At 44.0% G+C, this 72,089-nt stretch overlaps 1 protein-coding gene across 4 annotated transcripts; it reads right to left on the reverse strand.

The window, feature by feature from the left end:
• Window positions 1–19,296: 19,296 nt before the first annotated feature.
• Window positions 19,297–25,472, reverse strand: LOC130267665 (translation initiation factor IF-2-like). Of its 4 annotated transcripts, none has more exons than XM_056517737.1 (4): window positions 24,210–25,472; window positions 21,756–21,893; window positions 20,774–20,905; window positions 19,297–19,511 (listed from the first exon to the last, which is right to left on the reverse strand). In XM_056517737.1, exons 1-4 carry the CDS (start codon window positions 25,351–25,353, stop codon window positions 19,417–19,419), a joined length of 1,509 nt encoding a protein of 502 aa, XP_056373712.1. In that variant the 5' UTR covers window positions 25,354–25,472; the 3' UTR covers window positions 19,297–19,416. The 4 variants fall into 4 exon arrangements, 2 of the variants coding, with proteins under 2 accessions (XP_056373712.1, XP_056373711.1); XM_056517736.1 differs by having other exon boundaries at window positions 19,297–19,517; XR_008843237.1 differs by lacking the exon at window positions 24,210–25,472 and having other exon boundaries at window positions 21,756–24,134.
• Between the last annotated feature and the right edge of the window lie 46,617 nt (window positions 25,473–72,089).

Genomic DNA, 72,089 nt, shown 5'->3' on the forward strand with positions numbered 1-72,089 from the left:
AGGATAAGTAACCCAAAGGATGGGGAAGGATACCCCAGACGCAAGCCAGTGAGACAAGTCGGTCAGGCCTGTCTAAAGGCAGAGGAACAGTTCACGTCTTGATTTTTTTCTTGCGGTGGGAGACAACCTTCCATTCCTCAGCTATCTTTGCAGCATGTGGTATGTCCAGGGACCTCTGAGCAGTTAGATCAACAGGCAAGTTCCATTCCGCACACAGTTGCAAAAGGGTCTCCGGGGAAGAGACCACATGTTTGGACCCCTTATTGGTGATAATCAATTTCACAGGGAATCCCCATTTATAAGGAATCCCTTTTTCTCTGAGAGCTTTAGTCCCTGCACTGAACTCACGTCTCCTGGCTAGAGTGGCAGCAGAAAGATCCGTGAAAAGTTGGAGTCCCGAATACCCATCTGGTAGGGAGGGTGAGGAGCGCGCCACCAACATCAATTGCTCCTTAATATGATAGAAGTGAAGGCGCAGAATCACATCCCTTGGTGTAGCAGCAGGTAGGGTTTTGGGCTTAGGGAGCCTGTGGACTCTGTCCATTAGCAGATCTAGAGTGGAAGCCTGAGGCAGCAACAATGCAAAATAATCCGTTAGGAAGGTGTTGAGGTCCTCCGTTTTCACAGACTCCGGCACCCCTCTCACCCTTAAATTGTTTCGGCGAGACCTGTCCTCCATATCAGCTATCTTAAGTTGAAGAGCGGCAACCTCATCCTCCAGGCCATTAGCTAAGTCCACTACTTCATTATGAGAAGAGGTGAGTTCCGCCATCTTGTTCTCAATGTGCGATGTGCGGTGTCCAAGAGAGGAGATCTCATGCTGTATATTGGACACGGCTGCCTTAATGTCACCCTGAATGGAGGTATGTAACTCAGCGAGAAGCCCCCTCATAATAGGTTCAGTTAGGGGCGCCGACGGAGAGCTCCCATCAGGGCCTCCTGGGCCTCTAGTATGCAGGGTCCCCGCTCCCAGTGGTTTGGAGGAGATCGGGGAAAACGGTACCTGCGGGTCCTGCTGCACCGAAGGCGACCAGCCTGTCAGGAGAATCGGAGGAGTTGAAGGAGAAGCCTCCAGGGCGCAGCCCGTCTGAGAGGATGAAGACGCTGGTGAGGCACTTCCAGTAGCCGGAGACGCTGACCCGCACTGAGCCGCGCCATCTTGTGAGGCCTCTGCAGCAGGAAAGAACGCCGTGAGCTTCAGTGGGCTCTTTTTCCCTCGCCTCCGGGTCATCATCAGGTGCCCCGATAGTTCAGGTACCGGTGGGCACAATTGCCGTAGCGATATGCTCAGGATCAATGCTGTGTAGCCGCTGTTAGGCCTGGGCTGCAGCGGAGCACAAGGTTTATGCGACCGCCGCCATGCACTGCAGGACACGCCCCCCTTTCTTTTTTGTTCTTAATAGAATTGCCCCTTCTGCACAGTCTAATGGATCCGCTTCAACTATAATGGCTATTTCAGGGCTGGTTGGTCGTAGGGGTGTGCAATTTGTGCAGCTCCACAGGGCACATCAGTCCTCCCATGTATAGAGGGCACTGTTGCTTCTAATAGAATGATTCTGAGGTTTGAAAGCAGGTAGGGTGCTGAGGAAAATTTCAACAGTTGCAGAATCTGACTATATAGGGCTTTTTTGTAGTTTTTTTTTACTATTTGGATTCATAGGACTCTATAGGAGCTGAACATAAAAAAAAGATAATAGACTTATGGGGGAGGGGCATTTATCATTGTCTTTAGAGGTAATTTAGTGTGTATATGTGTCACACATTTGGCGCTGTGCTGCACCTCAGGCTATTTTTTGCAACTTTTTGGTTTACACCAAAAAAAAAAAAAGAGTGTACAGACCAGCTGTTAAAGGACCACTCAGCCCCTAGACATCTTATGCTTAGGGGATAAGATGTCTGATTGCAGGGGACCTGCTGTCGTGGACCCCCGTGATCTCTCTGCTGTACCCGGCATTCGTTTAGAGCGTCGAGTGCAGTGCTGGGGGCTCATGGCATCACAACCGTGCCTCGCTCCCACACCCCCTCCCATAGACTTGCATTCGGGGGCATGGCCGTGACGTCACGAGGGGGGCGTGACCATGACGTCATATCGCGGGACCCCCGCGATCAGACATCTTATCCCCTATCCTTTTGAATAGGGGATAAGATGTCTAGGGACGGAGTACCCTTTTAAGGTTAGTCTTAGTGGTAATTCATTTTTCAACTGAGATATTTTGTGAAAAGGTGCAAAAAAAGTAGCAAAACCACCAAAAAGTCCTATACCAGCTCAGACTTAGCTTAGCTTTTTGGTGCATGTAAAGAGTGAAATTTTGGAAAATGTGACCTCCACAAAATTTATCAAATGTCCCGTGACCAGTTAATAAATTTGGTGCCCCTACATATTACCAGCACACAAATAAAAGGTGTAGAAAAAAGCTTCACTTACACCTACAATAATTAATTCTCCCCATAGACTTTTGGAAATAGGAAAAAGGCTTTTTGTTAAGGTTAAAAATGACTTACAAAGGTGGACATGTCCTTTCAATTTCCACTAGGGTGGTTTTGCTGGGGGTAAGAATGCAAAAATAATCCAAAGATCGTTCAGATTTAGGATGCCCCAATATATGGGTTGTTGATAATCTTGACTTCTGATGTTCTTCCAGGACTGGAGAAGAGTTATATATATCATCCAGATGTAGGACCACAAACAAGAACATTCCGGAAAGTTGCAGAAGCATTGCTAAGTATAAAACATGAGTAGACATTCGTAATCTCCGTAACATGATCTACACAGTGTTTTCCGTTCTAAGACGAACAAAATTATTTCCAACTCGAAGATCTAATTTAGTGAAAATCTTTACTTGACAAATTCTATCCAGAATCTCAGAGATCAATGGCTGAGGGTAATGCTTTGTGATTGTGATTTTGTATAATCCTATATAATCCATGCAAGGTCTCGAGAAGACATCTTTATCCCTTACAAGAAATACAAGCGTACCTGCTGAGGAGGAAGATGGGTATATAAACATTTCTGTAAGTATAGGGTCTCTTTTTAAAATTTCATCTCATATTTAGTAGCTAAAGAAATTGCCATGAAGTTCTCATTTGGTCCACAGTCCACAATAGTAGGGGACGACATTAAATGAGAATCAATTTGAAAATTATTGGGAATGATGGGATCTTGCGGGGCCTCCCATGGGGCATCTCATTTCCCATACTGATGTCTGAGATGTTTTTCCACCTTGGTCAGAGTCACATGTGGTAAATTCGGCTGATTGGACAAGACGCAGCCATGACTATATAAGATCTCACAGCTGACAATGTATATGAGAGCTTGTAGAGTTCAGACAGGATAGTATGAAGCCACAGATCTGGAGAAGGGGATAAAAAACATTCTGCTGGCCTGAAAGTTCCCAAGAGCAGAGTAGCCTCCATAAATCTTACATTGGAAATATTTGAAAAGCCAGGACTCTTCCTAAAGCTACCGCCCCACCAAACTAAGTGACCGGGGGAGAAGGGTCTCGGTAAGAGCTCCAAATAGCTCCAAAAAATTCTGTGTGCTGATGGGAGAAACTTCCAGAAAGTCAACTGCATCACTGCAGCCTCTACAATCTGGGCTTAATGAGAGTAAGAAAACTCTCCTCGGTAATAACACATAAAAGCTGCCTGGAGTTTACAAAAAAAAAAACACCTAAAGGACTCTCAGACTGTGAGGAACAAGGTATTCTGGTCTGATGAAACAAGATCAAACTTTTTGACCACAATTCTAGAGTAAACAGGTACTGCCCATCACCTGCCCAATACAATCCTTACAGCGAAGTATGGTGGGGGCAGCATTATGTCTGGAGGTAACCAGGCACTGCCCATCACCTGCCCAATACCATCCCTACAATGATCATGGTGGGGGCAGCATTATGTCTGGAGGTAACCAGGCACTGCCCATCACCTGCCCAATACCATCCCTACAGTGATCACGGTGGGGGCAGCATCATGTCTGGGGGAAACCAGGTACTGCCCATCACCTGCCCAATACCATCCCTACAGTGATCATGGTGGGGGCAGCATCATGTCTGGGGGAAACCAGGCACTGCCCATCACCTGCCCAATACCATCCCTACAGTGATCATGGTGGGGGCAGCATCATGTCTGGGGGAAACCAGGCACTGCCCAATACCATCCCTACAGTGATCATGGTGGGGGCAGCATCATGTCTGGAGGAAACCAGGTACTGCCCATCACCTGCCCAATACCATCCCTACAGTGATCAGGGTGGGACAGCATCATGTCTGTGGAAACCAGGCACTGCCCATCACCTGCCCAATACCATCCCTACAGTGATCATGGTGGGGGCAGCATCATGTCTGGGGGAAACCAGGCACTGCCCATCACCTGACCAATACCATCCCTACAGTGATCATGGTGGGGGCAGCATCATGTCTGGAGGAAACCAGGCACTGCCCATCACCTGGCAATACCATCCCTACAGTGATCATGGTGGGGGCAGCATCATGTATGGGGGAAACCAGGCACTGCCCATCATCTGCCCAATACCATCCCTACATTGATCATGGTGGGGGCAGCATCATGTCTGGGGGAGACCAGGCACTGCCCATCAACTGGCCCAATACCATCCCTACAGTGATCATAGTGGGGGCAGCATCATGTATGGGGGAAACCAGGCACTGCCCATCATCTGCCCAATACCATCCCTACAGTGATCATGGTGGGGGCAGCATCATGTCTGGAGGAAACCAGACACTGCCCATCACCTGCCCAATACCATCCCTACAGTGATCATGGTGGAAGCAGCATCATGATTTGGGGACAGGGAGACCATTAAGGATTCAGGAAAAGCTGAATGAGCAGAGAGATATTCTTAATGAAAATCTGGTCAGTATACAATAGTGGGCAATAAGATCAAAATCTGCAAAAGCATCGGCCCATGCCATCTCGACCGTCCCTTCTTATAGAATGTTCATTTCACAACACTATTCCACTCAATATCGCTCACATCTGAATATTGAGCACAAAAGCTCTTGCCCTGACAAAGAGCCATTGTGTTTCTTCTGCCGTTGCACATCTGTCAGTAGAGTTAAGAGCAGGGTGAGCACCAAAGTATAACACACACTGATCGATAAATCCACCATATTTGTCACAGTTCCCATCAAACCTGAAAGGTGGAAGCAGGAGGGAGGATTAAAAGGCCAAAGCCATACATCGATTCTGAAATGCTGTGATCTGCGATGGTTGCTGAACCACTTTATCGGTTAGATCTTGGACAATGTTTTGTAAATATCTTCAAACTCGCTTCCATTGAGTGTCCCGTGAAACACTGCTGGAATCTAGTGACCTAGAGGAAAGGGGCAGAACACACTGAGGAATTGGGCAAAATGTCCAATCTTGCATTCGGCACCCACCTCTTTGAGCTGCACGCCGCGCTGTCAGCTCACAAACTGCCGGGTGCCGACCACGGGGCAGGAGTATTGTGACGTCACGACTCCGTCCCCGTGTGATGTCATGTCCAGCCCCCGCTATGCAAGTCTATGGGAGGGGGCGTGACGGCCATCACGCCCCCCCATAGACTTGCATAGAGGGGGCGTGACGTCACACGGGGGTGGAGTCATGATGTCACGATACTCCAGCCCCGTAGTCGGCACCCTTTAAGTAGGCTCAAAGAGGAAGCAAGATGGCTCCTATTAACAACAACTTTGGCCATCTTGGATTAAGTTTTCAGGGATTATTTATCTTTCAAAAATGTATCCCCTTCCATCATGATAGGGGAGAAATGTCTGATTGCGGGCGTCAGACCTCTGGGACCCACAGTGATCTTCAGGGGCCCGACTCCCCTTGCGGAGCACTTCAACTCCCGTCTTCGGAGACATCCCCATCTTGGCAGTGACAGGCCACTCAGGCAATCACCAGCCGCAGCAGCATCCCACCTCAGTCGGTGATTGGGTGAATGGCTGTGACTATTACGTCGCGGAAGGTGGGGGCCAGAGCAATTGGCGAAGACAGTCTGACCTCATTCTGTAAATTTCTCTGGGATCATACAGATGACCTCTTTAAGGGGAAACTAGTAGCTTCTAGTGACTCTCTGCTCCATCACAGTTTTCAACTGGACCTGAATCCTGAGGGCACGGATCCAGATGAAAGTGGCATCTTTATGGGCAATTGAGTGGCCCCGTTTGGCCTCAGAACCCCCCTTCCCCCCTCCGGCCCACAGGCCTCATAAAGGAACATGAGACAGATTCAGCAGGACAGTGCTTGAAATCTAAAACTTGCTAAATCTGGGACAATTGTGAGTCTTAGGTTGAGGCCAATGTAAATACACATAAACTATTGACATATCCCATAGATTGGACATAAATGTCTCTAATACTCTCCTAAATGACAACAAACATTAGCTCTGCTACATCTGTCTATGGCTGTACACTCTGCTCCTCTCCGGTATGACTGTGGTTTGGTGTCTTGAAGCCGATCACATTCAATTAATTCTTGGTGGATAATAATTTGGGATTGTATTACCTGCCGGTGCTGGTGCGCTGTAGATTGACAGGCCTTGGGTCCTCCGCCACCTCCGCTCCGCCACTCGCTAACATGCTAATTAAAAGACTAATTACGGCCATAAAATCCCTTCACATTTTATTTGTGGTTTATTTATTTATGAGCTGGAGTTTTCTCCTCCACCCGACATCCCATCAGCGTCTTCCACAACCTTGCGGAGGAATGTCATCCACAGCCATTCACTGCCTGGATATTTGCTAATTATTTATTTTTCACCTATGTCTCAACTACTGGAAACTAATGGAACTTTTTAACCCTTCAATCTCCACCAGTAAAAGACTAGAGACTTGATTATGTTGCTACCACCTCGATATGATGTAGGGTCAGACAATATACAAATAGCAGCACCATATATTGGCCAGACAATACTTTTGTACAGTTGCCTAGGTGCACAAATGATATCCTGTAAAATGCCTCTGTAGCAGTGCCACACAAAAGCAAATACTGCCATATGAAGCTTGAGGGTTACTAGGAACAGAAGAGTCCTACAAGTAGAGGAACTTAGAGTGGAGTAGTTCTTGTAGCCCTAGGAAAGGATCTAATTTGGGTCTGTTGCACATACTTGGTATCGGAGAGTGCAGCAGCCATCCCCAGTTAGGCGAAGCCTAGAACCATCATATTGAGTTCTAAGGTCACTGGGGACAAAGGAGCTCTTGTAGTCCTAGAAGTAGAGGAACACAAAGTGGAGGAGTTCTTGGAGCCTCAGGAAAGGAGACTTGGGCTGTTCACAACTTAAGACCATTTTTGGGACTGTAGCACTTTTTTGGCATCATAGAGTGCAGCAGTCATCCCCAGTTAGGCGAGGCCTAAAACCACGATATTAATCTCAAGGGTCACTGGGTACAGAGGAGCTCTTGTAGTCCTAGAAGTAGAGGAACCCAGAGTGGAGGAGTTGTTATAGCCCCAGGAAAGGAGACGTATTGTTCCCAACTATACATTTTTGGGACTGCAGCCCCTACTCGACTTCGAAGAGTGCTGCAGTTGTCCTCAGTTAGGAGAGGACTTGAGAGAAAAAGTCAAACGAGAATCCTGTTTTCGAGGTCAAGAGTTGGCATGCAACATGTAATTAGTCATAGACTTGGAGAGTCCCCTTCCAACCTGAACTTCATAGCAATAGTCTAGACACAGAGCCTATAGTGGGATCACGTAAGTCCTCCTTGGTACAATCACTCAGGAGAGTCTGCTCCAGACAGTCCATTCGAGTTCTAGAAAGCTGACGACTGGAAAACCTTTCAGTCAGGAACCTTTCAGTCACCGACCATAATGTTTGCCTGAATCGAACCTTAAAGGGGTATTCCAGGCAAAAACTTTTTTTTATATATCAATTGGCTCCGGAAAGTTAAACAGATTTGTAAATTACTTCTATTAAAAAATCTTAATCCTTCCAATAGTTATTAGCTTCTGAAGTTTTCTAACTGCTCAATGATGATGTCACATCACGGGAGCTGTGCATGATGGGAGAATATCCCTTGCATGATGGGAGAATATCCCCATAGGAGCTGGACAGCTCCTGGGACGTGAGTCATCAGAAAGCAGTTAGACAGAAAACAGCAACTCAACTTCAGAAGCTAATAACTATTGGAAGAATTAAGATTTTTTAATAGAAGTAATTTACAAATCTGTTTAACTTTCCGGAGTCAGTTGATATATAAAAAAAAAGTATTTGCCTGGAATACCCCTCTAACTCTAAGTAGAGACTGTTGCTGAAAATTAGAGACTGTTGCTCTATGAATATATTAGTTGAACTACCCTTTGGTGTAACTAAAATAATGGGGCCAAGTTGTCTGTTATTTGACACTCTACATTCTTAAGGGGGTATTCCGGTCAAATACATCTTATCCCCTATCCAAAGGATAGGGGATAAGATGTGTGATTGTGGGGGGCCCGCCGCTGGGACCCCCTGCAATCTCCATGCAGCACCCGCATTCTATGTGGGGCTGCGTCTCCAGTCTAGGAAACCTTCTCGGATGGTCGTCACTCCCCCTCCCATAGACATGAATGGAGGGGGCGTGATGTCACATCTCCAGTCCAAGAAACAAAGAGGTTTCCGAGACTGGATACGCAGCCCCGCATAGAATGTGGGTGCTGCATTGAGACTGCGGGGGTCCCAGCGGCCGGCTCCCCGCAATCAGACATCTTATCCCCTATCCTTTGGATAGTGAATAAGATGTATTTGGCCAGAAAACCCTTTTAACTTGCTCTCCATTAAATCTTATTCTTCTTCTTGTCACCAAAACTGCTTAGTAAAGAGTTTACTACAATCGTTCTTTGCAATCGTCCTTTAAACTGTGATACACTTGGACTCTCTTACAAGTCATGGAAGTAAGTAGGCCACACAAAGATATCATGTCCGTAATTGGTGTAGAAAAATACATGAAAATAATTGCAATGATTGGGATATTATAAAACACGTCTGAATCTAATACAAAATAACCATCTAATACATTAATGAGCGCCACAAAGGCCTCTCATCCGCTGCCACACACAAGAGCCATCGCCGAGTCCCGGTAATGAGAAGTTCTGGAGATCTGGACTGGATGAACGGAGGAGAGTCTCTGATCACGGCTATAATGAGGAACATCAAAGACGGCTTAAAACGCGCCATTTTCCTCTTTTTCTTTCTCTATTTTTTGGCAGGAGGGAAATAAACCATTTGACCATAACGTTTTTAATCAACTTTGGAAGCCGCCATCTTGTTAAACGGTCCTATTGATTTTAATGACAATGCATGATGATCAGATTTCTGGTCTCTGTCGCCGCTATACATCAGGATACTGTCAAAAAATATTCTGACCTATACTCGTGTGTACGCCCATCATACTCAAAGGTTTCAACAGAACATATGTAGGCTACTAGTGATTACTTATGGTCTTCCATACACCAGTTTTATTTGAAGGACACAAGAGCATAGTCTACCGCACCATCATATAGCAGGCCAAATGTAGTTAATAACAGTCAACATATGGTTTAATAAAACCAGGTGTGCACTGTGGTATACCTTGTAATACCTTTATGACAGTATCCTCACAAATTTTAGCAGCCAAGAACCAAACGTGACTTGAATGGGGCCACATTAAACAGAGGGGTCTTTGGTGAAAACAGCCAAAAGTCCTGATTTTGGTCTTACAGTTCCACTAACCAAGCCCTACCCAGATATGGGGCATCCTGAGGTGTTCCCTTGGGGTAGAGCATAAATATACCAATTATAGGGATTTAAATATTGGTGAGTAAGTGCCTTCAGGCCACAGGTATGACTGCTACCGTAGCACCCCCTATAACGACGGCCTTGATGTTTTTTGGGTATTAAAGGGGTATTCCAGGAATTTTTCTTTATTTGACTGTACTACAAGGTCTATAAAGTTAGTGTAGTTCATAATATAGTGTCTGTACCTGTGTTTGATGGCTGATCTCACAATTCTTATGTGATCTTTGCTTCAATGTTTATTTTTAGCAGCATAAAAAATGTGTTTCTTCTCTTGTCTTCCCAGGTTGCAGTGCGGTTTGAGACATTACATCCCTAGTCCTTTGTTTAAAGGGAGCCTGTTTGCTTTAATGGGTGGAGTGTCCACTGGGTGGGGGGGGGGGAGATACTTCACCACAGGGCTGCAACTTTACTGCAGTGGGTGGGGTGACTGACGTGTGGGAGGGAGAAAAGTGACCTCACGCTTACAAACAAGTGATCCTGGGACTTGTAGTTGGAGGGAGGGAACTCCATCAGGAAATAGCCATTTCACAAAAAGAAAGCAGCATTATGGTAATCTCACAACATAGTGATTTAGCTCCAAGACAAGCATGGATCCTTCCTAAGCAGGTATATTACTGTCTGGCAGGTAAATACTAAACCACCTTATGGCGGATAAAAACCACCTTGTGGCGGATAACCCCTTTAAAGTCAATTCTTAATGTTCATGCTTATGGAAGATCATATGATTGACCACAATATGCCCTCCATGGTTGCCACGCCCTGACATACAGTAGAACATAGCTTCTGCATTGATATAACTTCTCGGTAACACTAACATCTAAGAAGTAGCCATCACGCTCAACATCTACCTTTGATGACCAAATTGGTGCAGGGCAGGACCCATGGCATTTCATTGAACATTATTACAGCTGATGTAATGGAGTCAATCGAGAAATGGTTGCCTCAAAAAAAATATGGAGCACCACTTTAACAAGGGTGGGTGTCGTGCTCTACGTCTGGTCTATAGAGGAGACCATCCATGGATTCCACAAAGCCAGTTCATAAAGTATTTGTGAGATGCTACAAGAGAGTCTGGGATTGCTCAGCTGCTCCTTGAAATTATTCATGTGCAGTGCACACAGATGTCCTCCTCCGGGGCGATCTGCCGGACTCAGCTGGTGAGACTGGCTGCCACATATTTCATATACAGACACGAAACTTACAGTCCAAATGCTAAAACAAAGCAAAATCTGTTCCAGAAAGGTTCCTCATCACCATTGTTATGTATCGCAGAGCAAGATCAGGTCCCGTAAAATCACTTACGGAAATCAATGTCCTGAATTCACCGGCCATGTCACATTGGAGGCTATCCAGTAATCCTATGCCCGTCCCTTTAGAATTTAACCTTGTTCTTTATAAGTTTGGACCTGGCCATATGTGATCCACAACATCTCAGCCATCACCGTCAAGAAGACCAATGGGACCTCACTACTGTTAGGTATTTGGACTGTTGGACCTCTGCACAAGAGTGTGTCGATAACTGGCAGTCACCATAGAATACCTAATGAAGGCCAAGACTTAAGACATTTCTCGTAGGCTTTGGGTTTGCCAATCTGTTGGGACTTGAGAGTCATGTAAAGAGATAACAATGAAGGTCACTTCGAAGTTAAAGGGATATTCCCATGATGGACACCGTATCTGCAGGATAGGCCATGAGTGTATCATTGGACGAGGTCTGAACGTTGGTTGGACCTCTTCCAAGGACTCACTAAGGGGCTGTCAAAGCATTTGTCAGACCCTAAGAATAGAATGGAGTGAAAGTATGCACGTTCAACTTTTGCTTTATTCAACCAATGGGAGCACCAGACCCCTGTTCTTGTGATCATGGGGTTCTTACAGTGAGACTCCAACTAATAAGACACTTATTTCCTGTTCTGTTGGAATAGGTTCCTCAGCAGGTAGCGGTCCCAAATTGTGGCCCTCAAGATGTTGCAAAACTTCAACTCCCAGCATGCCCGGACAGCCAACGGCTGTCCGGGTATGCTGGGAGTTTAAGTTTTGCAACATCTAAAGGGCCACAGTTTGAGACCACTGATCTAGTGTAAGACTTTAAAGGGGTACTCCGCCCCTAGACATCTCATCCCCTATCCAAAGGATAGGGAATAAGATGTCTCATCACGGGGGTCCCACTGCTGGGGACCCCCACGATCTCCCTGCTGCACCCGGTGTTCATTTAGAGCATCGGGTGCAGTGCCGGAGGCTCGTGATGTCATGGTCACGCCTGCTCGTGATGTCACAGCCACGCCCCCTCAATGCAAATCTATGGGAGGGGGCGTGACAGCACGAGCCTTGGCCCTGCATTGCAAGTCACCAGATGTCTGGAGTGCACAGCCGAGATCGCAGGGGTCCCGCTGCTTGTAGGGGATAAGATGTTTAGGGCCGGAGTACCCCTTTGAATAGGAGACATGGAAGAGGGGGATGCAGCTGCATATTTACACTCACTAAATAGGACTAGGGGATATAGATTTATGCCAGGAAGAGTGCCCCAAAAGTGCATAAAAAGACCCCTAAACTGCATTTCTTCCGGCTGTGTTAGTCCCCAGTACACCTGTGGGCACCGAGGAGGGAACTCACTCCATATAAATCCACGCATCCACAACCACTTTCATTATCTTAAATTCTCACTGTAATTCTCACTGTAAGATGTATAAACCTTATGGGAATGAAATGGTCAGAAATAAAAGAAAACCAATATGGATGAATAAAAATGTTAAGGGGGCAATAAACAACAAAAATAAAGCATTTAAACTACTAAAACAGAACGGCAGTAAAGAAGCATTAAAGAGCTACAGAAAATTGTAGAATATATAAAAAACAGATAAAAGCTGCAAAAATAGAGACAGAAAGACTCATTGCCAAAGAGAGTAAAACTAACCCGAAATGTTCTTTAACTATATAAATAGCAAAAAGGTTATAAATATATATATATATAAATAGCAAAATGAAAGTGTTGGCCCTTTAAAAAACGATAAAGAAGAAATTACAAACGTGGATCAGGAAAAAGCAAATATATTAAACAAATTCTTCTCCACTGTATTCACCGAGGAAAATGAAATGCTAGGTGAAATACAGCCAGATAAGGTAAACTCCCCAGTACAGGTCACCTGTCTAACCCAGGAAGAAGTACAGGTCACATGTCTAACCCAGGAACAAGTACAGGTCACCTGTCTAACCCAGGAACAAGTACAGGTCACCTGTCTAACCCAGGAACAAGTACAGTGCCGCCTACAAAAAATCAAAATAGACAAATCACCAGATCCAGATGGCATTCACCCCAGTGTTCCAAAGGAATTAGGTTATGTAATAAATAGACCCCTATTTTTTAATATTCAGGGACTCTATAGTAGCAGGGACTGTTCCCCAGGACTGGCGCACAGCAAATGTGGTGCCAATATTTAAAAAGGGGTCAAAAGGTGACCCTGGGAATTATAGACCTGTTAGTTTAACCTACATTGTATTTAAATTGTATGAGGGTTTTCTAAGAGATGCTATTTTGGAATATCTTGATAAAAATAAATGTATGACTCCATATCAGCATGGCTTTATGAGGGATCGATCCTGTCAAACTAACCTGATCAGCTTTTATGAGGAGGTGAGCTCCAGACTGGACCAGGGGGAATCGCTGGATGTCGAATATCTGGATTTTGCTGCTGCCAAGGCAAATAAAATCATGAGGTGCATCAATAGGGGCATAGATGCCCACGACAAGGAAATTATTCTACCGCTGTACAAATCACTAGTCAGACCACACATAGAATACTGTGTACAGTACTGGTCAGACCACACATAGAATACTGTGTACAGTACTGGTCAGACCACACATAGAATACTGTGTACAGTACTGGTCAGACTACACATAGAATACTGTGTACAGTACTGGTCAGACCACACATAGAATACTGTGTACAGTACTGGTCAGACCACACATAGAATACTGTGTACAGTACTGGTCAGACCACACATGGAATACTGTGTACAGTACTGGTCAGACCACACATAGAATACTGTGTACAGTACTGGTCAGACTACACATAGAATACTGTGTACAGTACTGGTCAGACCACACATAGAATACTGTGTACAGTACTGGTCAGACCACACATAGAATACTGTGTACAGTACTGGTCAGACTACACATAGAATACTGTGTACAGTACTGGTCAGACCACACATAGAATACTGTGTACAGTACTGGTCAGACCACACATAGAATACTGTGTACAGTACTGGTCAGACCACACATAGAATACTGTGTACAGTACTGGTCAGACCACACATAGAATACTGTGTACAGTACTGGTCAGACCACACATGGAATACTGTGTACAGTACTGGTCAGACCACACATAGAATACTGTGTACAGTACTGGTCAGACTACACATAGAATACTGTGTACAGTACTGGTCAGACCACACATAGAATACTGTGTACAGTACTGGTCAGACCACACATAGAATACTGTGTACAGTACTGGTCAGACCACACATGGAATACTGTGTACAGTACTGGTCAGACCACACATAGAATACTGTGTACAGTACTGGTCAGACTACACATAGAATACTGTGTACAGTACTGGTCAGACCACACAAAGAATACTGTGTACAGTACTAGTCAGACCACACATAGAATACTGTGTACAGTACTGGTCAGACCACACATAGAATACTGTGTACAGTACTGGTCAGACCACACATAGAATACTGTGTACAGTACTGGTCAGACCACACATAGAATACTGTGTACAGTACTGGTCAGACCACACATAGAATACTGTGTACAGTACTGGTCAGACCACACATAGAATACTGTGTACAGTACTGGTCAGACCACACATAGAATACTGTGTACAGTACTGGTCAGACCACACATAGAATACTGTGTACAGTACTGGTCAGACCACACATAGAATACTGTGTACAGTACTGGGCACCAGTGTACAAGAAAGATATAGTGGAGCTGGAGAGGGTTCAAAGACGGGCAACCAGAGTAATACGGGGAATGGGAGGACTACAGTACCCAGAAAGATTATCAGAATTAGGGTTATTTAGATTAGGAAAAAGAAGGCTTAGGGGCGACCTAATAACTGTGTATACATATATCAGGGGACCGTACAGAGATCTCTCCATGATCTATTTATACCCCGGACTGTATCTATAACAAGGGGGCATCCTCTACATCTAGAGGAAAGAAGGTTCATACACCAGCACAGACGGGGTTCTTTACTGTAAGAGCAGTGAGACTGTGGAATTCTCTCCCGGAGGAGGTGTCATGGTGAACTCGGAAAAAGAATATAAAAGGGTCTGGATGCATTTTTGGAGAATAATAACATTACAGGTTATGGATTCCAGATTTATAGGGACAGAACGTTGATCCAGGGATTTATTCTGATGCCATATTTGGAGTCGGGAAGGAGTTTTTACCTCTAGTATGAGGTTTTTTTTGCCTTCCTCTGGATCAACTCAGTAGGGACTCATTAGGGTTATAGGTTGAACTTGATGGACTCTGGTCTTTTTTCAACCTTATGAACTCTGTTACCTGGATCTTTAGCCGGTGTGACGGAGTACGCAACATTGATGAATACGCGGCTTATGCCGATCTGTCATCTCCCCATTGTTGATCCATAAATCCTCCCCGATCTACATGACAAGCCGCCCGTTCCCAATCAATAATTAATCATACATTTGCAATTTAAAAATCGCCCTGACAACCGAACTTGGCTGCAAGATTATAATTATGATTTATAGATTAACCAGACGGATTTTTCTTATTTATTTATTTTAGCCTGGAGAAACATTGTAACAAAGTATTTAAAGGGACATTGCAAGAAAATGTATTGATCAATGCAATAACTGGTTCAGTAAGATCTCATTATATCTGCTGGAGTCTGGTGAACCTTGTTGAGAATGTATTTGAGGAAAGGGTCAATTAATCATTAAAGGGGTACTCCGGTGGAAAGCAAATGTTTTCAAATCACCGTTGCCAGAAAGTTAAACAGATTTGTAAAATACTTCTATATAAAAATCTTAATCCTTCCAGTACTTATCAGCTGCTGAATGCTCCAGAGGAAGTTGTGTAGTTCTTTTCAGTCTGACCACAGTGCTCTCTGCTGACACCTCTGTCTGTATAAGGAACTGTCCACATATCAAACCTCTCCTGTTCTGGACAGTTCCTGACATGGACAGAGGTGGCAGGACTGTGAGAGCACTGTGGTCAGACTGGAAAGAGCTACACAACTTCCTCTGGAGCATACAGCAGCTGATAAGTACTGGAAGGATTAAGATTTTTTTTAAATAGAAGTAATTTACAAATCTGTTTAACTTTCTGGCACCAGTTGATTTAAAAAAAAATAAAAAAATTCCACCGGAGTACCCTTTAATGCCACCAATAGTCCAAGATTTGAATTTTTCTCGTTCTCTTCCAATGGAGAAACTGGAAAGTCCCGAAATGGGGTACTCTGGTGGAAAACATTTTTTTTTTAAAGCAACTGGTGCTAGAAAGTTAAACAGATTTGTAAATTACATCTAATTTAAAATTCTAATCCTTCCAGTACTTATCAGCTACTGTATGTTCTACAGGAAGTTCTTTTCTTTTTGAATGTATTTTCTGTCTGACCACAGTGCTCTCTGCTGACACCTCTGTCCATGTCAGGAACTGTCCAGAGCAGGAGAAAATCCCCATAGCAAACCTTCCTCTGGAGCATACAGCAGCTGATAAGTACTGGAAGGATTAAAATTTTTATATAGAAGTAATTTACAAATCTGTTTAACTTTCTGGCACCAGTTGATTAAAATTTTTCTCATTCTGTTCCAATAGATAGTGATGAGCGGCAGGGGCCATATTCGAATTTGCGACATTTCGTGAATATATGGGCGAATATTTGTCTTATGTTTGCGAAATTCGCATATTCGCTTTGTTCATTCTCTCTTTTTTTCCATGCGAAAATTCGTAATGAAATTTGCATAGTGCGCATGCGCGATTATATCTCACCTAAAAGAAGGGAGGGATCAGTGTCCTCTGGCTGGAAGTGCCGATATTTGCAAATATTTGTGAATATTTGCATATTCCCCCAAAAAAAATATTCGTCATTACGAAGATATATCACTATTTTCTAAATACTCGCGAAATTGCGAAGTGCTGATATTCGCGGTAAAAATTTGCAGTTTTAATATTCGCGCACAACACTACCAATGGAGTAACTGGAAATTCCCAAAATGTTGTTGGCATTAAAGACTGGGTTGGGGACCACTGTACTAAAGCACCTATGAGGAGAATAGGTCCCTTCTATTTCTAGATACTGTAGATTTAACCTCTTAAGGACCCAGGACGTCCCCGTACGTCCTGGCGTTTTCTGGTCTCTGCCGCTCGCCGGGCAGAGATCGGAACTGGATGCGTGCTGAAATCCTTCAGCAGGCATCCAGGGCAAACGCCAAGGTGGGCCATGTATGCCCCCCATGTCGGCGATCGCCGCAAATCGCAAGGGAAATCGCCGGTAATTTTGCATGATCCCGGCTGTCGCAGACAGCCAGGACCATGCTGGAGCCTAGGAGCGAGGTGGCAAGCCTGCCACCTCCTCCTATACCCTGCAATCTGTCGGTTAGTTAACCGACCAATCGCAGGAGGGGGGGCGGTTACTTCCTCCCGTCCTGCCTGGCCCCTGAAAGTCTGGAGAGGATGGGAGGAAGACCGGAGAACGCGGCGGGGGACGGGGGAGTGCTGGGGACCGGCCCCGGTACTTACCTCGTCCTTGAAGACCCGGATCCAGACGATGAAGATGGCGGCGACAGATGAGTAGATCTTCAGCCGCGGTCGGGCCCTTTACAGCAATGCACATCGCCGTAAAGCAACATGCATTGCTGTAATAGGACCCTGTAAACTACAACTCCCAGCATGCCCAGACAGCCCTTGCCATCTGGGCATGCTGGGAGTTGCAGTTTTGCAACATCTGGAGGTCCACAGTTTTTGGACCACTGTGCCCTTCCAGATGTTGCAAAACTACACATCCTCAGCATGCCCTTACTGTCCAGGCATGCTGGGAGTTGTAGTGCTGTAACATCTGGCCCTTCAGATGTTGCAGAACTACAACTCCCAGCATGCCTGGACAGTTTTGGCAACATCTGGAAGGGCACAGATTGGGAACCACTGTATTAGTGGTCTGCAAACTGTAGTCCTCCAGATGTTGCAAAACTACAACTTCAAGCATGCTGGGAGATGTAGTTCGGCAACATCTGGCTCTAAAGATGTTACTCCCAGCATGCCTGAGAATGTTTGGGAGTTGTGGTTTTGCAACAGCTGGAGGCACACTGGTTGGGAAACATTGTTTCCTAACTCAGTGTTTCCCAACCCGTGTGCCTCCAGCTGTTGCAAAACCACAACTCCCAAACATTCTCAGGCATGCTGGGAGTAGTAGTTTTGCAACAGCTGGAGGTCCCCCCCCTGTGAATGTACAGGGTACATTCACATGGGCAGGGGGCTTACAGTGAGTATCGGGCTGCAAGTTTGCAATGCAGCAAATTTTGCGCGGCAGCTCAAACTCGCTGTAATCCCCCCGCCCGTGTGACTGTACCCTAAAAACACTACACTACACTAACACAAAATAAAATAAAAAGTAAAAAAAACACTACATATACACATACCCCTACACAGCCCCCCTCCCCTCCCCAATAAAAATGAAAAACGTCTGGTACGCCACTCTTTCCAAAATGGAGCCTCCAGCTGTTGCAAAACAACAACTCCCAGTATTGCCGGACAGCCGTTGACCGTCCAGGCATGCTAGGAGTTTTGCAACAGCTGGAGGCACCCTGTTTGGGAATCACTGGCGTGGAATACACCTATGTCCACCCCTATGCAAATCCCTAATTTAGGCCTCAAATGCACATGGCGCTCTCTCACTTTGGAGCCCTGTCGTATTTCAAGGCAACAGTTTAGGGCCACATATGGGGTATCGCCGTACTCGGGAGAAATTGACTAACAAATCTTGGGGGTCTTTTTCTCCTTTCACCCCTTATGAAAAGGTGAAGTTGGGGGTCTACACCAGCATGTTAGTGTAAAAAAATAAACTTTTTACACTAACATGCTGGTGTTGCCCTATACTTTTCATTTTGACAAGAGGTAAAGGGGAAAAAAGCCCCCCAAAATTTGTAACGCAATTTCTCCCGACTACGGAGATACCCCATATGTGGGCGCAAAGTGCTCTGGGGGCGCACAACAAGGCTCAGAAGGGAGAGTGCACCATGTACATTTGAGGTGATTTGCACAGGGGTGGCTGATTGTTACAGCGGTTCTGACAAACGCAAAAAAAACAAAACCCCACATGTGACCCCATTTCGGAAACTTCACCCCTCACGGAATGTAATGAGGGGTGCAGTGAGAATTTACCCCCCACAGGTGTCTGACGGATCTTTGGAAGAGTGGGCTGTGCAAATTAAAAATGTTGTACAGCCCACTGTTCCAAAGATCTGACAGACTGCCCGGCACACTTACGCCTACCACATCATATGCCCTCCCCCCACCTCTCCCAATAATGACAGACAACATTATTCTTTTTACTGGGCTGGGTGGTGGTCACAGCTCAATTTATTAAATAACAGAATATTAACTCTATAACTGCTGCACTGCAGCAACCTACCTACTTCAGCCGAAGCGGTATTGCCAGCCGCCGGACTCCCGGCGGGCAAAAGTGCCTAGGGCCATCACTTCTCAATTCTCCTCTCCTCAGGCCAGCTGTGACTTGCATATAAAGAAAACTACAATCAGGACAATAGACAGAAAAACAACTGTCCAAAATAACAAAGTGCAAAAGTAAAAAGTGCCCATGAAGTAATGTATATATAAATATAAATATAAAATATTTCTTTATATATTTTTTTTTTTTTTTTTTTTTTTTTATAAACAACCATCATTCTTTGTAAAATTTTTTTTTTTTTTTTTTTTTTTTTTAAAAGGGGTAACAAAGACCATGCATCTCACAACAAAATGCACAGCCGAGAAGAATACAAAGTGACAACAACAAACGTAAAAACAGGGAGGGAGGGAGGGAAGCTGACTTCTCAGGAGCGCTGGTGAGTACGAAAAGGACTAACCAGGGGGTGGGGTGGACCTAAATATATCCTGGGCGTGCCTTAATTCCCCTCCTACTAACCCGGGAAAGCAGGGGGGAGGGGAAACTATCCTGGGCTCTGAGTTAACCCCTACCGTCCCGTGCAGTCAGGGCCACCTATCCCTAAACGGGCAGGTAACCTACAGACTGCCCGGCACACTTACGCCTACCACATCATATGCCCTCCCCCCACCTCTCCCAATAATGACAGACAACATTATTCTTTTTACTGGGCTGGGTGGTGGTCACAGCTCAATTTATTAAATAACAGAATATTAACTCTATAACTGCTGCACTGCAGCAACCTACCTACTTCAGCCGAAGCGGTATTGCCAGCCGCCGGACTCCCGGCGGGCAAAAGTGCCTAGGGCCATCACTTCTCAATTCTCCTCTCCTCAGGCCACCGAGGAGCCCGTGTACTCCTACACGGTGCTCCGACCCCCACCAAGCAAAAACAAGGCCTGCTCCAAACCATCTTGTAAGCCCGACAAAAAGATGTCCAAACCTATATCATTCAAGTGAACCCCATCAGAGATCATAAACCGTCTGTTATCACCTTCAAGCTCACGATGACGGACCACCACTCCACCCTTCTGTCGCACAAACCGGGCCATACGAGAATTCACCAAACGTCGTGAACGCTCGATGGCCTCAGCATTGCGAGCACCCTGCCAGGATACTCTAGGCACTATCTCGGACCATACTAAAACTAAATCGGGGAAAAAACCAGAAAACCGTTCAACATCGGCTTTCATTAAAGTAATCAAATCGGGAACCCGGGAATAACAGAGATCATTCCCACCCGCGTGTACCACCAAAATTACACCAGAACGGACGGTTCTAGCAATGTCCACCACTTCAGTAAGGACCCGTGTCCAACGCATACCTGGGATCCCCCTCCAGTGAGGCTCAACATTGCCGCATCCCAACGATCTCCCACCCGGCCGGCAATCAGCTCTCTGCGCGGCCCGGTGGAAATAAGAGTGGCCCAGGAAATAAACCATCGTCCTTTGCACATCTAAAAAAGGAGAAAACAAGTTATAACAACAGCTCAGGACGTACATAACGCGCATAACAACCAGAGCGCCAACGGCCAATACGCTGTATCGCATCCACTGATAAACCTGCCCTGGACGCCTCCGTAGCAGCGCCTATCCGAAAAGAGTGCGTACCAAAATCAGCAGCCGGAACACCCAAAAACCGCAAACAACCCTTGAACACAGCCTGAAATTGAAAACGCGTCAAAGGAAAACCATCAGCATGTGTAAAAAATTGGCGGCCAGGAACCCGAACAGCCAAAAACGACGACACCGCCCGCACTGGACAAACCGGACCGTCCACTGCAAGAACCCGCACCCAAGCTCCCTGACCCACCTGATCAGTTTTCGAGCGTCGAATCCGCAGTTGCAAAACCCCATTGGAACACAACACGTCATCCTGCAATAAACCACCGTCCCCGGCTTTTGAAGCCGGAACCAACTCGCCGATGCGCAGCGCAGCAAAAAACATTACACAAAAAGCGGCCGAATACAACTCGGACTCATAGGTCGAAGAACAACAACTGCGGGTAGCCGACAAAAGAGAAGCCAATAACAAAAACGAAACAGGCCTGCGAGCTTCACGCCGCACATGAGTGCGCTGCCAACCCTTCAAGGCCTGCTGAAATAAAAACCGTTTCGAAACATCTTCCCATCCCAACAACTTAAAATAAAAACTTACCCCAGCTAGCCGTCGCCGCGCTACAATTGCGGACACCTGTAAATCCCGCAACCACAACACATAATCCACCGTAACCGCTACGCGGTTGTCAACGGAGGTAGCCACCTCCCGCCCCGCCAGCAACGCACACCACTCAGCCCACGCCTTACCATGTCCCGCCCATGTAGATGCCGCCATCGACGATTCCACCAGTGGGATCAGACGTTGCTCGGCAGGGCCCAGACCAATGGGGGGCAAGGGAGCCCTTCCAATGCAGCATCCGGACACATCCTCCGAAAATCCTGAAACTGAAAACGAGAAAGGGAATCAGCAATCACGTTATCAACCCCAGCTACGTGGCGAGCTTTAAACCAAACGTTCAACTCCAAACACCGAAGAACTAAATGACGGATCAAAGACAAAACCGGAAGGGAGGAAGAGGACAAACCATTTATACAATGAACCACACTCAGATTATCTGTCCAAAAACAAACCCGCTTATTGCTAAATCGTACACCCCACAACTCCACAGCAACTATAATAGGAAACAATTCAAGCAGGGTGAGGTTCCTACACCAACCGTTAGTCTGCCAATCAGGCGGCCACAACTCCGCACACCATTCCCCTTGAAAGAAGGCACCAAAACCCACGGAGCCAGCCGCATCCGTAAACAATTGAAGCTCAACATTGGACAACTCATCCCCCAACCAACACGTGTGACCATTGTACCTTCTCAAAAATTCTCTCCACATCAAAACATCCGCGCGCATTTGCTTTGAAATGCGAATATGATGAGAAGGGCAGGAAACGCCCTTGGTGGCCAATGACAAACGCCTAGAAAAAACACGCCCCATGGGCATAACACGGCAAGCAAAAACCAAGTGTCCCAGCAAAACCTGCAATTGGCGCAGCGTCACCTTCCGTACACCACAAAAACTTTCAACCAACAAGAGCAAACTCTCCAATTTCTCTGTTGGTAGTCTAAAAACCATGGCCACAGAATCAATTTCTATGCCCAAAAACGAAATAACCGTTGAAGGGCCCTCTGTCTTCTCAGCGGACAAGGGCACCCCAAACTTCAGCATGAAAAAACGAAAAGAATCCAACAAAAAACCACACCTGGGAGACCCAGCCGGGCCAACAAACAAGAAATCATCCAAATAGTGAATAACCGAACGGCTGCCCGTCTCAAAGCGAACAACCCACTCCAAAAATGATCCAAACATTTCAAAATACCGACAAGAAATAGCACAACCCATCGGCAGGCAAACATCATAATAAAAAGCCCCATCCACCCGGCAACCCAGTAAGTGATAGCATTCCGGATGCACCGGCAACAGGCGAAAAGCCGATTCAATGTCAGACTTCGCCATCAACGCCCCCGCCCCAAAACCCCTTACCAGAGCCACAGCCCGGTCAAACGAAACATAAGAAACCGTTGCATCCTCTCTAGAAATGCCATCATTCACTGAAGAACCTTTCGGATACGAAAGGTGGTGAATCAGGCGAAACTTCCCGACCTCTTTCTTCGGGACAACCCCAAGGGGGGAAACCCGCAAATTATGAAAAGGGGGGGAACTAAAAGGTCCTTCAAAACGACCCAAAGAAACCTCCTTACCAATTTTTTCCCGCAGCACCTCAGGGTACTCCCTGGCCGATTTCAAGTTGTCAGGGTAGGAGGAAGAAACCTGACCCAAAATAAAAGGTATAAAGAAACCATAACGAAAACCCTCCAATAAAACCAAAGCGTCCTCCTTATTGGGGTACTGGTCTAACCACGGGCACATCATGTCCACGTTCACCGGGGTCCTTCCCTGCAGCAGCAGAGGGCGCCCGGCCGGTCTGCTTAGCAGCCCGCTGACACCTGACTGCGGCGTGGGACCCCCCACAGGCAGAACACTCATGCTTGTATTTACACAAGCTGAGGAAACGACAATGTCCCTCGTTAAATAACCAGCAAGCCCCGGGTCGACGCACGGCCGCCGGCCCGGTGGCCCCGGATTGACCAGCGGCTCCCTGCTGAAAGGGCTGTGCCTTCTGCGCCATCATCAAACGCAACCACACGTCGGTCGCCTTAACACCCCAACCAACATCCGGCTGCAGAGACAAGCGGCGTCGAAATTCCTCGTCATACCGCCACCACGCAGAGCCCCCATGAGCCTTATAAGCACTATACACCGAGTCCATATAAATAAAAAGCTCGGAGCATCGCTCCGGATGCTTTTCACCCATAATACACCCCAAAACTGCAAACGCTTGCAACCAATTGCCCATGGTCTTCGCCACCTTCGGCCTAGTAGGAAAAGTTTTTTCCGACTGGGGCCTACGTTCCTTGTCAATCGTATGTTGGTCCGCAGACACTAGCGACCACAAATCAACATACTGGTTGGACCAAATCTTTTCCTTCACAGCATCATCAACATAAACACCTAAAGGACTAACACCACAAAAAACAGAATCTTTATATACCCCAACCCTAACCGGGGAGGCCTTACGGGCCGCCGCCGGAACCACACGTTCCGCCGGCTTGCTATGAACAAGGCTAGACAAAACAGATTTAAGCGTAGACAACAAAGCAGCCTGACCCTCCCCCTGTCCCCATGCACCCGCAAAATCAAACTCACCGGTCGGCGCAGGAACAACAGGAGGTGGGACCGGATCCGTAGCAGGAACAGGAGCTGGATCAGCAACCGGCACAGTAGCCGGATCAGACACCGCACGGGGCCGACTGCCACCGCGGGAAGCCCGCCTCGGGGACCTTGAATGATGTCTCCGCCCCTCGCGCCTGCGAGAGCGACGCTCCCGACTCCCTGAGCGATACGAGCTGCGACCAGATGATGAAGGAGACCGCCACCGAGACGAGCGGGACCTACGGGAGCGCACACTACTCCTAGACTCCCGGCGTGAACACCTGCGGTGATGTCTACAGGACCCAACCGATCTGCTCCAACCGGAGCGGCCAGATCCCCGTGAGGACGACCGCGACCGTCTTGGACGGGAACGGCCCTCTGACCTACTAAGTACTCGGTCACGCGGTGGCTGACTGACTTGCCGCATATTATCAGTAAAAAGCAAGGGGGAACTAGCTGAGGCATCTAAAGGTGGCAGATCAACAGGTTGGGGCCCCAAATTATCACAAGCATCCTCATAAGGAGGATCAACGCTACTACACCCTAGGGCAGGTGGCTGCTGAGGATCCCCAGGCAGTACAGGAGCACCCTGGGGTCTAATGGGAACCCGGGCCGTGGCAATTGGGGTATCGGGTATTTCCTCAGCAGAGGAAGAGGCATGAGAGGGAGCAGGGGCACCAGCACCCATAACGGCTGGCAATGCAGGGGTTAACACCGGCCGGGAAACTACAGCAGGCTGCCCTGAATTACCTGAAACTGCCGGGACCTGCAGGGAAGCGCGCGAAGCAGCTGAAGAAGTCCCCACAGCTTCCTGTGAAACTTGACCCGGAAGGGGCGGAGCTACAGCCCGAGCTGCGGCCACAGCCGCACCAGGGGCCGAAACTACAGCTGAGGAGGCAATGCGGGCAGCAAAGCGCCCCCTCCTACTAGCAGACGACCTAGGGGGACTGGGGCTCAGACGCGCCGGAGGGCGCGATGCACGGGCGGTTCGTCGCCCCCGTACAGCAGGACCTGCCGGCCGAGATATACTACTAACCGCAGCAGCAGGAAGGCCTAGCCCAGCTAGTAGCTGAGATAGGGCGCCTGGATCAGCCAACACCCGCTCCCGGATAGCATTCCATACAGCCTCGTCAGCCATCTCCGGAGCAAAGCTGACTTCTCAGGAGCGCTGGTGAGTACGAAAAGGACTAACCAGGGGGTGGGGTGGACCTAAATATATCCTGGGCGTGCCTTAATTCCCCTCCTACTAACCCGGGAAAGCAGGGGGGAGGGGAAACTATCCTGGGCTCTGAGTTAACCCCTACCGTCCCGTGCAGTCAGGGCCACCTATCCCTAAACGGGCAGGTAACCTACAGACACCAGTGGGGGGTAAATGCTCACTGTACCCCTTGTTACGTTCCTCAAGGGGTCTAGTTTCCAAAATGGTATGCCATGTGGGGGTTATTTTGCTGTTCTGGCACCATTGGGGCTTCCTAAATGCGACATGCCCCCGAGCAAAATTTGCTCTCAAACAGCCAAATATGACTCCTTCTCTTCTGAGCATTGTAGTTCACCCATAGTGCACTTCAGGTCAACTTATGGGGTACCTCCATACTCAGAAGAGATGGGGTTACAATGTTTGGGGGGTATTTTCTGCTATTAACCCTTGCAAAAATGTGAAATTTGGGGGGAAACACACATTTTAGTGAAATGTTATTTTTATTTTTTTACACATGCAAAAGTCATGAAACTCCTGTGGGGTATTAAGGCTCACTTTATTCCTTGTTACGTACCTCAAGGGGTCTAGTTTCCAAAATAGTATGCCATGTGGGGGATTTTTGCTGTTCTGGCACCATAGGGGCTTCCTAAATGCAACATGCCCCCCAAAAACCATTTCAAAAAAACGTACTCTCCAAAATCCCCTTGTCGCTCCTTCGCTTCTGAGCCCTCTACTGCGCCCGCCGAACACTTTACATAGACATATGAGGTATGTGCTTACTCGAGAGAAATTGGGCTACAAATATAAGTATACATTTTCTCCTTTTTCCCCTTGTAAAAATTCAAAAATTGGGTCTACAAGAACATGCGAGTGTAAAAAATGGAGATTGTGAATTTTCTCCTTCACTTTGCTGCTATTCCTGTGAAACACCTAAAGGGTTAAAACGTGGACTGAATGTCATTTTGAATACTTTGGGGGGTGCAGTTTTTATAATGGGGTCATTTATGGGGTATTTCTAATATGAAGACCCTTCAAATCCACTTCAAACCTGAACTGGTCTATGAAAAATTGTGAGTTTGGAAATTTTGGGAAAAATTGGAAAATTGCTGCTGAACTTTGAAGCCCTCTGGTGTCTTCCAAAAGTAAAAACTTGTCACTTTTATGATGCAAACATAAAGTAGACATATTGTATATGTGAATAAAATAAAATTATTTGGAATATCCATTTTCCTTACAAGCAGAGAGCTTCAAAGTTAGAAAAATGCAAAATTTTAAAATTTTTCATAAAATTTTGGGATTTTTCACCAAGAAAGGATGCAAGTTACCACAAAATTTTACCACTATGTTAAAGTAGAATATGTCACGAAAAAACTATCTCGGAATCAGAATGATAAGTAAAAGCATTCCAGAGTTATTAATGTTTAAAGTGACAGTGGTCAGATGTGCAAAAAATGGCCGGGTCCTGAGGTGTAAAATGGCCTGGTCCTTAAGGGGTTAAAGGGGTATTCCAGGGGGAAAAACTTTTTTTTATATATCAACTGGCTTCAGAAAGTTAAACAGATTTGTAAATGACTTCTATTAAAAAACTTAATCCTTCCAATAATTACCAGCTGCTGAAGTTGAGTTGTTATTTTCTGTCTGGTAACAGTGCTCTCTGCTGACATCTCTGCTTGTCTCAGGAACTGCACAGAGTAGAAGAGGTTTGCTATGGGGATTTGCTTCTACTCTGCACAGTTCCCGAGACAGGTGTCATCAGAGAGCACTTAAAGAGAAAAGAACAACTCAACTTCAGCAGCTCATAAGGACTGAAAGGATTAAGATTTTTTAATAGAAGTAATTTACAAATCTGTTTAACTTTCTGGAGCCAGTTGATATATATAAAAAAGTTTTTTCCTGGAATACCCCTTTAAATCTGATTGTTTTCTGTGTATACAGCTCTTATGCAGGCCTATATGTCGCTTTGGTTACAGACTACAAACAAACCCTGTGTAGTCTGATCCTGAAGTCATGAGTTACTCTCTTCCTTCTTCCGGTGATTTTGGCAGGATCGGAAGACCATCTAAGGTGGCCTCCCATTACCCCCTCAACTGCAGAAGTTGAGAAAGAGAAGGACGGATCATACTGGATTTAAAGGGGTACTCCCGTGGGAAACTTTTTTTTCTTTTTAAATCAACTGGTGCCAGAAAGTTAAACAGATTTGTAAATAATTTCTATTAAAAAATCTTAATCCTTACAGTACTTTTTAGGGGCTGTATACTAAAGAGAAATCCAAAAAAGAAATGCATTTCCTCTGATGTCATGACCCCAGTGCTCTCTGCTGACCTCTGCTGTCTATTTTAGGAACTGTCCAGAGAAGGAAAAAATCCACAAAGCAAACATATGCTGCTCTGGACAGTTCCTAAAATGGACAGCAGAGGTCAGCAGAGAGCACTGTGGACAAGACATCAGAGGAAATGCATTTCTTTTTTGGATCTCTCTTTAGTATACAGCCCCTAAAAAGTACTGGAAGGATTAAGATTTTTTTTATAGAAGTGATTTACAAATCTGTTTAACTTTCTGGCACCAGTTGATTTAAAAAGAAAAAAAAGTTTTCCACAGGAGTACCCCTTTAAACTGCGCTGTCCTAAGGGCCCTACAGAATCTCTACCCGGAAATTCAATTGGCAGCAGGTGCTGGCAGAACAAGCCAGCGCTAGGACCGCCCCAAACATGGGCCATCCTCCTTTACGGAAATGCAGTACAGACAGAATTCCACCAAAAGAAGGGAAATGTTAATTTATTTTGGTGGAGTGGGGAAACTGGAATAAGAAACAAATAGCTGTTTTGTTTTATAAATAGCGCCACTCGTGTATGCAGGTTATGTCTGGTATTGCATCTGAGCAATGTTTACCCAATGTCTCCAAAGGGCTAACAAAACTACAAAACTACAACTCCCAACATACCCGGACAGCCTTTGGCTGGAAGCACATTGGTTAAGAAATACTGGTCTAGACTGATTCTGCAGTCACATGTTACTCCATCTTCCTCAGACTACACAGGGTTTGTTCATAGTCTGTAGCTATGGAGACCTATAGACAAGCTGGAGATGAATCTGGCAGCAGGTTACTGCCCCCCTCCTTTTACCCATTCAGAAAGCATGCACAGTCAGCCGAGCTGAGCATGCATGCATATGGAAGTATCAGGAAAGAAAGCTTTAGGCCAAACAAAGGTTAGACTGACAGCTATTTAAAGGAGTACTCCGGTGGAAAACTTTTTATTTTCATTTTTATCAACTGGTGCCAGAAAGTTAAACAGATTTGAAAATTACTTCTATTAAAAAAAAAAATTGTAATCCTTCCAGTACTTATTAGCTGCTGAATACAATTATTTTCTTTTTGGAACATAGTGCTCTCTGCTGACATCGTGACCACAGTGCTCTCTGCTGACACCTCTGTCCATTTTAGGAACTGTCCAAAGTAGGAGAAAATCCCCATAGAAAACATATGCTGCTCTGGACAGTTCCTAAAATGGACAGAGGTGTCAGCAGAGAGCACTGTGCTCTGTGATGTCAGCAGAGAGCTCTGTGTTCCAAAAAGAAAATAATTTCCTCTGTAGTATTCAGCAGCTAATAAGGACTGGAAGGATTAAGATTCTTTAATAGAAGTCATTTACAAATCTGTTTAACTTTCTGGCACCAGTTGGTTTAAAAAAAAAAAAAAAAAAAAAGTTTTCCACCGGAGTACCCCTTTAACCTGTATGGCCAGCCTAAAGGACCTTGAGGGTGCGTTCACACGCTCTTTGTTTTTTGCGTATTTGAAAGGGTGCAGGCTCTTCTTGGCTATCCGCAGCAGATTTTCCACGGAGAAGTTTACGCTGCGGAAAATCTGCCGCAAGCCCCATTGAAGTCAGTTGGGACTGCTGCGGATTTTCCGCAGCGTAAATTCCGCCGCAGACAATCTGCTATGGACAGCCGAGAAGAGCCCGCTCCCCTTTCAAATACGCAGCGGAAAACCCGCAAAAACAAAGAGCGTGTGAACGCACCCTGAGGGAGAACAGGCTCCCTTTGTTTGTAGTCCCCATGGATGTTAGGGTAAAGAGTTTTGTGTATGAAGCTCCTAGGCAGGTCAATATGTCTCCATGACTACAGACTACAAACAAAGCCTTGTGTAGTCTGATCCTCCCTTTATGTATGACTCCTTTTCTATTGTGAGTTAGTAAGAAGCAGAGAAAGATGGAGTCGCATGTGACTGCATAATAAGTATAGACCGGTGCTGCCCAACCAATGTGCCTCCACCTGTTTAAAAACTACAACTCCCAGCATGCCCGGACAGCCGGAGGCTGTCCGGGCATGCTGGGAGCTGTAGTTTTGCAACAGGAAGGAAATCATAGCCATGATTGGTCCTATTTGCCCTTTGGAGACATTGGTTAAACTAGCTGCAATACCAGACATAACCAGCATACAAGAGTGGCGCTGTTTAAAAAGAACAAAGCAGCCATGTGCTCCTAATCCAGTACGGCCCCTTTAAATCAGCGGCGGCTGGAAGCGAGGTTATTGTGTAAATCCATAGGACAAATTGCGCTTCGCCACTGAACTCCGCAGTCATCAGTGATGGTGTACAGGTAATCATCGAATCTCACGTTCTGAAGAGGAAACCCATTTACATATACTGGGGGAGGGGGAGCCTAATAGCAAGTCCGCGTTTAATGATGGGGATGCGCTCCTGTGAACGGCGCTAATGACGGTATTTAGCAGAGGTGTCTTCTCACCGTAACGGCGCATCCACAATGACTCATTAGGAGCTATTGGAGATGTCACTTATGTACGGAACACTTCATGTCGCTTGTTGATAAATGTAAAGTCTATAATGGGAATCTGCATGAGCTGTTATTATAATTCAACTCCCAGCATGCCCTGGCAGAGAATAGCGCCTTAAAACCCCACTTTGCTGGTAGAATTGTGTCTTGGGTCAGTAGAGGCTTTGGGCTTCAACAAAGTTCTGGCCCTAAAGGGGTACTCCGGTGGGAAAAAAAATAAAAAATTAAATCAACTGGTGCCAGAAAGTTAAACAGATTTGTAAATTACTTCTGTTAACATTTTTTTTATCCTTCCAGTACTTTTTAGCAGCTGTATGCTACAGAGGAGATTCTTTTCTTTTTGAATGTCTTTTTTGCCTTGTCCACAGTGCTCTCTGCTGACACCTGATGCCCGTATCAGGAACTGTCCAGAGCAGGGGAAAATCCCCATAGCAAACATATCCTGCTCTGGATAGTTCCCGACACGGACAGAGATGTCAGCAGAGAGCACTGTGGACAAGACAAAAAAGAAATTCTAAAAGCAAAGATTTTCCTCTGTAGTATACAGCTGCTAGAAAGTACTGGAAGGATAAAGATTTTTTTTTATAGAAGTAATTTACAAATCAGTTTAACTTTTTGGCACCAGTTCATAAAAAAAAAAAATGATTTTCCACCAGAGTACACCTTTAAGTCTGATTGTTGGGTGTCTGGTCTATAGTCTGAATTATATGGCTTGGACTGAGTTCTGAACTGGGGTCTGCATTTTAAGGCTTGGGCTGAGTTCTGGTCTGGGGTCTGAATTATACGGCTTGGACTGAGTTCTGGTCTGGGGTCTAAATTATACAGCTTGGACTGAGTTCTGGTCTGGGGTCTGAATTATACAGCTTGGACTGAGTTCTGGTCTGGGGTCTAAATTATACAGCTTGGACTGAGTTCTGGTCTGGGGTCTAAATTATACAGCTCGGACTGAGTTCTGGTCTGGGGTCTGAATTATACAGCTTGGGCTGAGTTCTGGTCTGGGGTCTGAATTATACAGCTTGGACTGAGTTCTGGTCTGGGGTCTGAATTATACTGCTTGGGCTGAGCTTTGTTCTGAAGTCTGAATTACAGCTTGGACTGAGCTCTGGTCGGGACATATTTTTGGGGTCTCCTCTAGGGTCTGAATTATACAGCTTGGATGGAGTTCTAGTCTGAGTTTTGATTGTTGGGGTCTGTTCTAGGGTCTGAAATTTACAGCCTTGATACAGTTCTGGTCTGAGGTCAGATTTTTGGGGTGTAGTCTGGGGTCTGAATTATAGGGCTTAGACTGATTTCGGGTCTGGGGTCTCAACTATAAGACTTGGACTGAGTTCTGGTCTGGGGTCTAATTGTTGGGAGTCTTCATTATATAGCTTGGACTGAGTACTGGTCTGGGGTCTAAACTAAAAGGTTCTAGTCTGGCGTCTGATGTATAAGGCTTGGAATGAGCTTTAGTCTTGTGTCTGAATTGTACAGATTGGACTGATTTCTTGTCTGGGGTCTAATTGTTGGGAGTCTTCATTATATAGCTTGGACTGAGATCTGGTCTGGGTTCTGATTTTTGAGGCCTTCTCTAGAGTCTGAATTATACAGCTTGGATCGATTTTTGGTCTGAGGCTTGATTGTTATGGTCTTCGCTAAGGTCTGAATTGAACAACTTGGATGTAATTGTGTTCTGGGGTCTGATTGGTGGCCAGGCAACCATCGCACAGGAAAACACTTCATGACGCTCTACACCCAATTCATTGTGGACCTGAGGAAGGCGCGTGTAAGCGCCGAAACGCGTTGTCCAGTAACTTTCATTCTAATAAACCATCCTGTGCACTTGTGGCATTCTGAATTTTCTCTTTGCAAGCCTATTACCATTTTTCTTCCTGTTTATCCTGAGTCTGATTGTTGGGATCTGCTCTAGGGTCTGAATTATATGGCTTGGTCTTAGTTCTGGTCTGGGGTCTGAATTAGATGTTTGGATTGAGCTGTGGTCTGGGGTCTGATTGTTGGGGTCTGCTCATGGGTCAAAATTATATGGCTTGGTCTTAGTTCTGGTCTGGGGTCTGAATTAGATGTTTGGATTGAGCTGTGGTCTGATTGTTGGGGTCTGCTCATGGGTCTAAATTATATGGCTTGGACAGAGTTCTGTTCTGAAGTCTGATTGTTGGGGTGTAGTCTAGTGTCTTATTTATACGTCTTGGACTGAGTTCTGGTTTGGGGTCTAATCATTGGGGTTTGCTCTGGGGTCTGAATAATATGGCTTGAGCTGAGTATTGGTCTGGGGTCTAAACTAAAAGGTTCTAGTCTAAGGTCTGATGTATAAGGCTTTTTAATGAGCTTTAGTCTTGCGTCTGAATTGTACAGGTTGGACTGATTTCTGGTCTGGAGTCTAATAGTTGGAGTCTGCTCTAGAATCTGACTTATACAGCTTGGACAGAGTTCTGGTCTGAGGTCTAAATTATACAGCTTCAACTGAGTTCTGGTTTGGGGTTTGATTGCTGGCGTCTGATCTATATTCTGAATTATTAGGCTTGGACTAAGTTCTGGTCTGGGTTTGGAATTATAAGGCTTGAACTGAGCTCATTTTTGAGATCTGCTGGATGGAGTTCTGGCTTGAGCTCTGATTGTTGGGGTCTGCTCTAGGGTTTGAACTATACTGCATGGATAGAGTTCTGGCTGGAATGAGATTTTTGGTGTCTGGTCCATATTCTGAATTATACGTCTGGGACTAAGTTCTGGTCTGGGGTGTGAATTATAAGACCTGATCTGAGTTCTGGTCTGGGGTCTGAATTATATGGCTTGGTCGAAATGGTTCGAGCTGGCACAGGCCTCTACGTGGATAAATGGGCTCTCTGCATTGTGGCTCATATTGAACCTGCGTTAAAAAATAGATTTGGATTGTACTACACTCCGACCCGCTTACAGACTATACAGTCATGGCTGTAAATGTTGCCCCCCCTGAAATTTTTCTAGAAAATGAAGTATTTCTCACAGAAAAGGATTGCAGTAACACATGTTTTGCTATACACATGTTTATTCCCTTTGTGTGTATTGGAACTAAACCAAAAAAAGGGAGGAAAAACAGCAAATTGGACATAATGTCCCACCAAACTCCAAAAATGGTCTGGACAAAATTATTGGCACCCTTTCAAAATTGGGAATAAATAAGATTGTTTCAAGCATGGGATGTTCCTTTAAACTCATCTGGGGGCAAGTAACAGGTGTGGGCAATATAAAAATCACACCAGAAAGCAGATAACAAGGAGAGAAGTTCACATAGTCTTTGCATTGTGTATCTGTGTTTCACACTAAGCATGAACAACAGACTTGAGAACCAAAATTGTGGAAAAATATCAACAATCTCAAGGTTACAAGTCCATCTCCAGAGATCTAGATTTGCCTTTGTCCACAGTGCGCAACATTATCAAGAAGTTTGCAACCCATGGCACTGTAGCTAATATCCCTGGGCGTGGACGGGAGAGAAAATTTTTTGAAAGGTGTCAACGCAGGATAGTCCGGATGGTGGATAAGCAGCCCCAAACAAGTTCCAAAGATATTCAAGCTGTCCTGCAGGCTAAGGGAGCATCAGTGTCTGCGCGAACTATCCTTCAACATTTAAATGAAATGAAACGCTATGGCAGGAGACCCAGGAGAACCCCACTATGGAGGACACTCAGGAGGACCCCACTATGGAGGAGACCCAGGAGGACCCCACTATGGAGGAGACCCAGGAGGACCCCACTATGGAGGAGACCCAGGAGGACTCCACTGCTGACGCAGAGACATAAAAAGCAAGACTACATTTTGCCGAATTGAACTTGAGTAAGCCATAAATCCTTCTGGGAAAACATATTGTGGACAGATGAGAACAAGATAGAGCTTTTTGGTAAAGCACATCATTCTACTGTTTACCGACAATGGAATGAGGCCTACAAAGAAAAGAACACAGTACCTACAGTGAAATATGGGGGAGGGTCAATGATGTTTTGGGTTGTCTTGCTGCCTCTGGCACTGGGGGCCTTGAATGTGTACAAGGCATCATGAAATCTAAGGATTACCAATGGATTTTGGGTCGCACTGTACAGCCCAGTGTCAGAAAGCTGGGTTTGCGTCTGAGATCTTGGGTCTTCCAGCAGGACAATGACCCCAAACATACGTCAAAAAGCCCCCAGAAATGGATGGCAACAAAGCGCTGGAGAATTCTGAAGTGGCAGCAATGAGTCCAGATCTAAATCCCATTGATCACCTGTGGAGAGATCTTTAAATTGCTGTCTGCTCCAATAAGGGAGACCTGGAGCAGATTGCAAAGAAGAGTGGTCCAACATTCCGGCTGAGAGGTGTAAGAAGCTTATTGATGGTTATAGGAAGCCACTGATTTCAGTTATTTTTTTCCAAAGGGTGTTCAACCAAATATTAAGTTAAGGGTGCCAATAATTTTGTCCAGCACATTTATGGAGCTTGGTGACATTATGTCCAATTTGCTTTTTTTCCTCCCTTTTTTGGTTTAGTTCCAATACACACAAAGGGAAGAAACATGTGTATAGCAAAACATGTGTTACTGCAATCCTATTCTGTGAGAAATACTTCATTTTCTAGAAAAATTTCAGGGGTGCCAACATTTACGTCCATGACTGTATCTCATCTATCTATCATCTATCTATCTCATATCTATCTATCTAGAATAGGTTGGCCAGCACCTACTGATCCCAAACTACTGCATGGACCTGGCATACAGGTGCACGCTGCTAGGCTGAATATACATAAACAGGAGAATACAGCAGCACACTGCTAGCACAAAGAAACAGATAAAACATGAAATGCTATATTGCTACAATGCAAAAAATTGAGGTGCTTTGCTCACCATTTGGCAGCCAAATAGTTTGGACCATCCCACCACGATAAGGTGACCTCATTGGGATGGACCCTACACTGTGAATGTGCCTCTGTGCAATCAGTTAACAGGCTTGTAACAGGCTTTTGCATTGTAGCAATATAGCAATTCATGTTTTATCTGTATATTTGTGCTAGCAGAGTGCTGCTGTATTCCCCTGTTTATGTATATTCAGCCTGGCAGCGTGCACCTCTATGCCAGGTCCATGCAGTAGTATGGTATCAGTATGTGCTGGCCAACTTATCCTTGTTTGTGTTATACATGTGGGGGAGTGGCCTTCTCCATGTTGGCTCCTGCACACCACCCATCTTTATAAGGTACTGGATGTTCCAGACCTGTTAACTGATTGCACAGAGGCACATTCACAATGAGGTCACCTTATCGCGGTGGGGTGGTCCAAACTATTTGGCTGCCAAATGGTAAGCAAAGCACCTCAATTTTTTCATTTTTTGCATTGTAGCTGTATGGCATTTCATGTTTTTTCTGTATCTTTGTGCTAGCAGTGTGCTGCTCTATTCTCCAGTTTATGTATCTATCTATCTATCTATCTATCTATCAATCAATCTCATATCTATCTATCTATCTATCTCATATATATCTATCTATCTATCTCATATCTATCTCATATCTATCTATCTATCTCATATCTATCTCATATCTATCTATCTTATCTCATATCTATCTATCTCATATTTATCTATCTATCTCATATCTATCTATCTTTCTATCTATCTATCTCATATCTATATATCTCATATCTATCTATCTATCTATCTATCTCATATCTATATATCTATCTATCTATCTCATATTTATCTATCTATCTCATATTTATCTATCTATCTCATATCTATCTATCTATCTATCTCATATCTATATATCTCTCTATCTATTTATCTATCTCATATCTTTCTATCTATCTATCTATCTATCTATCTATCTATCTATCTATCTATCTATCTATCTACAGCAACAGAAGAATGCAGTAGCACACTGCCAGCACAAGGATATAGGTGAAACATGAACATGCAGAGAAAACATGGAGAGCTATACAGCTATGGTGTAATAGATGCAAATGTGAAACTATGAAATAGTGAGGCACTTAGCTCGCAAATTTGTCTCCGCTGGCGGTCAAATAGCTTGGACCGTCCCACCGCAAAAAGGTGGCCTCATTGGGACGGACCCTACACTGTGAATATGCCTCTGGGTGAACAGTTCAGTAAGCATGGCAGGATCTGGAACATCCAAGACACCTTATATACACCTGATAGAGGTGGGTGGGGTGCAAGGCCAACATGGAGGTAGCCACTCCCCCGTATGTACAATACAGATAAAGAATAAGTCAGCCAGCACTTTAGTTGATACCAAACTATTATATGGACCTGGCCTACAGGTGCACGCTACTAGGCTAGATATACAGCAACAGAAGAATGCAGCAGCACACTGCCAGCACAAGGATATAGGTGAAACATGAATATGCAGTTAAAACATGGAGAGCTATACAGCTATGGTGTAATAGATGCAAATGTGAGGCACTATCCACACCATAGCTGTATAGCTCTCCATGTTTTATCTGCATGTTCATGTTTCACCTATATCCTTGTGCTGGCAGTGTGCTGCTGCATTCTTCTGTTGCTGTATATCTAGCCTAGTAGCGTGCACCTGTAGGCCAGGTCCATATAATAGTTTGGTATCAACTAAAGTGCTGGCTGACTTATTCTTTGTCTGTATCTATCTATCTATCTATCTGATCAGAGAATTTAGACATAAAACTTAATTTTATTACTTGCCAATAAGATGAAACCAAAAGGGTTTCGGTAATGCTCAGAGAGCCAAACCAAATCACAGGGAACACACACAGTGAATGAGCATCCGGCTCACAATCCAATAACACGACTGATAAAGCAAATAACACAGTACGTGCTGATAATGTCAATAAAAGCAAACAAATATTCCGCAGATAATCAGAAAGTTTTATGGTATTAGGTATAGAGTATCTGTAATGATAAAGGCTATAACGCCCAATTTCCAATGGCTCAGGAGGGGGTAGGAACCTGACTAGCCGCCACTCGTAGCTGGATCGCCATGATGATAGCTCTGAGGGATCGGGCCTATCTTGGACTATTTCTCTCCTGATGACCTGTAACAGGGAGAAACGCGTTGAGAGGACTGACATCTAATGCATCCTGATACTTGAGTATCCTTCTTATTCTATTTTCTGCCCTATTGCTCTTGTCACCGCTGTTGGGGAACTGTTATGGATATAATGCAAGGGCATGCCACCTGCGGGCTACTCCAGTATTACTGCCATCTGCTAGGAATAACCACTGAAGTATTTTTGTTCATGTCAGTGACTTACCTGTATCTTGAAGGGTTTGTGTGACAATATACCTGCAACTTATTTATGTCTGTGGAGTCCATATGACACCAATCATGTCTGTAGGACTTTCGCATTAGTACTTTATGTGTGAGCAATCGCAGTATGCAGATGAATATTGGGATGTGGTACATGTAAATTAAAGTTGATGAAACCACATACTCTGCTGTCTGAATATTTTGGTGATTGCATTAATTCTTAACTAGTGGTACTGTGTATAAGCTTCCCCGGAATATTACTTCTGCCACCTATGCTAACCTCTGTGTGAAGTACCATCATAGACCCCCACTGTCCCTCTCCTATGGGGATATTAATTAGGATCTCTGTGACAGGGATTTGTCCAGTTAGCAAGTTAGCCTTACAATTAGTAAGTGAGTTAGCATATTGTAGGGAAGGGTAGAAGTATAGGGGAGGTCCTGTGCGGGACCATCCTTTTCAGCCTATGGCAGCTCAGGTGGGGTTATTTAGACCCGAGCTCTGCTGGAACTCTCTGCTGGTAATTAGATCTGTCCTCTGATCATGTCTTGTTTATTATGCACCTTAGCTATGTTTGTTTGAGTTCAAATCCTGAGTTTTAACCATGTTTATCTGTCCTGTTTGATGTATATAGATTTTAGCCGGCTTTGTTTTAGTACATTTGTCAGGATTTAGTATTTGTGTATGTTTCTTCTGCATTTACTTTGATATATCTTAGTCCGTGTTTAAACTGTGCGTTATGTCAGTCCTGTTTTTACCTTGTTTATTCCTGCTACTCCTAGGATAGAATCCTGTTCTGAGCCTTGTGCTATCTGTCTATCTAGGAGTGAGTCTTGTGTCTCGAACCGTGTTTGCTTGTATTTAGTATCTCTGTTTCCTTCTAGGCCAGTATCCTGATCACTTGGTGGAGAGTGCCTGCTGGCGAGGAGTCTATTAGGCTTTGGTATTGATATCCCTCTATGTTTCAAGTAGTGTTGAGCGGGAATATTCAAAATGCAAATTTTTACCGCGAATGTCGGCACTTTGCGATTTTGCGAATATTTTGAATATAGCAATATATATTTGTAATGACGATTTTTTTTCACAGTACACATCACAACAATGATATGTACTGTGTAAAAAAAGGTGATCATCCCTCCCTGCTTCCAGCTTGTGGTCCAAAGAAGGCTCCAATATTATTTACTGTGTGAGTCGGTGTGGTGAGCGAATATATCGTATATGCGAATATGCAAATATTCGCAAATATCGGCACTTCCAGAGGACACTGATCCCTCCCTTCTTTTAGGTGGAAGATATAATCACACATGCGCACTATGCGAATTTCATTACGAATTTTTGCATGGAAAACAAAGGGAACAAACATAGCGAATATGCAAATTTCGCGAACATAGAACGAATATTCGTCCATATATCCACAAAATATCGTGAATTCAAATATGGCCCCTGCCACTCATCACTAGTTTGGAGTGGTGTCCAGTGTGTTCTGTGTCCAGTGTGAACAGTGCCCTTGATTTTCTGACCCATTTTATTTTAGTATGTTATATTCTGCCTAGTTTCTATTTAGATACCTGTTCTGGTTATTGTATTCCCATTATTTTCCTGACCTTTTACCCGACTTTGTACAGTTCTGTTTATTTTGTTGACTTTGATGCCAATGCACTTTAGCTCTAGGAAGGGACCGGCTCCAAGTTGTTGATCCGTCATTTAGGGCGGATGGGCATGTAGACAGGGAGAGTGGTCTTAATGACCGCTTTAGAGCTCACTTCTCCCTGCCCCCCTAATAGTGACACTGATTCATCTGAAGGAACAGAGTGCTGCTGATTCTTTGGTTCTTTGTATAATGGAGGGCCTCTAACCCAGGCTCCAACAGCCAGCACCCTGACAATTATAGTGGTTGTGCTGCTCTCCTGCAAAGTGTATCTAGCTATCTATCTATTATCTATCTCATATTTATCTATCTATCCATCAATCTATCTGTGGTGGCCCAGTACAGAAGTAGCCCTTCTGTACACTATTGGTCCGATCAGGTGGACTCAGTCCCAGTCCTCTGGCCTCCACACTCCTCAGGACTCTCATCACCCCATCTGTTATTTGAAGAGTTAATGTATTATATTCATGTTAATATATCTTTAAATCCTGTTGTCAAGTCTATGTAACCAAGGAAGGTGCCAGTGACAAGGTGACTTGTTGGTGACCTATGGGAGTCCTCCAAATTGCTCCCTTATATACCAGGGAGGAGCTATCCTAGTCAGTCTTAGCTTAGCTACAGTGAAGGGAAGACCTGGGAGTGTCTGGTGATCCTGCGGAAGACCAAGGCCTAACCACACAGCCACTATCCGTGGAACCTCCTACAGGTGAAAGTCAAAGCCTGGTAAGCCTAAATGCAGGGGAGAAGTCTAGTCAGCATAGTCAAGTCTGTCATGTCTAAAGTCAGCGTGAGACTGCATAATTGAGTCCAAGTTCACTACAAGTCCCAGTGAGCCCACAAGTCTCCTAAAGTTCACTGGTCACCTCCTTGGGCCTAAACTGAGCTGTAAAGATTTTAACATCTGTCTGCCTCAGTAAAGCTGCCGTTGTTCCATAAACTTACATCTGAGTGATTACTTGCCCCGCGCCTGGCCCAGGAACCAGCGGCCATACCTCAGGTGGTGTAGAGAACAACCCGCCCTGGCATCACGAATACCAAGGGTTAATAACATCTGCCCTAAGGGTAAAAACATCTGCCCTTCATCACACCCCTCACCACATATCTATCTATCTATCTATCTATCTCATATCTATCTATCTCATATCTATCTATCTCATATCTATCTATCTATCCATCTCAAATCTATCTATCTCATATCTATCTATCTATGTCATATCTATCTATCTATCTATCTATCTCATATCTATCTATCTATCTATCTATCTATCTATCTATCTCATATCTATCTATCTCATATCTATCTATCTATCTATCTATCTATCTATCTATCTCATATCTATCTATCTCATATCTATCTCATATCTATCTATCTCATATCTATCTATCTATCTCATATCTATCTCATATCTATCTATCTCATATCTATCTATCTATCTATCTATCTATCTATCTATCTCACATCTATCTATTTATCTATCTCATATCTATCTATCTATGTATCTATCTCATTTCTCTCTCTCTGCCTATATCTTTAGGTGTAGATGTTGTTCTGCTCCATTGTTGAGGCGTTACAATGTGTTATGAAGCAGATGTAATGTGATGAGGGCTAATAGCCACATTAGATAATTCAGTAACTCGATTACTTTTTTTTCCCATTTGCAGAAGTGTCAGCGCGGATGCGACTACTTGCGGTACTATAATTAACCGCTTGATGAAAAGTCTCATTACGGCGGTGTGCGGTAGGTTGGGGATGGAGGGGTCGCACTGATGTGCAATTAGTTATGTTCTAATGATTCTTCTCCCCCATCTCTCTGCTTCCTCCACCGCTATAGTGTTTAGTGACAATAATGGTAGAAAAAAGGAGGTTCTTGTATAAACGTCCATAGTATTCATGGGATTAGTACAACAATGAGTACACAGGGATTTTATTACTTCATAGCACAGAACAGTGATGTCATAGACTAAAACATTGCTGTAGGAGGGATAAGAGTTATCTATCTATCTATCTATAGATCTATACATCTATCTATCTCATATCTATCTATCTATCTAGTTATCTATCTATCTATCTATCTATCTATCTCATATCTATCTATCTATCTATCTCATATCTATCTATCTATCTCATATCTATCTATCTATCTAGTTATCTATCTATCTCATATCTATCTATCTATCTAGTTATCTATCTATCTCATATCTATCTATCTATCTCATATCTATCTCATATCTATCTCATATCTATCTATCTAGTTATCTATCTATCTGATATCTATTTATCTATCTCATATCTATCTCATATCGATCTATCTTATATCTATCTCATATCTATCTATCTATCTCATATCTATCTACTGTATCTATCTATCTATCCATCCATCCATCTATCTCATATCTATCTATCTATCTCATATCTATCTATCTCATATCTATCTCATATCTATCTCATATTTATCTATCTATCTATCTATCTATCTAATATCTAACGCATATCTATCTATCTGTCTATGTCATATCTATCTATCTATCTATCTATCTATCTATCTATATATCTCCTATCTATCTATCTCCTATCTATCTATCTATCTATCTATCTATCTAACTAACTATCTCATATCTATCTATCTAACTAACTATCTCATATCTATCTATCTATCTATCTCATATCTATCTATCTATCTATCTATCTATCTCATATCTATCTATCTCATATCTATCTATCTCACATTTATCTATCTATCTCATATCTATCTGTCTATCTAGGGGCTTGATAATGGCGTCGAGAAGCCGCGGAAACGTTGCTCTCCTGAAATTTTGCACTGGAATAATGGAATAAACACACCTTTTTTACCATATTTTTTTGTGTGCTGCTATTTTGGATTGCTATTACAAGTGGAGCCCTAAACCAGGCACCCGCATAGCACCTACTACAGAACTACTCCGAGGTTGTGCTGCTCTTCTTGGATATATCTATCTATCTATCTATCTCATATCTATCTATCTCATATCTATCTATCTCATATCTATCTCATATCTATCTATCTATCTCATATCTATCTCATATCTATCTATCTCATATCTATCTATCTCATATCTATCTATCTATCTATCTCATATCTATCTATCTCATATCTATCTATCTATCTCATATCTATCTATCTCATATCTATCTATCTATCTATCTCATATCTATCTATCTATCTATCTATCTCATATCTATCTATCTCATATCTATCTATCTCATATCTATCTATCTCATATCTATCTATCTATCTATCTCATATCTATCTATCTCATATCTATCTATCTATCTCATATCTATCTATCTATCTATCTATCTATCTCATATCTATCTATCTATCTATCTCATATCTATCTATCTATCTATCTCATATCTATCTATCTCATATCTATCTATCTATCTATCTCATATCTATCTATCTCATATCTATCTATCTATCTATCTATCTATCTATCTCATATCTATCTATCTCATATCTATCTATCTATCTCATATCTATCTATCTCATATCTATCTATCTATCTATCTCACATCTATCTATCTCATATCTATCTATCTCATATCTATCTATCTATCTATCTATCTATCTATCTCATATCTATCTATCTATCCCATATCTATCTATCTCATATCTATCTATCTCATATCTATCTATCTATCTATCTCATATCTATCTATCTCATATCTATCTATCTATCTCATATCTATCTATCTCATATCTATCTATCTATCTCATATCTATCTATCTATCTATCTCATATCTATCTATCTCATATCTATCTATCTCATATCTATCTATCTATCTATCTATCTCACATCTATCTATCTATCCCATATCTATCTATCTCATATCTATCTATCTACCTCATATCTATCTGTCTATCTCATATCTATCTATCTATCTATCTCATATCTATCTATCTCATATCTATCTATCTATCTATCTATCTCATATCTATCTATCTATCCCATATCTATCTATCTCATATCTATCTATCTCATATCTATCTATCTATCTATCTCATATCTATCTATCTCATATCTATCTATCTATCTCATAACTATCTATCTCATATCTATCTATCTATCTCATATCTATCTATCTATCTATCTATCTCATATCTATCTATCTCATATCTATCTATCTCATATCTATCTATCTATCTATCTATCTATCTCACATCTATCTATCTATCCCATATCTATATATCTCATATCTGTCTATCTCATATCTATCTATCTATCTATCTATCTATCTCATATCTATCTATCTCATATCTATCTATCTATCTATCTCATATCTATCTCATATCTATCTATCTATCTATCTATCTATCTCATATCTATCTATCTATCTATCTATCTATCTATGCACAGTATCTCTCCTCTGATCCCCATCCCGTCCCCCGTTCCGCGCTTCTATCATTGTAATTCTGCAGGTTTCCTTCCATATAATGACAGATTAATTGTATCTTAACTGCGATTAATTAAACCTCCTTCATCTCATTGATTCTTCTGCTCATAGACCGGGGAATCTACGTATCCGAGCGGATTTCTGACATTCTGAGCTGACGATCAAAATATTGTGCGGAGAAGAAACAAAAAGGTTTGTTATTTGGGTCTCTGGAGGTTTTTCCGTGTATTGTAATGAAAACTATCATTCACGGATGTCCTACACTTAGAATGAGCTGTCGTCTGGCACGAGGCAATCTACCGGGGAGGAACAATAGGAGCAGCGTTACATTGTTACTCCAGGAGATTAACCGCTCGTTTCCATAAATTCAATAACCAAACTTCTTCTATTTCTTTCTGAAGATTAATTCCCATGGTAGATTCTTAAAGGGGTACTCCGCCCCTAGACATCTTACTCCCTATTCAAAGGATAGAGGATAAGATGTCGGGTGCTGCGCCAGAGACTAGTGACGTTACGGCCGTGCCCCCTCAATGCAAGTCTATGGGAGGGGGCGTGACGGATGTCACGCCCCCTCCCATAGACTTGCATTGAGGGGGCGTGGCTGTGACATCACGAGCCTCCGCCCCGCATCAAAAGACATCCAGCAAAGAGCAAAGTTCGCTTCATGCACCGGATGTCTGGGTGCCGCAGCCGAGATCACTGGGGTCCCCAAAGGCGGGACCCCAGCAATCAGACATCTTATCCCCTATGCTTTGGATAGGGGTTCACATGTCTAGGGGAGGAGTACCCCTTTAACAATCTGATCTGTGTTCCCTATAGATACCAATATCAACCGGTTTGCCATTATGTACATAGCACCAACAGAGTCTGCAGCGCAGTACCTAGAAGTCATTAATCCTCCCATAGACTTGCACCGCCATACCCCCATTTACTTTCATAGGAACCCAACTAACACTTCTGTAAACCCATTAAATGTGGCCCAGACTACAGCGGGGTTCTTCTGTGCTTGCTTTTTCGTAATACAACTTCTGGACCCAAATGCAAAATCCTTTAAAGGGGTACTCCGGTGGAATTTTTTTTTTTTTTTTTTAAATCAACTGGTCCCAGAAAGTTAAACAGATTTGTGAATGACTTCTATATACAAATCTTAATCCTTCCAGTACTTTTTAGCAGCTGTATGCTACAGAGGAAATTATTTTCTTTTTGAATTTCTTTTTTGTCTTGTCCACAGTGCTCTCTGCTGACACCTCTGTCCGTGTCAGGAACTGTCCAGAGCAGCATAGGTTTGCAATGGGGATTTTCTCCTGCTCTGGACAGTTCCTGATACGGGCATCAGGTGTCAGCAGAGAGCACTGTGGTCAAGACAAAAAACTGAATTTTCTCTGTAGTATACAGCTGCTAAAAAGTACTGGAAGGGTAAAGATTCTTTAATAGAAGTCATTTACAAATCTGTTTAACTTTCTGGCACCAGTTGATTTAAAAAAAAAAAAAAAATGTTTTTCAACGGAGTACCCCTTTTAGGCCACATATTTACCATGAGCCTTAGTGTGTTTGTTATCCATGCATGCCTACCAGCTATCCCGGTTTGGGCAGGACAGTCACAATTCTCCTCCGCTGTCCCTCTTATCTCGACCTCTGTCCCACTTACAGTACTGACAGTGATTGCTTAAACCTCAGGCTGGAGGGAGCAGAGATGGGCCTTGTGTGGGCCCCTCGGTGAGAAAATGCCAATGGAGGAAAAAAAAGGTTCTGGACTCTGCAACTGGGGAGACCCCCTCTGAGAACACCGCCAGTCCCCTGCTGATCAAAGAGGAGGAGAAGAGCCTGCTTCTGTCTGTGCCAGCTTTGGTGTTCCTGGGGAGTGTCTGCTAGTACTAACTGTTATGTGTGGGGGCAGATGGGGCTGATTACTACTATATATTTATATAGTAGACTAAGCTCCTATGCTGCCCCCATATACCATTAGGCGACAGCCCATACTGCCCCATATAGTCTAAATTGGGGTAGTATGGGCGCTTACTGCTAAATGAGGGCAGTATGGGGGCCTACTGTTATATGGGGGCAGTATGTGGGTCTACTGCTATATGGGGGCAGCATGGGGCCTACTGTTATATGTGGGCATTATGGGGTCTACTGCTATATGAGCGCAGTATGGGGGCCTACTGTTATATGTGGGCATTATGGGGGCCTACTGTTATATGGGTGCAGTATGTGGGTCTACTGCTATATGGGGGCAGCATGGGGCCTACTGTTATATGGGGGCATTATGGGGGTCTACTGGTATATGGGGGCAGTATGAGGGTCTACTGATATATGGGGCAGTATGGGGGTCTACTGTTATATGGGGGCAGTATGGGGGGTCTACTGCAATATTGGGGCAGTATCGGGGCCTACTGCTATGTGAGGGCAGTATGGGGGCCTACTGTTATATGGGGCAGTATGGGGGCTGTGTCTATATGAGGGCAGTATGGGGGCCTACTGTTATATGGGGCATTATGGGGGGCTGCTGCTATATGGGGGCAGTAAGGGGGTCTACTGCTATACTGCTATATGGGAGCAGAAGCCTCCCAGAGATTAAGAAAAATAAAAAAGGATAAGGATAGGGAATAACTTATTTCAAGAAGTCTTATTGTTAGGACCTTCACTGATCACGAGAATGGAGGTAATTTGTCCTTCCTAGTAAATGGAATGTGCATATATGGCCCCAGCTCCATTCACGGTCTATAGGACTTCCGAACCTAGATGAGTTTAGTTTGCAGAAATGTTTGGAAGTCCTGTAGAGATAACTAAAGGAACGGTGGTTAGGCAGACATGCAATAGGGTGAGAATTAACCTCCACTCTCATATCGGTGGGGAGACCCAATAGTCAGACCCCCACCGATCAGTCACACAATCAGCCAGTTATTCAAGCAGACAAATACACAGAGCTAAGTTGGTTTGTGTTTTAAGTCCAATCTAAGACAACAGGCAAATTCTAAAGGTTATTTAACTATATAGTATCCTACAAGAGACCAGATTACGTGAAGACCCATAAAACTCTAGAGACACCATACAAACTCCAGAGCATATGTTCCAGGTTAGGATAGGACACATGTCCCCAGTACTGTATGGTAACAGTAAATACAAGAGTATGAGTACTATACTACTAGAAGGGGTATTGTATTACTATACACTATACTCTGGGCACAGTAATGGGTACCTTCTTTGTCTGTCACCACGGCACATCCAGTAGATATGAAGTATTAAAAACCCAGCACAAGACGATTATTAGAATACTTAAAGAGGTACTCCGTTGCTCAGCATTTGAAACAAACTGTTCCGAATGCTGGAGCCGGGAGCTCGTGACATCATAGCCCCACCCCCCTCATGACGTCACTCCCCGGCCCCTCAATGCAAGTCTATGGGAGGGGGCGTGACATCTGTCACGCCCCCTCCCATAGACTTGCATTGAGGGGGTGGGGTGTGACGTCATGAGGGGGCGGGGCTATGATGTCATGAGCTCCCGGCTCCAGCATTCGGAACAGTTTGTTCCAAATGCTGAGCAGCGGAGTACGTCTTTAAGCCTAAATTTATAAGTATTTTCAGGAAATATATATATATATATATATATATATTATCAAGCAATAAGCGTCCCGCCTTTTTCTTTCGAAGGCTACACTTGAACTTGTGAAGCCAAATAATCTCTATTCTCCGAGTGCATTCAATAAACATTCTTCACGGTTTTTAGAAGCCATCTTTCCCTCCTTACAGGAAAACTATTATGTCGAACACTAAAATATATCACTTGCTACAACCACCCTGCTGTTCCGCGAGATCGCCGCGACAATCTTTGGTTTTTATAACACCAGTCTCTGCACACATTCCATTATGTTTCTATTGTTCGACGTATTGGTGACCTTTTCTTTAAACATTGGAGAACCGAAAAAGATAAGAGTGTGAAGACGAAAATAGAAAAAAGTGGTGAAAAGGAACTGCAGCTGAAGCGAAAAATGGAAACAACTACCCAGAACTGAGATACACAACCTCCTTCCTTCGAAACCTCCTTAGCTGTATTTGAAGATAAGACTTAGTGGGGAGTAAAATATTTGTGAAATAGAACCATGTTAAAAAGGGAACAACCAACTATAAGACTATAACAGTAGTAACCAGAAAAGAGGGGCTAAACATTTCAATGGTTTTAATAACCAACAGAAGGGGAAGGGGTTTTGGTGGAACGATCAGGACTTGGCGTCAATGGTTGCCATTTTATTGGTTCTTCAGGCCTTGTTGACCATTGGTGAAAAAAAGAAAGTTCTCCCGTGTTGCTTTTTACCACATCTTCTACCGGAAGAAGAAATCTGATGGTGTCAAGGATCGACCGAGGAGAGGCATTAAAATGTGAGTGACCGCTCCTGCATATGGCTGAGGGCCGGCGCAAGAGATTCACACCAGACAGGATGTTGGTAAAATATCTCCTTTCTCTCAGCATATTCACTAAAGAGCTGCCCCAAGGAGTTCTGATTTAATCCAGGAAGTACAGTTGTTTTTTACATTGTGCAAAGAAGGAGGTTTAGTTATGACATCAAAATTAGCAAGTTACATTTTGATTGGTTGTTCGATTATTGTCCGTATATATTAGCATATCTAGTGTCCATTAATTTCTTTCTTGGCCAAAGTTAATTTATGCAGCCCTCTCGCTCTAATACTGGAAAATTCCAGTTCTTTGCCCTTCTTATACAATCTGCATCTTCCTCAAATGTTTTGACTTCCAACGTCTCATCTTGGGCCTTCTGGCGTGGTTCCAAGGTTACTTAGTCACGAGCAGATTGCAAACTCAGGAACATAGTGCATAGTTTAAGAGTAGTTAACAGATATCTTTTTTTCAGCATAGAAATGACATATAAATATATAAGTATTAATATATTTATTGATCGGCAGTCAGAATCATTTTAATCAACTTGACAATGGCACCAGGAGATATTGGTGTTGAACCATCCATAGGACACTGGGAGCCTCTTCGGGAACAGCTTTTGGCAATATATATTCTTTAGTAAGAGTACCAACAGATTGGCCAGGTGAAACGGCTTTAGGCTGCATTCACACCACATTTTTGCAATACAGTTACCGTACACATTTTCAATTTGAAAACCTTACGGAACCGTATTGAAAACCGTATGCATTGACTCTCCATTGAAAACTGTATGCCAAACAATGCATCCAGTTGCATCCATTTTGCGTCTTGTACGGTTTTGTCGTTTTATTTCCCGTACCCAAAACTGTAGCCTACTACAGTTTTTGGTCCGGGTGAAGAACCGTGTTGAAACCGTATATATATTTTTTTTTTATATGGGAGTCAATGGGAACCGTAGAGAACCCTATGTGCGTACAATTCCATCCAGTTTGCACAATACGGTTTTTAACTTTGCACAGTTTTTTTTCTTGGAATTTCAATCAAACAAGTGAAACTTTATTCATAATGGAGTGAAAAGTTAAAAACATATAAGGTTTATTCATAATTTTTCAAACCGTATACGGGTTAAAATTTGTACACACGTTTTGATACAGTGTAGTCCGGTTTTGAGGAATCCGTTTTTTTCATCAAAAACATGATAAGGGAACTGTATTACAAAAACATGGTGTGAATGCAGCCATATAGGTGACAATGCCAAAAACCATGCTGGAGGTACCCATTAAGATGAAAGACCCGAAAGGATCTTCAACAGAGATGAGCGAATGTCCTGAAATTAGTTTCAGGTCCAATTCTGGTCAGATTTGATTTGATCTCAATAAATTTGGTCTAAAATAAAATTGCTCTGAAAAGTTGTGTATGATACTCTGAGGTCTTTTACTTTTCTAGTTATTTATGTTAAAGGGGTACTCCGCTGCTCAGTGTTTGGAACAAACTGTTCCGAATGCTGGAGCCGGGAGCTTGTGACATTATAGCCCTGCCCCCTCATGAAGCCACACCGCCCCCTCAATGCAAGTCTATGGGAGGGGGCGTGACGGACGTCACGCCCCCTCCCATAGACTTGCATTGAGGGGGCGGGGCGTGACATTATGAAGAGGCAGGGCTATGAAGTCACGACCTTCCGGCGCCGGCTCCAGCATTTGGAACGGTTTGTTCCAAACGCTGAGCAGCGGAGTACCCCTTTAACCTTGTGCAGGAGTACGGTATAGAATGTGTTGGACAAGACGGGAGATGTGTGATTTTGGTACGAATTTCCAAAATTTTGCAGAATTGCTAACAAACCTGATGTCTGCCAACTTGATTTACTCATCTCTAATCGTCAATACTCCAGGCTATGGGATCTTCTGTGGCTCTTCTTGCTGTATGCGTTGGCCAACCAAAATGCACAAATGCCGAACTACCGTAAATCTTTATCTTGGAAATAGAAAAAGACCAAAAAAAAAAAACATTATGCTTAATAAAGATGAAAGAAAAACAGATGACAGAAAAAAACAAGATTGATGGTGACTTCCTCAAGAATCTCGAATGAGTCTTTAAGAAGCATGAACGCCCAAACGAAAGATGAAACATTCGAGAGGAACATGATTCATGGCAAGGTCATGGCACCTCAGTGTAAGGGGAATAATAATACAATCACCGCCACGTATAACCTTCCACACTGTTATAAATTATTATATAATCTGGCTTATAAATAGTAGCACTTTTCATTGACAGGATGGCCTTGACCTCCAGTCAGGGCCTAATGATGAGTGGTAGAGGCCTTCTTTATTATAAAAGTTTAAGAAGCGACGTTTTTGGGTGACTTTACGGCCAATGTGTAATATCCCCTTATGCGTTATGGATCCTCATGATTAATTCTTCTTCTGCTCCAGGTTTTAAAAGGGAAAAAAAATTCAGCTTCCCACCGTGAGGGGCTTCTATGGGAAATATCTCGAAATGTAATTATATCTTTAGATAAGAGCCTGGATACCATCGCTGGAGTATGGAGGAACCTGTCACCAGTACAATCTATCTATAGAATGAGACATATGTAAGATGCTGAACTAGCTCCTCCACTAAATGACACCAAAATGATAAAAGAAGAAAGAATCTCAGAGCCTTTTTTAGAAATACGACTCTTCTCTTTGCTCAAACGTGTTGTCTTAATTGGTGTAAGATAGGCAAATAAGTGGTACTGACCAATTCTCCACTGCTCCTGCCGAACACCCTCCTGGTCTACTGCCAATATCCCTTCTTCTAGTTCCCATTAAACTGTTCTAAACTACCTCAGGCTATGTTCCCCAACTACTCCTAACACCACAAGCTATGTATTTTACCATTCTTCTTGCTTACATAGAGCAATTTCCCAGCAGGAGAAAGTGGGCGTTTCCCAGCAGGCATGACATCACTGAAGCCTGCTGGGGGACCACTTCCGCCCTCACATGGTTACAGTGCTGTAATGAATAGAAGACCTCAGGCTCTGTGCATCTTTCAGTCTGTGTTGCTATCAGTGAGGCTCTCCTGCAGCTTTCAGTCTATGCAGCTTTCTGTGAGAATCTGTGGAGCTTTCACTTTCTGTGTCGCTGTCAATCAAGCTCAGTGCAGAGAAATACTTTATGAGTTTGGATTCCTGCCAGGCTGGGAGGAGACCAAACTCACTGTATTAATTATGGCAGGGAAAAGAACAGAGCCACCAAGTGGCTGTTTTTTATATTACATTTTAAACATATTTACGTATGTTGATAATTTTAAAGGCAAGTGAATGGGAAGATGTCCGCTAATTACACAAGGAACAATATATTAAAAGTTAAATTTGGTGACAGGTACTCTTTAAACATGAAAATGGCTATAGTGGGTCACCACTGTGGTCATTAATTGGTTGCAGTCTCACATGCCACTATCAAAAGGGACCAGGAAGTATAGAGAATGGTGGGAAGTATTTGAATGGAAGCAGTGGGAGATCGGTAGTTGGTGCCCACAAGGAGAATAGGTGGAGTAATTCAGGGTAGTTTGGCAGCAGCTGAACCCACTGCTCTCCATTGAGAATACATGAAGGCACAGTCAACACTAGCAATGACTTTTAGTCGGTGCATCACGTAAGGACATACTAGAAACAAGGTGGGCCAGGAGGCCAATGAAAAGAGTCCTCAAGTCCATAGTAGGTGTCAAGGTCAGTAAGGAGTGCTAAGTCAGATCAGAAGGGTGGATGCCGGTCAAGAGTTTTCAAGTTTGTAGCACCTCACAATGGCTTTCCAGGTCAATAACTCCTTTTCTAGACCACAAAGATGGGCGCAGTCCTTGGTGAGAGAGAGGTTAAAATGGAGATACTACAACTCAAACAGAACAAAGACCTGAGGTGTTCTAATATGGAGGTTCCAAGAAGCTGCCACAAGGGGGTTAACAGATTATCAGAACCGGCTTCAATAGACCGACAGCAGGATTAAGATGGTGCTGACTGGACCAAACGACACAACCGAAACAGTGAATAGAAAGTCTTATTTACCAGGATGCAGCGCGTTTCGAAACGCACTGCATCCTGGTACATAAAACTTTCTATTCACCGTTTTGGTTGTGTCGTTTTGTCCGGTCAGCGCCATCTTAATCCTGCCGTTGGTTTATTGAAGTCGGTTCTGATAATCTGTTGTTCAGGGGCAGCAGATGGTATCATTGATGAGCAGCATTTACACGCTCATCATCGCTGTGTATGACGGTACACAACCATACAGGGTAAGCGGCACTTGGTCTCTGATCATTCTTACCCATCCTCCAGTGTGTTATGGTATTGAGCGCTTTTCTTTCTTCTTTTACAAGGGGGTCAAGTCCTGAGCCCTTAGGTAGTAGGAGGAAAGAATCAACATTTAAAATGGGAAAATAAAAGAATGTGGGAAGTAAGACAAGAGAATGAAGAACTCCAACTCACCACCTCGTAGCAGTGCACGGAAAAATGCCCGGCAGGACACTCCAATGGAAAACAGAAGAACGATGATCCAGCACTTGAAATACGAAAAGCTTTATTGAAGATCACTGGACACAGGTAAAACCGGCCATACCATCAGACGCATTTCGAGTGCTTGTGCTCTTCCTCGGTGATGTCAATCTGTCCACAGGTGAGGGTTTTTATATTGAAGGGGTGAGAAAAGTATCCACCTACATTCCTATTAAGTCTTCACCCTCCAAGGGACAGATTGATTACAAGATTTGCAATGATATGCATAAAAAACATATACAGAAAAATAATCAAGTAAAAACATGTTTTATCAGAATGGGTAGGGGATGTAAAAATGTTTTTCAATAATGAAATAATAATTCTCTTCGGATATTCATGCCTGTTGGAAAGCATTTGTCCCTATGTCAAGTGCTGGATCATCGTTCTTCTGTTTTCCGTGGGATGTAAGACACATGGATTCAACTACCAACAATGGTAAAGAGCTGGAGTCCACCTATCAACCGTAAAAATGTCATCTGTAGTAAATCTTTCATGTTTTCTAATGGCAAGCTGGGTCAAACTCAAAATGTCCACTGGAAAAACATCAATAAACTCACAACCACGGCTGATCATAACCAAGGAATTACTAGAGCCGTTCTCTTTTAAAGCTCCCAGGGTGTTGATGTCCCATGATGGGACTTGTTGTTGATGGAGCCATGAACAACACGTAACATGGAACTTCATCAACGGAACAACAGGGAACCTCATCAATGGGACACCACAGTTCTGGATGTCCTTCAACAAATGTCCTTCACACAGTTCCTTATATTTTGCTATCTTTGTCTAACACAGTTCCTTATATTTTGCTATCTTTACAGGTTTCATTACTGAATCCATTGGATCCCATTGACTCTCATGGAACCGTTCGAATGTCTAATGACCATCAGTGATACCTACACCCAGACACGAAGGAGTCAAAGCAAGACTCGAATGCAGTAAGTCAAACAATTTACCGTATGGCTGTGGTCTTTTTCCCGTCCATGCAGAAACTTGTTTTTTTGCCTCATAATTTTCTCTTACATTGTCGCTGTTAATACCGCCTGATAATTACATCTAGGGAGAATGTAAATTCACATCTTCTTGTTTGGTTGTTACGAGCGGCTTAATTATTTTCCTGGAGAGTCAGGAAATATAAGTTACTCATTTTTTTTCACAAAAGATGCAAATTGGTGAACGTTATAAATGTCAAGTATGCGAGGAGATGAGGACGAAAGAGTCATTAGTGATAAGGAGAGCCGAGACGGAAAAACTCTCAGCTGGGTCTGCACAGCTGGGCCAAGAACTCCACACAGTTTAAGAAATGTACTCATTGTTTTTCCAAAATATTAAGTCATGAAAATAGCAATGTTGTATAACTTTTTCCTGCACTTACTGCTGCTTTAAACAAGAATATAACTACTATAATACTGCCCCCTATATACAAGAATATAACTATTATAATACTGCTCCTATATACAAGAATATATCTACTATAATACTGCCCCCTATATACAAGAATATAACTACTATAATACTGCTCCTATATACAAGAATATGACTACTATAATACTGCTCCTATATACAAGAATATAACTACTATAATACTGCTCCTATATACAAGAATATAACTACTATAATACTGCTCCTATATACAAGAATATAACTACTATAATACTGCTCCTATATACAAGAATATAACTACTATAATACTGCCTCCTATATACAAGAATATAACTACTATAATACTGCTCCTATATACAAGAATATAACCACTATAATACTGCTCCTATATACAAGAATACAACTACTATAATACTGCTCCTATATTCAAGAATATAACTACTATAATACTGCTCCTATATACAAGAATATAACTACTATAATACTGCTCCTATATACAAGAATATAACTACTATAATACCGCTCTTAAATACAAGAATATAACTACTATAATACTGCTTCTATATACAAGAATATAACTACTATAATACTGCTCCTTTATACAAGAATATAACTACTATAATACTGCTCCTATATACAAGAATATAACTACTATAATACTACCTCCTATATACAAGAATATAACTACTATAATACTACTCCTATATACAAGAATATATCTACTATAATACTGCTCATATATACAAGAATATAACTACTATAATACTGCTCCTATATACAAGAATATAACTACTATAATACTACTCCTATATACAAGAATATATCTACTATAATACTGCTCATATATACAAGAATATAACTACTATAATACTGCTCCTATATACAAGAATATAACTACTATAATACTGCTCCTATATACAAGAATATAACTACTATAATACTGCTCCTATATACAAGAATATAACTACTATAATACTGCTTCTATATACAAGAATATAACTACTATAATACTGCTCCTATATACAAGAATATAACTATTATAATACTGCTCCTATATACAAGAATATAACCACTATCATACTGCTCCTATATACAAGAATATAACTATTATACTACTGCCTCTGAAGTACAACAATAGGTCAACTATAATACGCACGGTACGCTGGATCTATTTACATTAAAAACCAAAATAATCTTTAACACAGCAAAATATTCAGAGCAAAGTTTTAGTCTTTTTTGTCAAACTTCCCCGGTTTGGATAATGATGCCGGCGCCCAGCTAAGAAGAAAGCACGCTATATAGTGTCTCTTTTCTTTTAATGTACTATTCAGAGCAGCACATTATTCCTAAATCTGAAAGGCGTCAGAGGTGATTGCTTAGGAAATGGTCCAAATGGTCTTCAGCCTGGCAGCGAGGACCGAGCCTCGAGCGTATATGACCTTTTCTCCATCAGTATTAAGTGGGAGACAATTAATAACAAGAAACTCAACACATTTCTCTGTAATGAGGCCGGATGAGGTGAGACGGGAAGGTTCTGAGAGGAGACGATAGGAGAGGAAGTGATAGCGGTACTGCCAATGATAGGGTAGTCTAAACAACAAGGGTGATGGGGGATGTCCAAGATTGAGTTGTGTACAGTGACCGTGTTTCGTGAAGAACATCGTGTGGACTCTTGACTGAAATTTGGCCGTTTGCTCAAATAATCCCATGTAACAAACTTTTCCTCCACATCTAAAGGTCTGTACTGTGTCTTAAAGCAGAGGTCCCTAGCCTAGTCCTCAAGGCCACCAATAGTCCAGGATTGGAATTTTTCCCCCAGTCTATTTTTAAAGGGGTACTCCGCCCCTAGACATCTTATCCCCTCTCCAAAGGATAGGGGATAAGATGTCTGATCCCGCCACTGGGGACCCCCACAATCTCGGCTGCGACACCCCAGACATCCGGTGCACGGAGTGAACTTCGCTCCATACCGGATGACTGGCGATGCAAGGCCGGAGGCTCGTGATGTCACACCAGCTCCCACAAACTTGCATTGAGGGGGCACGGCCGTGATGTCACATGCCTCTGGCGCTGCACCCAAAGCGCTGAACGAACGCCAGGTGCAGCAGGGAGATCGCAGGGGTCTGCAGTGTTGGGACCCCTGCGCTCAGACATCTTACCCCCTTTGGATAGGGGATAAGATGTCTAGGGGCAGAGTACCCCTTTAAGGAGTAATGGTGGACCTTGTGGACTGGGTTGGAGACCACTGCCTTAAAGGGGTTGTTCATATGCCCTAGTATACAAAGAGCACTCTGTTTTGTACAAGTCAAATGTCAAAATCAGAGATGAGTGAGCTGAGCAAGACGAACCCGGTCTCGTTCAGAACTTTGGGGTGACAGCAGCTCGCGCGAACCTGGCAATGGCTGTAAAAATAGCGGTTATCCTGCCAAAAAAACTAATAATGTATCCACAGGATAAGGGATAAGTGTCTTCTCATTGGGGTTTGACCACAGGGACCTCCGTGATCTCTATAGTGGGGTCCTGCTTTTCCACTTGCGAGTACAGCACCCAGATATCTCTGGCGCTCTCATAGACTGTGCCCAGACCTAGTTCCATCTGCTGCTCCATGAAGCTAAGTTGGGGCCGTGTTGTGAAGATCGCAGGAGGTCCCAGATTGTCAATACGTTTTTTTTATTTTTGGCCGATGTTAATGAAGCTGTGGGGCATAATACAGTGTATGCTCTGGAGCCTTTGAGAGATGTCCCTGCTTCTGTACATACTTTCTGTTTTGCTCTATGCTTGGGTTGGTGCTTCAGAATATACTTACAGGAGCAGGGACTCCTGTTTAAGATAGGAGTCTATGCTTCTGTACACTGAGTGGCCCAGAGTTAAGTGGCAATATTGTATGCATCGCCTGCACCTGGCCCAGCAAAGATATATGGCCGAGTCTGGATCGCTCTTCGTTTTCCCATTTTGTCAGAGCGCCCCCAACAGGTAGCAGATCACTCACCTTCAATTATGAGAGTCTCACATATAATATAAATTAAAGCAGGGCATCGCTGCACCCCCCTGGTCTCCGGCCCCGGAGCGGTGACCCCCTACAGATCGCCTCGGCATTAATCATTCGTAACGCCTCTTATATTTCGCTCCAAGTCCCTGTTATTACACACCTGTCACAAACATTCTTGGCGTCGTCTTGCGAGCAGCATAAGAAGCGACAGATCTCTTTTTTTTCATCATGTTTTTCTAATCACTGGATTTTCTCCATTATCATAAACAACGCAGAACATCTCGGAGGCCTCGGATCTGTAACTGAGATCATCTGCAGCTCTGCACATTGTGCTTTATTAAAATTAATGACAGCGCCTTTTAATTGAATGCGTGTCTATCCATCGTGCTGCTTATTCCCAGGACACCTTTATATATTTCACCACCAGCTTCGTGTTAATAATATTTGGTAAAAAAAAATATTCAGTTCAAGAGGGAGAAATAAAAGCCGGTGCTTTATGGCAAAGATGGGGGTCTCGGGATTGGGACCCCTATTAATTCATTATTCTAAGGGTAGACCTTCAATGTTATATCCAGAAAGGAAAGATCCTGTCACTACACAGCAAAGGATAGGGGATAAGATGTCTGATCGCGGGGGTCCCGCCGCTCGGGACCCCCGCGATCTCGGCTGCGGCACCCTAGACTTTCGGTGCACGGAGCGAATTTCCCTCCATGCCGGATGACTGGCTTTGCGGGGACGGAGGATTATGACATCACGCCAGCTCCCATAGACTTGCATTGAGGGGGTGTGGTCGTGATGTCACGAGTGGGGCGTGGCTGTGACCTCACGAGCCTCCGGCACTGCACCCAATGCTCCAAACGAATGCTGGGTGCAGCCGGGAGCTTACAGGGGTCCTGAGTTCCCCTTTAAGGAGTAATGGTGGACCTTGTGGACTGGGTTGGAGACCACTGCCTTAAAGGGGTACTCCACAGGCCAGCAATCAGAACATTTAGTGCCGATTGCTGTGTGTGCACTGCAGGGGTCGACCACGCCCCTTGTGAAGCTGCGGACCCCCGCAATCTCCCTGCTGCACCCATGTTCGTTTAGCAGCTTGTGATGTCACGGCCACGCCCCGCTCCTGATGTCACGGCTACGCCCCCTTAAAGCAAGGCTATGGGAGGGGGCGTGACGGCTGTCACGCCCCCTCCCATAGCCTTGCTTTAAGGGGGCGTGGCCGTGATGTCATGAGCGGGGCGTAACCGTGATGATTCAAGCCTCCACCAGGCATCGCACATCATCCAGCATGGAGTGAAGTTCGCTCCGTGCACCGGAAGTCTGGGGTGCCAAAGCCAAGATCATGGGGGTCCCCTTATGCTTTGGAGCGGAGTACCCCTTTAAAGAGCCAGTGGCAGAAATTGCGGTTATCATCAGCCAAGGTCCAGGGTCACCTGGGTTATTAAAGGTTTCCTCCCCCACCACTCTGGGTCCAAGCAATAATGTCCATTTGGGTGCAGTGCGGAGGTGGTGTTTCTGTTGCCGACCCTGCTTAGTTGACTACATCCTCTGTTCTGTTGCCCACCCTGACCTCTTCCTACTTAATGCTGCTGACCAAACTCTGCCTGCCAAGACCCTTGTTTACCTGATAATTTCTGTCATCTCGGTACTGCTACTTGGTGTCACCAGTCCAGCTACACCTCGACTTTTGCCAATGGAGACTTCTCCAGTAGTAGTGACCTAGGGATTCTCTGTTGGAAAGTACATGTCCCCAAACCTGTTACCCAGTGGGTCTAGAATAAACCCAATTTAGGCAATTCATTCTCCTTACTTTCTTATTTCCCATGTTTCCTTTCTTCATTTCTCCATCTCCAGCCCCTTCCTTCTTTCCTACCACTTCATTACTCCTTCTTTGTTCTCTTACGTTCTCTATTTTCGCTTTCTCCTTTCATTACTCTTCCTCTATCTTTCTTTTATCCATTTTCCTTCCTCCTCTACTTCCTTCCATTGTTTTTTCAATTCTTTCTTTCCTTCCTTCCTTCATTCCTACCATCCATTCTCTGTTCAATTCTTCTTTTCCTCATCTTCTTCCTCCTTCTTTCCTTCCTTCCTATTTCTTTTCTACATCTTTCTTTTGGTCCCTTCCATCCTATCCATCCATTATCTATTATATCTTTCTCCCTTTATTCTTCTTTTCTACCTTCTTCCTTCCTCTTTTGATCCTCTTACTTTCTTTCATCCATCCATCTGTCCACCCATCATTTCTTCCTTTTTTTTAAATCTTCTATGTCTTTCTTTTCTATCACTTCTTGCCATATTACAACCTTCCCTTCCTTTAACCTTATTTAAATCCTTTCTTCCTCCTTTTTTACCCTTTCTTCCATCCTCCCTTTCATGTCTACCTCTTCCTTCCTTCCCTCCCTCCCATCCTTCCCCCTCTTTTCTTCTCCACATCCTTCCTTTCTACCTCTGTTTATTTGTGCTGTTATTCCTTCATTCCCATCATCATCCTTCCCTATCTACCTCTGTATATTTTGTCCCTCCTTTTTTCATGTTTACTCCTTCCTTCCTTCCTTCCTTTGTTGATTCCTTCCTTTCTTTCTTTCTTTCTTTCTTTCTTCCTCCTCCTTTCTTTTTTCCTCCCCATCCTCCCTCTCTACCTCTGTTTATTTCTGCAGTTCTTCCTTCCTCCTTATTCCTTCATTCCTCTCAAATTCCCTTATTTCTTTGCATCTTTCCATCTTCCTCTCTTTTTTCTTCCTTTCTTCCTTTGTTGATTCCTTCATTCTTTCCTTCCTTTGTTGATTCCCTCCTTCCTTTGTTGATTCCTTCCTTCTTTCCTTCCTTTGTTGATTCCTTCCTTCTTTCCTTCCTTCCTTTGCTTATTCCTTCCTTCTTTCCTTCCTTTGTTGATTCCTTCCTTCCTTCCTTTGTTGATTCCTTCTTTCCTTCCTTTGTTGATTCCTTCCTTCCTTCCTTTGTTGATTCCTTCCTTCTTTTGTTGATTCATTCCTTCCTTCCTCCTCCTTTCTTTTTTCTCCCCATCCTCCCTCTCTACCTGTTTATTTCTGCAGTTCTTCCTTCCTCCTTATTCCTTCCTTCCTTGTAAATTCCCTTATTTCTTTGCATCTTTCCATCTTCCACTCTTTTTACTTTCTTCTTTCCTTACTGAACACAATACAAAGTTCTCCCTGTTTTTCACACTGAACTTTTATACAACTTTTAATTAAATTTAAATGAAGTTGAATTATTTTCCATTGTTATCCTCCTCCTCCTCCTCCTCCTGTTCCCGGCCCAAACTACATCAGCGAATCTATACCACAGTTGATTACATGTTCCCTTCTATCAGGACAAACACTTATCTGCTGGAAGAGGGATTTGCAGCCTTGTGTTAGACTTTAAGCTGGCAATCTAATGGGTGAGGACCGCCATCCAAGCCAACCGGGTAGAACAGTCCTTATTATGTAGGGACAAATGGCTTTAATGTTCCTCCATATATATTTGTGGACAACATGGGGACATTAACATTTTCTTGGCCTGTTCCTCTAATGGTAGTCATTGGGTCATGTTTTGGCCATGGACCACATGACTGCTTTTTTTTTTTGCCTTATGGTTTTTCATGAAACTAAAGTTATTGTCCTTGAATTTCAATCTGGTTACTTTTCATTTGGAGACTCAATGGAGAAGTAAAGATTTGACCATCTTAAATTGGCACCTTCGCCCACTCTGGGAGGTCAGTTTAGTTTTTTAGATTGCAATAAGGCATAATGGAGTTCACTGCACCACAACCACTCCCCCCAACCAGGGACTAGAGACCCCAACACTTTTTTGCCCTTCCATAGGGTGGAATAGATCATCATTCTTTACCTAGTTACATGATTTATTGGGGTTATTGTGATCCCATGGAGATGGGTCATGGGACCTTAGTTGGATTCTTCGCCTTTTCATTCACCCCATAGCAGGTGCAGAAGTTTCCATTATGGTATATGGCCCCAGAAATACTTGGATCACATCTGCAGAGTTGGCATATTCCTTTTAAATGCCGAGCCTGTGTAGAAAATAAGTAAAATTAATAGAAGATATGAAATGCGGAGCCTCTGACACATGTCCAACATGCCTGACTGCTTCCAGTTTTACTCATCGTAAATATATGCTTTGTAGTTTCCAAGCCGCACTTAATAGAGACGAGAGGCCCTACACGGAGAGCAGCCATGCTTTTATCTCTCCAAGACGTGTTCACATCATGTTGCAAAGCTTTTTTTTCCTTCGTGTATCAAGGACCGAGTAAGGAGACAAAGGCCCCATTCTGGAGAAAAACCCTTGCCAGAAGACAAGCATAGGGGAAGAGGAGGCCAACAGTGACCTAGTTACAGTTTTGGCACCACGTCCAGATGTGTAACGCTGTTAAAGGGGTACTCCCGTAGAAAACTTTTTTTTTTAAATCAACTGGTGCCAGAAAATTAAACAGATTTGTAAATTACTTCTATAAAAAAAATCTTAATCCTTCCAGTACTTTTTAGGGGCTGTGTACTACAGAGGAAATGCATTTCTTTTTAGATTTCTCTGATGTCATGACCCCAGTGCTCTCTGCTGACCTCTGCTGTCCATTTTAGGAACTGTCCAGAGCAGGAGAAAATCCCCATAGCAAACATATGCTGCTCCTAAAATGGACAGCAGAGGTCAGCAGAGAGCACTGTGGTCATGACATCAGAGAAATCTAAAAGGAAATGCATTTCCTCTTTAGTATACAGCCCATAAAAAGTACTGGAAGGATTATGATTTTTTTAATAGAAGTAATTTACAAATCTGTTTAACTTTCTGGCACCAGTTTATTAAAAAAAAAAAAAAAAAAAAGTTTTCCACGGGAGTACCCCTTTAACTCGTCGTAAATAAGGAGATAAAAAAACAGGACCACACGGGGCGCCCCAGGTAAAATGAGAACGTTGTAGTATGCTCACCTGGAGCGCAAAATGAATGCGCATGTAACCCAATGCAGTGGGTAGAACTCTCTTGCGTGTTCCCAGTAGTGCTGCAGAGCCGTGGGTGTTACGCCGAGCGCTCTGGGTCCCTGCTCCTCCCCGGAGTGCTCGTGGCGTTCTCCTCTCTGCAGCGCCCCGGTCAGACCCGCTGACCTGGAGCGCTTCACTGACACTGACGACGGGGATGCGATTCGCATAGCGGGACGCGCCCGCTCGCGAATCGCATCCCAAGCCACTTACCCGTCCCGGTCCCCGGCTGTCACGTTCTGGCGCGCGTGGCTCTCTAAGCTCTCTAAGATTTAAAGTCTAATTAGCTTCCACCTGCTCCCTACTCATATAACCTCACTTCCCCTTCCCAGCATTGCCGGATCTTGTTGCCTTGTGCCAGAGAAAGCGTTTTGTGTATGTCCCAAGTCTGTGTTCCAGACCTTCTGCTGTTGCCCCTGACTAGGACCCTTGCTGCCTGCCCTGACCTTCTTCTACGTCCGACCTTGCTCTTGCCTTGTCCTTTTGTACCGCGCCCGTCTCAGCAGTCAGCGAGGTTGAGCCGTTACCGGTGGATACGACCTGGTTGCTACCGCCGCAGCAAGACCATCCCGCTTTGCGGCCTCTGGTGAATACCAGTAGCAACTTAGAACCGGTCCACCAGCACGGTCCACGCCAATCCCTCTCTGACACAGAGGATTCACCTCCAGCCTGCCGAATCGTGACAGTGGCGATGTGGGGATGGGCCGTAGTACATCCGCAAATCATAGAACAAAAGAACAATAGAAAATTCCCCCTCTAGGCACAAACTTCTCCGCTCCGCGGAGAAGTTTGCGCCTAGAAGGGGAATTTTCTATTGCTCTTTTGTTCATTCAACTCATCGAAAAGTCAAAGTAAAAAAATAGTCCGACGGGGGCAAATTTCCTGATGGAAATTTCCATCTTGATACGCAGAACCGTCACCTCCACCGCGAATCGATAGCAACATCATCTGGTATAATGTTCCTTTATGAGACGGCAGCTTTTGAAGTTAATTAAGCAAGAATGGAGATCAGGGGCCGACACTGATGCCTCATTACACGCGGCTAGGTGACTTATTAGCCACACGGCCATCAGCATGCTAAATGATCTTATTAGGCCAACCTCAAACGTTCTGAGGCCGTTTTAGAAAAAGGCTCCGAGATGGGGAACTAAAGAAACATCAGACTCTCCATAATCCAGGTGTTTTCTTATCAAGTACATAATAAAACTTTAATGTGCGCAAGAACATAATTTACTGCCGTATTAATGTAATCGAAAGCACGCGGCTTTCCTGTGGGGCTCGATGATTAAATCTCTGCACTTTGTTATGTAATAAATCACTACCCTCCATTGTATAATACAGATTCACTGTTTCTCCATACCAGAAAGTCTTTGGAACTTCCCCAGAATACTGAACGGTGGGTTTACGATGGGGAATGGGCTTATTAGGTGCTGTTTTGGTTTCTGTTCACATCTGCGTTGGAAGCCATGATGCAGTACCTGAGTGTCATGTCTGTATGGTCTGTGTTCACACGCAGTCGATTGGTTTTGCTGTGTTGTGAACAGTTTTATCTTCCCTGGGTCGGGAAGAGTTAAAACTCCCTGGCTGTTTCAGCCCAGGCCTATAGCCTTTTGGGTGTGTCTATTTATTGTCAGCCCAGGCTAGTCTCTGGTTGCTGGTGATTGAGATGGATATCCTAAGGATAGGGGATACGTTTTTCAGCACTGGACTACTCCTTTAAGGGGTTATGCAATAACAGCTATATAGAGGGGTTTAAGGGTATGTGTTTCATATAGTTGGGGTAGGCCCCTTTGTTAGTAGTTTTACTCCCATATAGTTGTCGGCCTCTCTGAGAGGGGCCCGGGCCTACAACAACTATATGGGAGCAACTATTAAAGGAGTTGTCTGGTAAAAAATAACTAATCCCCTATCCAAGGAGATAAGTTATAGATCGTGGGGGGGGGGGGGGGGGGGCGAGCACTGGGGCCCCCCGCTATCTCCTGCATGGGGTCCCGGAAGTTGGCTGGAAGGGGTGTGTGCCGTACCCCGCACGTAGCGCCATTCGACACTCCCCTCTATGTACCCCATAGAGATACATGGAGGGGGTGTGCCGGCAGCGGCTTCATGCGGGGTACAGACATCAGCCTCCGGCTAACTGCCGGGGCCCCGTGCAGGAGATCGCGGGGGGGGGGGGGGCAGTGCTTGGACCCCCCTGCGATCTATAACTTATCCCCTATCCTTGGATAGGGGATGTTATTTTTCATCAGACTACTCCTTTAACAGAGGGGCCTACCCAAACTATAGGGAAGCAAGCAGCAACTATGAACAGAGAGGCCTACCCAAACTATATAGGGGGCTCCATATAATTTGGGTAGGCCCCTCTGTTAATAGTTGCCCCCATAGTTGTGGTAAGCCCCTCTCAGAGAGGCCTACAACTATATTGGGGGAAAACTATTAGCAAAGAGGGGCCTACAACAACTATATGGGCCGGGGCACAACTTCCACTATATAGTTGTTGTAGGCCCCTTTTTGCTGCGAATGGTTGCCCCCCATTCGTTTATGCCTGAATGCTTCCGAGTCCTCATCAAATCTTTTGCCCAGGCACTGGCAGCAGGCCCCAGCTCAGCTGCCAGTGCCACCTGCTGCGCTATGCAACTGCTCGCCTCCGGGCCCCCCCAGCCCCAAATATCATATATTTTTATATATATTTATTGTGGCACTGGCACTGCACTTATTTAGGACTGCCACCCCACCGCACACCTATTCCCCGTCCTTACTGCCAGCGGAGCGGAGCTGCGGACGGCGCACCTGACTTTCTCAGCAGGCAACAGAGAGAATCTGATCTGTTCAGCCTCCGCCACAGCACTACTGCGAGGCGGCAGCTGTATCAATGCGCAGGCAGCGCAGCGGCCGTGCGGGAGTAAGTAGTACCACTGCAAATTTAGAGACAGGCCCATGTGCAGAAGCAGCATTGTCGCGGCAGTGCCAGCGTGTGTTGTGACCCAAGATAACTGTAAGTTATGAGTCAGGAGTGGGTGGCGGGCCCACTCACTGACTAAAAGAGAAAAAAAAAGGACCAGGGACGGCCGGGCCACCCTGAAGCTCCGGGCCCCATACAAGTGTATGGGTTATACCTCCCTGATGGCGGCCTTGGGTACGTAAAGCCTAATAGACCCACAAGTTCCCTCATGAACAGCTCACACGTGTTGACTGCAGAGAATGTGTAGGATGAGCGTCCCGGCTTATCAGCGGAGCACAGGCATGTATAATGAGCTATTTATTCTCCTCACATGAAGTGTTGAGGTGCAAGGAGCGACTGTCAAAGTGTCCTTTAACTAATGTAAAGTGTAGTAGCATTTCCATAGCTGGAAGGCACACGTCTAACCCACCTTCCATTGTCAAAGGCAAACAGAGCAGTGACAGCCGGGATGTACAGCATGTATACAGAGGCAGCACTTCATTATATCCTATATAACAATTAGAAATGATATTTTTCCTTTTTGTAAGAGTATAAGTAGTCTGGAAGAAGCCTGACGTAGCATGTAAAACAATGTGAGGTTACTATGATCTCATCATATGGTTAATTTGCATGCTTTCTTTCCCATGAAGCATTGCCAATAAGACTCCAGACACAGCTTGTCTCCTTAAAGGGGAATTTTGGGCAAAAACATCTTATCCCCTATCCAAAGGATAGGGCATAAGATGTCTGATCGCTGGGGCCCCGCCGCTGCAACCTCTGTGATCTCCCTGCTGCACCCAGTGATTGTTTAGAGCATCAGGTGCAGCACCAGAGTGCCGGAGGCTCATGACATCGCGACCACGCCGCACTCTTGACATCACAGCCATGCCCCCTCAATGCAAGTCTATGGGAGGGGGCGTGACGTCCGTCACGCTCCCTCCCGTAGACTTGCATTGAGGGGGGCATGGCCGTGACATCACGAGCCTCCGCCCCACATCGCCATTCATCAGGCATGGAGCTAAGTTCGCCTCATGCACCGGATGTCAGGGGTGCTGCAGCCGAGATCGCGGGGGTCCCAGTGGTGGGCCCCCCGCGATCAGACATTTTATCCCCTATCCCCTTTTTAAGAACCAGCATCCCCAAACTCATTGAGCCAGCCAAGGGCCCTGTTCTGTACTAATGATGGGCAAGTACTCTGAATAATGTCTAGTCATATTACAAGGGTCAGGTTTTGACATACAGGCCAAGTGCCTAAAGGTGGCGTTAGATAGATTGTTTTCTTCCTTTTGGATGAGAGCTAATTTGCTTATTTTGTTCCCATGAAGCATTGCCAATAAAACTCCTTACTTAGGCGGCCCCCATAATGAGAACCAGGACTTTCCCAGCATCATCTGATACCCATCATCATAGAGATCTCATATTTCTTATCATCTACGATACTTATGTTGAAGATGCTGGGCCACAATGCAAAAAATAACAGGGCCCCCATTTTTAAACCTTCGTACATGGCAGATGGGATTTTGAACCTTTCAAACCCCAGGGCCTGGGTACAACTGTTACTGCTGCCCCCTATAAATATTCCCTTAGATGGTTCCAGTTTTTTTTTATAAAAAGAAGCCAATCTCCAGAAGAAAAAGAACTCTAGTGCCACCTAGAAGAAAAAGCTTCACTGTAAGTCAAAATGACCTCCAATAGGTGGCACTAAAGAGCAACCTCCTTTACTTCTGAAGGAGAGTTACTTTGCATATATATATATATATATATATATATATATATATATATATATATATTTTTTTAACAGGAAGCATAACAGGGCCCATAAAATTCTCTATGACAGCTTCATCTCTTCAAGGAGACACCCATAGATCTACTCTTAGGACTCCAAACCAAGGAAACCTGGAATCCAAGGATGGTGTAGACAAGTGGACCATTGTGGATCTTGGTCTAGCAAAGCTTTTTTAAACCCTTTAAGCATTGTTTCCCGACATGGTCATCCAGTTCCCCAACAGGTTATGTTTTTAGAATTCCGTTAGTCTTTCACGGGTTATAATTGTGGTCATTGCATCAGGCATCATCACCATTATATCACCTGTTAAAGACTAAGGAAATCCTGTTAACATGACCTGTTGAGGGTACTTGAGGACTGTGCTTGGGAAACACTGCCTTAAAGGAATTCTCCATTTTAAAATATCCTGACATGTCATGCATACATTTTAGAAGATCTCATTGGTGTGGACCTTTGAGCTAAGATTTGCCAAGTCTAAAAATGGGTCATCGTGTCCAATAAATGCTCTGATCAGAGATTTCCATTCCAATCCAGCCCTGGGCGTGATGTAGAGGGCCACCCTTCTGCCATGAAGGTCATCAACTTTTGAGATCAAAGGTATCAATTCATAGAAGATCTGGGGGTATCTTCACTTGGTTATGGACTACCTACCAAAGTGATCTCCCGACACATCTTAAGAACGTGCGTCTTCTTAGGATATGAAGAAACAAAATGGCAGGAAATTTCAGTTGCAAACATGATATCTTCATATAGAAGAAACTGGACTTTCTAGATAGAAGACTAGTGGTATCATCACTAGTGATGAGCGGCATAAGCCATATTCGAATTTGCGATATTTCGCAAACAAATGGACAAATATTCGGTCACTTTTTTCTCATGCGAAATTCATAATGAAATTCGCAAAATGCGCATGCACGATTATATCTTTCAACTAAGTACTTTCCTATTGGTTGCTAGGGATGTTGCTAACCTCTGACAACTGTATTTGCATCCTTCTCATTGGACCACAAGCTAAAAGAAGGGAGGGATCAGTATCCTCTGGAAGTGACGATATTCGCAAATTTTTGCATATTCGCTTTCTTTGGACCACAAGCTGGAAGCAGGGAGGGATGATCACTTTTTATTTAAAAAAAAGAAAATAAATTTTTGTCATAACGAATATATTCTAAATATTCGCAAAATCACTAAGTGCCAATATTCGCGATAAAAATTCGCTATTCGAATATTTACGCTCAACACTAATCCTCACTTGTGTATGGTCTACCTACCAATGTGATCTCCTGAAACATCCAAAGAACGTGTGTCTTCCTAGAATGTGAAGAAACAAAATGGCATGCAAACTTCCTTTCCCTTTGAATTTCTGTCCATCGAAAGTACAAAAATAAATTGTTCACTAAATCCCGATAGAGCATTATGGAAGTTTAGACTGTCAAAAGTTTTGCCAAAACTTGCCGATTTCTCTCTTTCTTTGCGTTCTTATTTTGGAAAGCTTTGTGCGTAATATCAGTTATCATTAAAACTTTTTAAGAATAGAGATTCAGCAACTTTTAGTTAATCTCACGCTAGGACGGCATCTTTGTCAGTGGCTGAAAAGATTCTGCTTGACATAAAATTACTTCTGGTGTAGACTGGAGGCGAAGAAAAAACATCAAACAATAGCGAGACGGATGAGTTGTCGTGAAAACATATGTGCAATTTATTGCTGGCATCTTTAATTTATATGAGAAAGTGGAGGTGACTATTAGCAAATTATCTCTCAGACAGTCCTCGGCTCCTTCCTTTTGAAGATATTCGGAGCCGCCGCGGCGCCATACAAAAGCCGAAAATGGGCTTTAAACATTGCAATTTGCTTATCGTGCCTTTTAACTTCTCGCAAAAACAGGTATTCGTTTATGAGCCGGACACCATGTGCGCAACTAAGAGAAGTATGGGAAGACTTTTTGGGTACCCAAGTGGAACCCGATCATTATAATCTTCCCCCGTTTCGTTTACCGATACTAGTCCATATCAACTACAACCCATAATAGAAAATGGTTGGAAGGATAAGTTGTCACCACCTTGAACGTTTCGATCATTCTACCTTAGTCTCCCATTCTTAATTTCTTGTTTCACACATGACATTGCCATTGTCGTAGTCAACTTGAATGGACTTACCCCAGAAAGGTTAAAACTCCCCTATCCCGAAATATTCTGTGCTGCTGTGAATCTGGTGCTTTCACTAGCTATTTCATGTCCTAGCACTGCCAAGCTTATATTCTGGCATTTCCCTAACCTATGTCAGTATTTCACGGGTCAGCATACAAATCCTCTGTGCAGCTAGGAATACTGATCCTTTCATTATCTGTTTCAAGTGTCCTATTTGTTTCCACCCCCTTGCTTACGTTACGACACTGTCCTTAACTAAAGAAATGACAGGTCACTTTACCTACAAAGGCCGCACACTCCTATCTTAAAATACTCTGTGCTACTGGATATGCTGCTCTTTCCATTACCTGTTAGAAATGTCCCAATTGTCTCCACTCCCTGGCTCATATTGTGGCAATGCCCTAACTAAAGTAATGACAGGACTGGACAGGTCACTTTCCCCACAAAGTCAGCATACTTCAATCCTAAAGTACTCCTGTTCTGCTGGGTATCCTGTCTGTTCAATTTCCTGTTTGAAATGTCCCACTTGTTTCCACTATCGGACTGACTTAAGTAATGACAGGACAAGTCACTTTCCCTACAAAGTAAGCAAACGCTTGACCTTAAAATACTCTGTCCTGCTGGGAACACAGATCCTTTCATTCCCTGTTTGAAATGCCCAACTTCTCTCTCTTGCCTTTGTTATGACACTGTCCTAACTGAAGCAAAAACAGGACTTGACAGGTCACTTTCCCTACAACGTCAACACACTCCTATCCTGGTGTACTCTTTGTTGCTGGGTATCCTGCTCCTTCCATTAGCTGTTTGAAATGTTCCACTTGCCTCCAATCTCCACTTTATGACACTGTCCTAACTAAAGCAATGGCAGGACTTGACAATAGAGCCCTGCGCGGGACAGTTTTTAAAATCCCGCTCCCGCCTGCCCTGATGATTTTTGGACCAATCCCGCCCACTCCCGCAGGGTGTTTGCTCCACTCCCGCTCCCTTCTGCAGGGTGTTTGCTCCACTCAGGATGTTTGAAACACTCCCACCTTCTCCCGCAACATTTGTGTCCAGTCCCGCCCGCTCCCGCTAAAATGTTTGTTCCATCCCGCTCCAACTAATATAGGAATGTACAGACACTAGGATGCAATGCTCTGCACATACTCCCCATGTATAGGAAGGTACACTACACACACTGCTATACACATGGAGGGTATGTGCAGACTGCAGAGCATTGCCCCCTAAGGTCTGTAGAAGACACTAGGGTGCAATGCTCTGCAGTCTGCACATACCCATGTGTATAGCAGTGTGTTTGCAGTTGCACTAGTGCAGAGTCCTGCGATAAAAATGGGGGTATGTGCATAGTATTGCACCCTAGTTCCTGTAGATGACACTAGGGTGCAATGCTCCGCAGTGCACTTACCCCCCATGTCAATAGCAGTGCAGAGCAGACTGCAGACAGAGGCCCTGGCTTGAAGGATCACCGATGAATGGGGCCACAGCATAGCGCTTTGTGTGTGAATTGTGAGTAACATTGGTGGCAGTGTGTGTGCAGACGATCCTCCAGGGCAGGCTGAGCGCAGGCTCCACAAAATGGCGGCATGGCAGTGGTGGGGGGAGGAGACAGGACTGGGAGGAGCAGCAGCCCCACCGTGCTGCCCTACTGGTGGCTGTAAGCTCTGTCAGTGGAGGGTGGGGATAACTGGGAGTCACTGAGTCGAACTTATTATATTGAGACTGCCGCCGTGGTGCGGTATTTTGCGGTATTTTCAGGACTCGCAGGCATAGCACCTGACCTCCCGCACCCACTTTTCCTTAAAAACTCCAATCCTAAAATAATGTTTGGGTATCCTGGGTATCCTGCTCATTCTATTACTTGTTTGAAATATTCCACTTATCTCCACTCCCCACTTTTTGACACTGTCCTAACTAAAGTAATAACAGGACTGGGCAGGTCACTTTCCCCACAATGTCAGCACACTCCAATTCTAAAATACTCTGTGTTGCTGGGAATACTGATCCTTTTATTAGCTACTTAAAATGCCCCATTTGTCTCCACTCCCCTGTTTAAATTAGAACACTGTCTTCACTGAAGTGACTTGACAGGTCACTTTCCCCACAAAGTCAGCATACTCCTATCCTAAAATACTCTGTACTGCTGGATATCCTGCTCCTTCCATTACCTGTTTGATATGTCCCAATTGTCTCCACTTCCCCACTCATATTATGACACTATCCTAACTAAAGTAATGACAAGACTGGACAGGTCACTTTCCCCAACAAAGTCAGCATTCCACTCTCCTGCTATTGTCATTATATTCTCATACCCTCATGATGACTGAATGGGAGAAAAAAAAAGGAAAAGAAAATCAAAGGCTTTTCTGTTGTTTGATTCAAGGATTTCTCTGTCCATATTAATGGGAAACATGAATATGTAAATCATATTAATTAATTCAGAATTATAAAGTAGTGTCCCATTGACAGGAATAGAAACCTAAGAGGAATGATTTCTATTGTTTATTACCAGGGGAAAATGTGGGCTGTCACATGGATGTCCCTACCATAGGCGAATATTCCCCGGTACACAAATAATACTTTAAATCTGTCTACTTAGTCAAGACTCCCCCAAAACCCTTAAGGGGGTATATAGCCCCTGCAGTCTTGCCTATATAGGAAGGAGTATGTATAGTGTATTACAATGAGGAGGCCTGGGTGTAGGAAGAGATGTAACTTTCTGTCTTTCTCTCATCAGAAGAACTGGAGAGAACATTCCCCGGCCACCCTCTTTAAATTGCTATTGTATATCTTATACCATGTACAATTTTGTTAGGAATTTAAGTAAAATGTTAAAGGGGTACTCCGGTGGAAAACTATTTTTTTATTTATTTTTTAATAAACTGGTGCCAACAGATTTATAAATTACCTCTATTAAAAAATCTTAATCCTTCCAGTACTTTTTAGGGGCCGTATACTACAGAGGAAATGCTTTACTTTTTGGATTTCTCTTCTGCCACGACCACAGTGCTCTCTGCTGACCTCTGTTGTCCATTTTAGGAACTGTCCAGAGCAGCCTATGTTTGCTATGGGGATTTTCTCCAGACCCTTCAGTCCTGGAGGGCAAAATCAGACGCCATAATAGGAGGCCAATATCAATATTTGCTATGGGCCCTTGTAGGCCCTTTGTTTCTAAGCGTGCCACTGTGGAAGCCTAATTGTTACGCCGAGTTCTCCGGGTTCCCGCCCCTCCCCTGAGCGCTCGCACCGTTCTCCTGTTCGCAGCGCTGACCAGGAGCGCTGCGATAATGTCCCTAGCCGTGATGCGATCCCCGATGCGGGACGCGCCCGCTCGCGGTTCGCATCCCGGCCCGCTTACCAGACTCGTTCCCCGTTTGTGCTGTCCCGGCACGCGCGGCCCCGCTCCCTAGGGCGCGCGCGCGCCGACTCTTTAAGATTTAA

Source organism: Hyla sarda, chromosome 4, assembly GCF_029499605.1.
Source record: "Hyla sarda isolate aHylSar1 chromosome 4, aHylSar1.hap1, whole genome shotgun sequence".
NCBI lineage: Eukaryota > Metazoa > Chordata > Amphibia > Anura > Hylidae > Hyla > Hyla sarda.

Coding starts and splice junctions, on each gene's coding strand:
- LOC130267665 (XM_056517736.1), bottom strand. CDS start 25,353: ATGGCTGACGAGGCTGTATGGAATGCTATCCGGGAGCGGGTGTTGGCT. Junction 21,894..24,209: donor TGTTGTTCCTGCGCCGACCG/GTGAGTTTGATT, acceptor TCTCGTTTTCAG/TTTCAGGATTTTCGGAGGAT. Junction 19,518..20,773: donor TCACTGGAGGGGGATCCCAG/GTATGCGTTGGA, acceptor TTTATATGCAAG/TCACAGCTGGCCTGAGGAGA.